Source organism: Squalius cephalus (genome assembly GCF_949319135.1).
Source record: "Squalius cephalus genome assembly, chromosome: 21".
Taxonomy (NCBI): domain Eukaryota; kingdom Metazoa; phylum Chordata; class Actinopteri; order Cypriniformes; family Leuciscidae; genus Squalius; species Squalius cephalus.
The window spans coordinates 1,556,567-1,628,655 of NC_137142.1; the positions used below are offsets into that span (position 1 = coordinate 1,556,567).

Genomic DNA, 72,089 nt, shown 5'->3' on the forward strand with positions numbered 1-72,089 from the left:
CACACGTTGATCTGATTGGTTACAAGGTAGTTTGTGACGTCAGAAACACCAGCGATTTCAAAGCGTGTTTTTGAGACTGTCTTTGGTTCACTGCAGTTTTAAGGAGGAAATACTCAGCAATGCTGTCGACTTATGAACTTACACATGGTTTGTCTTAAAGCAGATTAAAAACACCACATAGACACATAAACAACATTAAAAGCTGGATTTTCACCACAGGGGGACTTTAGAATTTAAATATTTTGTAACATTATAAATGTTTTTACTGCATGTTTGATCAATTTAATGCATCCTTGATGAAAAATCTCACTGACCTGACCATTTGAATGATAGTGCATCACCATAGTGTTTCCACAATAATTATAACATTGATAATAATCATAAATGTTTCTTGAGCATCAAATCATCAAATTAAAATGATTTCTGAAGGATCATGTGACACTGAAGACTGGTAATGATGCTGAAAATTCAGGAATTACACTTTATATTCACATAGAAAACAGCTGTTTTACATTGGAATAATATTTCACTGTTTTCACAGTATTTTTGAGCTTTGGTGAGCAGAAGAGAGTCTTTCAAAAACATTAATAAATCTTAATTATTCCAAACTTTTTTTGGACCTGTGGTGTACAGAGAACAAACACAGGCTTTAAACTTTTGTGCTTTTTTAAAGCCAATAATGTGACATCTTAGCATTTATTAACAAAATATCCACACTGACATTAAGAGAAAAACATGCTTAAAATATGATTAATATCAGAGCTGGAGCTCAGTGTGGATCCGGCTCTCGAGGCGTGTCCTGTTCCCATCATCCCTACTCTCCTGTGACCAAATCACTGTCCTCTCAAGATACAGTAAATACAGTAAAAGCAAAGAGACTCTCACCTCCTCCGCGGAACCAGCAGTACAGAGGGAAGAAGGAGAGCAGCATCAACACATACAGAGTTCCTACTTTTTCCTCAGGCAGCAGAAGATCGAAGACTCTGTGTTCCTGTGCCATGCTGTACTAAAGCTGTGTGTGTGTGTGTGTGTGTGTGTGTGTGTGTGTGTGTGTGTGTGTGTGTGTGAGGTTTGAGCGACCTCCCTTCCAAAAACACACCCACACACACACACTCCTACCGCTTTCCACTGCTCTTTCTTTACACTTCATGAGCGTTTATAGAGCAACAAAAGCCTGCATAAGTAATTCATCAGTTGTTTAGAAATGGCCTGTTTTCACAGTCACAGAGGACGGGAGAATACAGTCGCCACATCGGCCGCTATTATCGCCTCTTTTCCTCCTGATTATGTGTAAACATTGCCTAGTTCCACTGGGACACACTCAAAACCAGCCGCCATCCCAGCATGCAGCAAAACAACTCTTTGTATGGTGTTTATTTTCTAAGGAAAATACCAAAAATCAATAAAACAGTGTTCAGTGTGATTCAGAATACTGTCGCCATGGGTGTGTGTTTGAGTCCTCAATACCATTACATTCACACATGTTCGGTTATTAACTGAGTGAACTCGCACCTGTACATCTTCAGGACTCACAGATGTGGGAAAGGCCATATAAACGTGTCTATAAACGCTCTGTAAACGTGTCTATAAACTATTATCTGTTGCTCTATAAACGCTCACACTCAAACAATGTCATAAACTCAGACATTTCACACGGTTTGTTGAATGCCTCTTTTGCACAGGTTTAAGAAGTGTGTGATTCTGTCCTGCACGGCCTGACCTGATCCATCACATCTCTCAGTCTCTGATCCTCCTCGAGACTAAAGCCAGAAACTCTGGTTAACCCATCTTGTGTTCGGGTCATTATGACACGGAGAGGATTTTCCCGGACCTGAAAATGCTAGTAAATGTTATTGTATTGGACTAAAATGGACTGACTTTAGTCACGCAGAGTCTAGCAACTTCCCAATTGTTTTTTGATACTTTTTGTTTTCCCGGCCTACACATACCAGCTCATACATCTCTCGTTATGCCACATCATCACCAAATATCGGATTCAATCTTTTAGCTAACTTGATTTCTTTCAATTAGAACCGGTTTTATATTTATTTTAGGAATTGATCAATCACAGGCCTTATTTATCTGAGCTCACATCATAGATACACTAGATGTCGCCTGGGCTACGGCAGTTCATTGGAACGAATGCGTCAATAGAGCCGCCATCTTGGAACAGGGGAGCCCCTCCTCTTTAATGCATCAGCGTCAATGTAGGCAAAGGTCTAACGGAAATAAAATCACCATAAATCGTCATGAATGCGATTTTCTAGTTTTTATGGTTCGTTCCAACGGTCAGACATGTATTTATCATTGAGTCCTGAGGAAATTTAAGGTTTTGATATTAAGATAATTAGGCCCTACTTCTTTTTCAAAATATAATGCATAGTGCTAGTAGGCCTATTAGTCACATTCTTCCACTTGAGTAAACTTAGAATAAACTATTGCTATATAATACATATATAAATGAGCAAAACTTGGCCACTAAATATTTAATATTCAATTATTTTAATGATCACAATAAATTTTTAATTTTATTAAATTGAACAAGCGCAACATTCAGCATTCAATCAAAAATTCTAAAAGATGTTTTATTAATAATGTTATTTCAACATAATATCTCGTTATTTCGACATAATACGTGTGCGTGCAACAAGCAAGAAGTGCATTTGTAAATCCGGTGACGCGTGCATTGATTTTTATTAATAAACTTCTGACAGTGTCGACTCGGCTGCAGAGATGAGGTTGACGATCGCCATCTCCGTAGTGAACGCGCCTAGAGATAGAAATGTAGATAATGGTTTACATAATCAGAGAGTAGCCTAGCTTTTTTCTTTCGTTTTAAATTATTTCGTGACTATTCAAGCTTTGTGTATTTGATGTATTTCTCATGTCTGTGTGAGGCATACACTGAGTTTCGTTAAGTTAGGCTGAGATGCGCTCCAGTTAACGTGCAATAACTAAGTGACCGCGCGGACGCATCCATGATTATTAACAGGCAATTTGTTGATGAATAAAATTTATTAAAATTAAGATACAATTTATACAAAACGAAATTCACTTTAGAGAAAGGCTTTAAACAGTTGACATTTTCACAAATTCCAGTGTCCTTCCACACCTCCCCAGTTTGCAAGGAAAAGAAACAAGCCCTTGAGCCCACTGTCCTTGTGCAAAACGCACACATACATACGATTTGCGGAATTGTATAATAATCATGGATGTACTGTTTGAAGATTGACAGGGAGAGGACCAGCATACTATTAGGACTGTACTTACAGGTTACAAGCGTCACGCGTTTTTTTTTTTTTTTTTTTCCATTAAAAGGTTTGAGTACAATCGGTAAAAAATCAAAATTTAGGAACAACACAGCACATGCAGCCAAAAAGTGGGTATTGAGGATCAACTCCTGCATATTGTACATTTTAAACACAAGGGTTATTTCAAATAATATGTGTGAACATCCATACGCAGCACAAAAGTCCGGTATCATTCATGAATTCGAAGTACAGGCGGAGATAGCAGCGTTACCTAGCTACTTCCTATGACAAGACCCCTGTTCAAAGATGGCGGCGGTTTTGACGCAAGTTTAGAACCCCAAGGCGACATCTAGTGTATATATCTATGAGCTTACATCCCTCAGTGTTTGAGTGAAAAGTGTTATTTGTGGATAATTTTGTCAATTTAGCATAAATTATAAAAACAAATTTCACTGTTTATCACACTAGTGTGCTTTAATGTTTAACGAGGAAATTTGTTTTGAAATGCTTTTATTTTGTACAAAATGGCAGAGTCACACTTGTGATGTTCCCTGTTAAAAAATGACCGGCCTACACTCAATTTTTGTCCAGACTGTCAAACAAAGAAATGATGAACATGCAAAACCAAGAGAGATCCAACAGAATATTAATAACGGATTATGCTGTAGTCAATGCATGCCTTTCTTTTTATATGAATATTTTCTGCATGGTAAAATAAAACCCATAGCTGTATTTTGTCTTTTTTTGCCAGATAAAAACCTGAACCTAGTTTAGTGTTTTGTTCTTCTCTCATATTTAAAAAGATAAAATATTTTCCTTGTATTTTGATGGTTTAATTGAACTTATAGGGTCATTAAAAACAAACATCACTTTTAGCCAGTAAGACCAAAGTATGTAGACACAAACACAAGATGTTGACACAGTTACACACTTCACTATATGACGACTGTTCAGTGGCTTTTTATTGGTTGATCACATGACGCGTCACCTCCAGCTGGCTTGTCTGAAGATGTGAAACACAGGTGTGTGTGCTGAACAGAAGAAAGGAATGATAATAAAATCTGTCACAATATCACGTTCATCTCCAGTCTCAATGAACTCTCATAATCGAGGCAGAGATTCACTGTGATAACTCCACTTTTCCAGCATGGCTCAACACATACATTTACATTTCAGTTCTTAAACATTGTGCATATGAGAAAAACATCAAAATATTGTCCAGGACTGCCCTGTCTCCAAAAATCCTTCAATAAAGCGCGGAATACAAAATGCAGGCCATAATAACCTGTGAAAATACATTTTAGTGGAAAAAGTCTTGATATACAAATATAAAGTTCATTCTAATCGGCTAATTCTATTCAATCATATCGTGAAGAGAGACAGAAAGAATGAGGATCACAGTAACATCCAACAGGACTGAAGAAAGAGCGTGATGAAGATGATGAAGTCTTCGCTCGTTTACGCCAGACTCCTCTGGCGAGGTTTGATCCTGGGATACAACTGTTGAGGAGGAGAAGAAAACGATTATAACACACAGACAGTTAGAAACATCAGTTATAGATTCACAAACACTGCATGCATATTTTGCAATCCAGGCTTTCATGAAGCGACACCAGCGGTACAGAGTAAACCACAGCGCTCAGGAGAGACTTCTACACGGAGATAAACAGATCAATAACTGTTCATGTTATAAACTTCATCAATTATGAAACTCATTCCAACGGCTGTACATCAGCTCTGAAGAGACGGTCATTCTTCAGCTCATATTGATTTTGTCAATATGTTGAATTATGGGGTAAAATCACACCCTATATATTGTGTTATATATTGTATTGACAACACATCAGTTTAATATTTACTGGTATTCTGCATAATTAGTTAATTCTATCACTCCTTTTGATCTAGAGCGTTCTATCCACCACCTTCTGCTTCATCAGAACAGCAGGAGTTAAATGTGTTGTGGCCAGTGTGTGCTTTACGCTTTTACACGGAGAGAAGCAGAGGGTTCAGGGACAGTGATCAGCTGCTCGTGTCTTGGCAGAAACACGATGACTGAGCAGCGCTTGTCACAGGCATACTCCAGTGAGGGTCATGCGCCCCCGGCTGGTTTACGGCACACTCCACAAGCACGCAGGCAGTCTGGCAACACGGGAGTCAGGACATCCCATAGTGAGACACTGAAACGTATGCTTGGAAGAGAACAACAGGTTACTTGTGTAACCCCGGCTCTCTGACAGCATTCAGTGCGGCGTCTCACCAGATCAGTCTCGCTGTGAGAAGGAGAAGAGGTTTGTGAATGCCGTAATGACGTTGTGTTGCTGCTCTTACACTGAGGGATGGGGAAGCCACTCCCCGAGATTACGTCAACTGGGGCTGGCATAATGTAATTCGGCTTCTGAGGAAGACGCGGAGGGGGCGTATCCCATTGTGAGACACTGAAACGTATGCTTGAAAGTGAACTATTGTTCCCCCTCCCGTGTGGGCGTGGCCTAAATGCGCTCTGTCTCTATCAAGCGGCAACCTTCCGGTCTCTCTCTTCAATCCAACACTGAAGAGACTTAAACTGCAGTTCATCCACTGGCCACTAGAGGCCGGCTGCAGAAGAGACTCAATCCCATAAACCCCCATGTTAAAATGACCAACTTTACAGCAGAAAACACGTTTACAGTCTGGTGTAAAAAGGGGATTTGGTCTATAAAGCTAATTTTGCCCTTCATGACAACTGTGAGGGGGTGAATATTAACTCATCTGTTTAGATTATATTAAGCCTTATAGTTCATCATAATTAAGGGCGTGGCCACTTGAGTGACAGGTGGATTGCCGCTGATGTCACTACTAGCCGTTTGTCTGCTGTCTGTTAGCGTCACGTCACCTCAGCTAATCCGACTCGCTGCACATTTACGTTTATCCGGGAGTGACGCGCGGCCAAGATGGCGACAGCCGGCTCCGCCCACTTTGGGCTTCAGAAATGCTCTTCAGAAACATTCAGGTGACGTCACGGACCATATTGTTTTACAGTCTATGGTCTCTAGAGCTGGTCCGAATACCATTTTTTGAGCTTCGAAGCTTCGGTCGTAATGAACATCGAATATTCGAAGCTTCGGAGAGAGGGGGCTGAACATATTCTTCTCTGTAATAAAGGCAGGAATCTCTGTGTGTCATTTTGATTATTTAGAGAACCGTTCATCCAATCGACTTCACAAGGGAGTGCAGTGTCGCATTTGGTGCAATAGATGGACACGTGAGATGCCACACATTCAGAATTGAAACTTTTAGTAAACTACAGAACAGCGCGAGCGGGAAGCGGCGCGCCTCACGCAGACAGGGCTTATATGCTCCGAGAACTGACACTGCACTAGTCTGTTAACTTAAGCAATACTTTTAATAAGGTAGTCTAATATTTTTCTGACTATCAAATTACTGACACAGTAAAGGGTAGATTTAAATAAAGAAAAAACGAAATTAAGTTAAATAAAAACGAAATTAATTTAGATTGATAATAATGGGTAAAAAGACTAATACATTTTGTTTCTATTATTCTATTTTCCACAATGTCAAAGCAACGCAGCTTAAACCAAAACACAAGCTCAGACATGCACTTCGGTCCACACACACACACTCCGCTGTTCTGCGCTCTAGCCAGAGAACACTCCCGTTGTTCTATTTCTAGCATGCACGCGTTTTCCGCTCAAGCCGCACAGGCAGTGTGCAAACTCCAACCTGTTAACATGGGAGCCGAAATAAAAAGAGACACGCCACGCAGCCAGTGTGTCGCCGGCCTTATTCAAGCGCGAATGAGAGCCGTTTCGCGGGGGATCCCAGGTGTGCAAAAAATAAATAAAAATAAAATAAAAACGAATATTCGAATGTCAAATTTTCAAATCGAATACCACCCCACCAAACAATTATTTGAATATTCGGGTCCAGCCCTGATGGTCTCTACTCTAGCGTGGGAGAGCATGTGTGTGTGTGTGTGTGTGTGTGTGTGTGTGTGTGTGTGTGTGTGTGTGTGTGTGTCGTCACTCACCCCCAGCAGGTTTCGGGGGGCGTACCCCTCTCTGTTGCCCATGCGCACCCACCACCACTCGGTCTCGTCCTCGTCCTCCCTGCGGCTCACACTCATGCTGTCGCCCTCTCTGAAGCTCAGCTCGTCCTCCTCCTCCTCGCTCTCGTAGTCCCACAGGCCGTACACCACGCCTCGGTTCATGATGCCCATCTTCTCCTGCACACCTGTGGACACACGAGAACACAGCGCTCAAACACACACACACTGCTGAGGACGCTTGAGTTGAGTTTATAAGTGTCATGTATAATGCTGGAGTTATTACTAGCAACAAACAGAAGATTCTCCCACATGTAATGTTAGTACTCAGGCTGGATCGGATGGGCTCATCAAACCCTGAGCTGAGCTGGTGTTGTGGAAGTCAGTCATTATAGAGTCAGAGCGCTCTCCTAAATCTAATCTTATAGTCTGTGCTGTTCTCTGCTGATGCATGAACAAAACATTTGTTGCACACCTGCCATTCAATAATCACAGTAATCTTTGTTACTTTAAATATGAAGCACTTGATAGAACAGTGTTGTCTCTGAGAACGTGTTACACGCAGAAAATCAAGAAGATCAAGAGATTCACACAATAAGACTGTGTGTGTAACAATGATTAGATGATGTCGATGAATGTATCCACACAGTTGGATAAAACTGTCTAATAAAACACATAATTAATATTAAAAGCATCTTTTGTGTTTCCATGGTTTCTGCGGAAGTCACTCCGGGATTCGAGGTTAACGCGGATATGATGTCATTGAGAGGTGACGCACTGACATGGCCCGTCACACTAGTTAAAGCTGCTGATTTCAAAATGATAGTCCCACAGACTAAGAGTCTCATCTAGCCAAACCATCCCTCATTTTCAAAAAAAAAACAAAACAAAAAACTTTTTAACTACAAATGCTGGTCTTGCACCAGCTGTGATGAGACACACATTATGTAAATAAGGTTGAAAGGTCACGCGTGTTCCGGTTCAGAAATGTAAGTAGAGCGAAAAACTAATTCTCTCCTCCAACTTCCAAATCGTCTGACATCATTGTTTTACCTTTTTATTTTTTTGTAAATGGCGTTTGACTTGGTCTTTGCACGTTGGCTTTGTAAACACTGGGGGGTGCTTCCTCCTACGTCACGCGTGACCTTTCAACCTGATTACGAGCATTTGTGGTTAAAAGTATATAAATGTTTATTTTGTTCTAAAATGTCTGCTGGTTTGTCTAGATGAGACTCTTATTCCTCGGCTGGATCGTGTCGAGACTTTGAAGCTGCACTGAAACTCACATCTGGACCTTCGACCTGTTGGACCCCATTGAAGACACTCTATGGAGAAACATCCTGAGTGTTTTCCTCAAAAATGTATTTTCGACTGAAGAAGGAAAGACATGAACATCTTGGAGGACGAGGGGGAGAGTAAATTATCAGGAAATTTTAATTCTGAATTATCCTAATCCTCTAAGTCCACTGTAAATGATCCCATGATTGGTGCACATGTAACCGCAGTGCTCGTGTGTGTGTGTGAGTGTGACGCACCGTAGAGGAACTGCGAGCACTGTGTGTATCCCTCCTCCATCTCCTCACACTTGTCCGCTGCCGTCTGCATGTCGCTGTAGGTCATGGCGAACACAGCGGCCCCAGACTCCACCAGGAACTTACACACCGACACGTTATTACAGGAGGCCGCGCAGTGCAGGGGAGTCCTGGAACACACACACACACACACAGGGTTACGGATGGAACACAAACACACTCTCTCACACACTCACTCACACACACACCAGTGATGCGAGGGTCAATGTATAAATTGTATATAAAACCACGTTTTCAACTAACCCGCCCGCAACTCAGACCGCAAAAAAAAAAGTAGAAAATATTGTACCCGACCCGCTTCCTGACCCGGACGGAGTGTTAAAAGGACGGAGCGTCGCCCTATTTCCCGCTACAATTTCGCTCCGCGCACACCACGATTCTGAAGCATGCTCAGTCTAGCCTGACTCAGTCTACTGTTGATGACTGCAAGATGGATTCTATTTTCAGTCAAAACTCGGCTCAATAATGGAGTTCAAAAAGTAGGCTACTTCAAAAAGGAAAATAAGAAGTCACAGGTGTAGGCTACAATAATATAAAACTAACTATAATGTGGTAGAAGAAAACGAATGTGGAGACATCGTTCCAGTCAGTATAAAGATTCATCTTGGAATCTAAAAAGACACATCTCTCAAAAACATGCAGTGTGATGTGAACACGCTGGGAAGAAAGCAAAAGGTTAGCAAATTGAATACGGTAACCTGTAACAAAGTGTAAATTAAATATAGCGTAATATTCAAACAATTGATACAAGCCCATTTAAATTTTAATCCTGCGCGCTGCGCAAAAGTTCAGTTATAAGAATGTTGGCCTAATAGTTAGGCTAATTTAGCCTACTTTTAAAACGTTTATGTATATTTTTTCATATTTTTGTTTATATACATTTTATTTAGCCTATATTATTAGGCCCATTTATTCATTTTATTTTACAGCAGTTTGTGTGTACAATGGATATACGCCCATTTAAATTTTAATCGTGCGCGTTGCGCAAAAGTTCACTTATCAAAATTCTGGCCTAATAAATTTACTTTTAAAATTTTTATGTAGGCTATATTTTTGTTTATATAATTGTTATTTGTATTATTAGGCCCATTTATTCGTTTAATTTTACAGGACTTTGTGTACGTAGGCTATATTCCTTCTTACATAGGTCTAATTTGTAATTTGAAATAAAACATTTCTATTTGAAAAATGTTGTTGTTGCTCATTAGTTCTTTAGGAGGTAAGGCTGTGGTCTAAGCTAAAAGTTATATACATGTAGACTTTTTTTTTTCCCTTTTTTGGAGCGAGCGGGGGGGCGATTTGAGTGGAGCGTGGAGCAAACTGCGTTGAGCGCTGAGCAATGATGAGCGGCGGCCTGATGTAGCTTTGAGCGGGGGAGCGAACATTTCCGTGAGCGATGATGAGCGGAGATTCTCACCGCTCCACTCCGCTCATATGCTCTCTAGTACTATATAAATTACAAAGGTTTAATTGGCATCTTTATTTCAAACGACCCGACCGACCGCGACCCGAATATCATTAAAAATATTTTTGGATGACTCATAACCGCGGGTAACCGCTCATTTCGGATCAACCCGCGCATCACTGACACACACACTCGCTCACTCACTCGCTCGTCAGATTGCACATCATTAAAACAACAATCAGGATATTATCTCAGACGATATATATCGCACACCCCTATGGTGAGTGTGTGAGTGTGTGAAGCCCGTCTCACCATCCGTCGCTGTCCGCCGCGTTCACACTGACTCCGTACTGAACCAGGAACCTCACGATCTCGGTGTGACCGGCACACACAGCGTTGTGCAGCGCAGTGATGCCCTCGTCGTTCGGCTGACTCGGGTCCTCCACCTGATGGGGCAACAAACACAGAAACACTCATTGTGTCTGTTATATTACTGTCAGGGTTCAGTCACCACTGCGCTCTGTTCATCCTCGGTTTGGTGACACTCTGGTCCTGTCATGCTGAGCGCGTGGTTCGAGTTCGCTCTTCTGTCTGTGTGTGTTCTGTGCAGCACGCGCTTGTGTGAACATGCGGCATCTGAGTGTTCTCATTAGCTGTGTGTTTGAGCACATGGCACATAGAAACAAACATGACAAGCCATGTGCTCACACAAATCTTCTGTCTATCGTCTTAACCAGGGCTGTGCACGAATATTCCATCTGTAATTATTATTTGAAAATAAATATACTACTTGAATTCAGGATACAATTATTGACTAGAGGGGGATTTTAAATAACAGTAACAATATTCTAGAGCTGCTGTAAAGCCAAAACATCTCTGGTCTATTCATTTCCTATCATCACTGTAAAGTTGCTCTGAAACAAGCGCTGTATAAATGAAGGTGACTTGACTAATTATTCCACAGTTTTGCCCAGCAATATATAATAAAACACTAATAATCCATCAGTCACACACTCCAGTATATGTTCAGGTGTAAGTGTGAAATGTGCCTTTCCTCGTGTATGATGCGCTGCACCAGATCCAGCTCTCCCTCCAGAGACGAGTCCAGTAAGAGAGCCAGTGGGTTGAAGTGCACTCTCATGCTGTGCTCGATGCGCTCCGATCCAGCCTTACGCAGGTTCGTCCTCTTACCCTGGACACACAACACACACATATCTCACACTCATGCAGTTCACAGACGCTGCGCGCGGGATGCACATAATCGCTTTGCCGCTCTAAATTGGAGCCTTTCATATTATAATACTTAGAGGTTTAAACACCTGGGGCAAGACTGCATACACACACACACACACACACACACACACACACACACTCACATAGCATTCAGCGTTAAACTCTCATTTTAATGAACCGATATAGATTATTAACAGCTTGAGAAAGTCACGTTCAGTGACCATAAACTCAATAGTTAATAACTCGAGAAACAGAAAAATAAAGAATAATAGCTCTAGAGAAGAGCATTTTGATACATTTATGCAGTATTCTCATTATATTTTACTTAACCTGTGCTTCAATATTTAATATGTTTGAATAAATCCATCATGAAAACAAATTTTGACAACCAATGTTTAAATGTTTATATTTGAGTATTAGAGTAGAAACATAATTACGACATTAAACTTATTACTAAAAAAACTGCCTTGAGTGTAATTTAAATGTTTGTATTCAGATCAGCTGTTAATTGAAACCTGTAATATTACAGTAATGCAGCGACTGACAGGATTCCTGTAGAGTTACAGCTTCAGTTCACAGAGATTACTGGAGAAAAACACTGAACCGGATACTTATATACAAATGAATTGTGAATTGAACTGAATCAGGATTGAAATTGAATCACATTGCAAAACTGAGAATCGAAATCTTTGTAATTGAATTGAAATATGTGTCAATATCAAGTGTTCGCTAGACGGGACTTACGGGTGGAAAGCGAACCTGTCCGGTGACCTCCGGTGGCTTCATGCTGAAGGTGTCCTCCGGAGGCTCCTGCTCGGCTCCGCTGGGATAGGGCGGTGGAGGATAGGGAGGGAAGTCTTCAATGAGGCTCTCAGCAGGAGGAGCAGGAGGAGGAGGAGGAGGAGGAGGGCTGGCTGGCTGAGGAGGAGGAGGAGGGGAGATGGCAGCGTGGGGTTGTTGGGCCGGAGGTGGAGGGGAGATGGCAGCGTGGTGTTGTGGAGCCGGGTGTGGAGGCGGTGGTGGAGGAGGAGGAGGGACGTCCTCTGCTTCGGCTTCTGCCGGTTTGGGTCCCTGGAGTGACGCTCCTTCAGCTCCTGCCGGCGTCTCCTTCTCCTCGTCTCCCGCAGGACTCGCCGTGGTCTCCATCGCGGCCAGAGTGGTCTTCTGGTACAGCAGCTTCTGAATGTTGGGGCCGCCGGGGCCCTCGGGCTCCGTGATGGAGCTGCGCTTCTTCAGGGGTCTCGGCGCGTTGTAGAGTCTCTTGCGGAGAGCCTCCAGGTCCACGTCGCTCTGGTGGCGGTAGGGGTTCGAGATGAAGGGCAGGAGCTTGGTGGGACTGAGGGGTCTGGGAATGCGCTCGGGCTCCTGGGGTTCGGGAGCAGGACTGTGGTCCTTCTCAGTCTCAGGGACACTGGGAATGTTGGGGACACTGGGAGGGTCCAGGTACGGGTTCTCAGGGAGCTGGTTCTGAGACGGCTGGCCTGTGGACGTCACTGGCTTCCCGTAAACTACATGGACAGGAATATGATGAAAAATGAAAGAAAAATGATCACAATTAAAAACATTTTTTTTTACATTGTTAAAGGTGCAGTGTGTGATTTTTAGCGGCATCTAGTGGTGAGGTTGTGAATAGCACCCAACAGAAGTTACGGTGGCCGACAGGAAGTGATGTATAAGTGAATGATTTAACTTTTGCCCATGGTCTAGTGTTTAAAACATTGCAATATATTGAAATATCGAATCGCAATTCGTAAAAAAAATAAAAAAAAAAAAAATAAATAAAAAAAATCGCAATACATGTCGTATCGGCACCAAAGTATTGTGATAGTATGGAATCGGGAGATAGGTGTATCGTCCCAGCCCTGCTGGATAAAGCGGTCTGCTGAATGAGAGCATGTCCTGCTGAAAGCGCGCCGGACTCACCGCTGATGAAGTTGCTGCCGCGGGTCTGCGCTCGGGCCGGCGCTCCTGTCGCGCTCTGCTGCGTGTACATGCTGTAGATGGAGCTGGTGGCCAGCATCTGGGGCTTCAGCAGGACCTCTTTGGCCCCGGGAGGATCGGGACTGAAGGGGTGCACGGTGGCGGCCGGAGGAGCCTCGGGCTTCGAGGGAAGGGGTAGAGTACTGCCCTGGGGTAAAGCATGCTGGGAACCAGTGGGCGGCTGCTGGGTGGATTTACTCTTGCCTGGGAAGGTCCCGGCGTTGAGGCCCGTCTTGGGCAGGCCGGTCTGTTTAGGTTTACTGGGAACTGGAGGAGGAACCTTGACTGTGTTCTTGACGGCGCTCTGAGAGAAACATCAGTGTCACAAATATCAACCTGATGGTGTCGGCATATTGAGACGAAGAGAACATGTGCACTACAGGCCAAACGTTTGGAATAAGTCTCTTCTGCTCACCAAGGCTGCATTTATTTGCTTAGAAATACTGTAAAAAACGTGAAATATTATTAGAATGTAAAACAGCTGTTTTCTATGTGAATATACAGTACTGTGCAAAAGTCTGAGGCATGTTAATATCCCCACCCCAAAAATGTCCCAAAAAATGGTTGTAAGTCAGTTATTTATATCTTTTGCTGTAGTGTGTCAGTAGGAAATATCAGTTTACATTAATTGTAATAATCCAGTGAGATTTGTGTATGCACAAGGAGTCTGACAACAGCCGGTGTGATCTGATCTCTCCATCATCGAGTCCGTCTGTGATTACATGAAGAAACAGAAGAAACTGAGACAGACTAAATCCAGAAGAACTGCGGGAACGTCTCCGAGACGCTTGAAGAAACCTTCCTAAACTGATATTTCCTACTGACACACTACAGCAAAAGACATAAATAACTGACTTACAACCATTTTTGGGGTGGGGATATTAACATGCCTAAGACTTTTGCACAGTACTGTATAGTAAAGTGTAATTTATTCCTGTGATCAAAGCTGAATGTTCAGCATCATTACTCCAGTCTTCAGTGTCACATGATCCTTCAGAAATCACTCTAATATGATGATTTGATTTATTTGCAATTTTCATTTGCGCTTAATTCTTATTATAGATTATAATCTTATTGTTATCAATGTTGACAGCAGTTTTCACAGCAAAATATTTTTTGGAAAATATGGTTCAGGATTCTATGATGAATAGAAAGGTCAAAAGAACAGCATTTATTTGAAATAGAATCTTTGCAGCATTAAAAATGCCACTTTTGATCAATTTAATGTGTATGTGCTGAATAAAAGTCTCAATTTCTTTTCTTTTTTTTTCTAAATCTGACGGTTTCCAAAAAAATATGAAGCAGCACAACTGTTTCCAACACTGATAATAATCATAAATGTTTCTTGATCATCAAATCCTCATATTAGAGTGATTTCTGAAGGATCATGTGACACTGAAGACTGGAGTAATGATGCTGAACATTCAGCTTTGATCACAGGAATAAATTACACTTTACTGTATATTCACATAGAGAACAGCTGATTTACACTGGGGTAATATTTCACTGTTTTTACGTTGTTTTTTATCATATAAATGCAGCTTTAGTGCGCAGAAGAGACTTTTCTCAAAAACATAAAAAACAAAAAAAAAACAATCACATTCATAACTTTTGACCGGTAGTGTGAAATAAAACACACTGATATGTGTGTGTGTACGTGTGTCCAGTATTGATATGTGTGTGCACGTGTGTCCAGTATTGATATGTGTGTGTGCACGTGTGTCCAGTATTGATATGTGTGTGCACGTGTGTCCAGTATTGATATGTGTGTGTGCACGTGTGTCCAGTATTGATATGTGTGTGCACGTGTGTCCAGTATTGATATGTGTGTGTGCACGTGTGTCCAGTATTGATATGTGTGTGTGCACGTGTGTCCAGTATTGATATGTGTGTGTGCACGTGTGTCCAGTATTGATATGTGTGTGTGCACGTGTGTCCAGTATTGATATGTGTGTGCACGTGTGTCCAGTATTGATATGTGTGTGCACGTGTGTCCAGTACTGATGTGTGTGCACGTGTGTCCAGTATTGATATGTGTGTGCACGTGTGTCCAGTATTGATATGTGTGTGTGCACGTGTGTCCAGTATTGATATGTGTGTGTGCACGTGTGTCCAGTATTGATATGTGTGTGTGCACGTGTGTCCAGTATTGATATGTGTGTGTGCACGTGTGTCCAGTATTGATATGTGTGTGCACGTGTGTCCAGTATTGATGTGTGTGTGTGCATGTGTGTCCAGTATTGATATGTGTGTGTGCACGTGTGTCCAGTATTGATATGTGTGTGCACGTGTGTCCAGTATTGATATGTGTGTGCACGTGTGTCCAGTATTGATATGTGTGTGCACGTGTGTCCAGTATTGATATGTGTGTGCACGTGTGTCCAGTACTGATATGTGTGTGTGCACGTGTGTCCAGTACTGATATGTGTGTGTGCACGTGTGTCCAGTATTGATATGTGTGTGCACGTGTGTCCAGTACTGATATGCGTGTGTGCACGTGTGTCCAGTATTGATATGTGTGTGTGCACGTGTGTCCAGTATTGATATGTGTGTGTGCACGTGTGTCCAGTATTGATGTGTGTGTGTGTGCACGTGTGTCCAGTATTGATATGTGTGTGCACGTGTGTCCAGTACTGATATGTGTGTGCACGTGTGTCCAGTACTGATATGCGTGTGTGCACGTGTGTCCAGTATTGATATGTGTGTGTGCACGTGTGTCCAGTATTGATATGTGTGTGTGCACGTGTGTCCAGTATTGATATGTGTGTGTGCACGTGTGTCCAGTATTGATATGTGTGTGCACGTGTGTCCAGTATTGATATGTGTGTGCACGTGTGTCCAGTACTGATATGTGTGTGTGCACGTGTGTCCAGTACTGATATGTGTGTGCACGTGTGTCCAGTATTGATATGTGTGTGTGCACGTGTGTCCAGTATTGATATGTGTGTGTGCACGTGTGTCCAGTACTGATATGTGTGTGTGCACGTGTGTCCAGTATTGATATGTGTGTGTGCACGTGTGTCCAGTATTGATATGTGTGTGTGCACGTGTGTCCAGTATTGATATGTGTGTGTGCACGTGTGTCCAGTATTGATATGTGTGTGTGCACGTGTGTCCAGTATTGATATGTGTGTGTGCACGTGTGTCCAGTATTGATATGTGTGTGTGCACGTGTGTCCAGTATTGATATGTGTGTGTGCACGTGTGTCCAGTATTGATATGTGTGTGTGCACGTGTGTCCAGTACTGATATGTGTGTGCACGTGTGTCCAGTATTGATATGTGTGTGTGCACGTGTGTCCAGTATTGATATGTGTGTGCACGTGTGTCCAGTATTGATATGTGTGTGCACGTGTGTCCAGTATTGATATGCGTGTGTGCACGTGTGTCCAGTACTGATGTGTGTGTGCACGTGTGTCCAGTACTGATGTGTGTGTGCACGTGTGTCCAGTACTGATATGTGTGTGCACGTGTGTCCAGTATTGATATGTGTGTGCACGTGTGTCCAGTACTGATATGTGTGTGTGCACGTGTGTCCAGTATTGATATGTGTGTGTGCACGTGTGTCCAGTATTGATATGTGTGTGTGCACGTGTGTCCAGTATTGATATGTGTGTGTGCACGTGTGTCCAGTATTGATATGCGTGTGTGCACGTGTGTCCAGTACTGATATGTGTGTGCACGTGTGTCCAGTACTGATATGTGTGTGCACGTGTGTCCAGTATTGATATGTGTGTGTGCACGTGTGTCCAGTACCTGTGCGTCTCTGGCGAGGTCCTCGCTGCTCTGGTTCTTGCGTAGAGAAGCTGCAGGCGCTTCGAGGGACTCAAACATGGAGGCGGGGCGCACCCTGGGGTCCCGCTTCAGCACCTCGGCTTTATCTGGAGCACAAGCACGCGTGTTTCAACTCACAGCACACGCAGCAGAGGCGAAGCTTTACACTGGACACATGCGTGATCTGATCCATATCCGATCGGGAAAAGACCAGGTGTAAATGCCCTCCGAAACGCATATTTAATTAAACGTATATTGAATAAAAACAAGATTCGAGACAGATTTAAATCTGATCTCTCAAACCACTTCAGGAGGAGATCTGTGACGCGTTCCAGACGAACCGGACAAGTGTAAATGCATCTGGTTGTTGAACCCACGTATGTAAATGTTACTCCTCCCAACAATGCTAAAAACTAAACGTGTGAGCGTGTTTATAGGCTATATGTCATGTTATAGCCAGACATGACGGCACTATTGCAGCACGCATCGCCACAGAGGAGCCGCTGAGCATCTGTTCATCAAGCTAACTATCGCTAATCAAAGTGAAAGTAAGTCGCAGACGCTTAACACACAATCATCTTCATTAACAGTAAAGAAACTAAATGATCTGCTGTTGCCGCTCTCTCTTATTGCGGTCTCTGAGTTTGAAATCAGCTGATGATCAATAAAACACAGATCATATCTGTTGCTTTCGGTGACGTGACAGTAAATCTGCATATAGTGCGAAACTGAAGATCGGATTTATATCCGTGTTGCGAAAGCACATTAATGTGAGCAGGTGTAAGTGGAATGGTTTTGATAAATCAGATGGCTGTCCGATCTGAGGAAGCACAGGTGTAAACACAGGTGTAAACACACACAGGTGTAAACACAGGTGTAACTCTGCAGTACAGATGCGGTGAGGGGTGTGGGGGTCACCTGGGTTATTGGATGCCTGGGTCACCGGGCGTGGGAGACTGGCGGACCCGTTGTTAATGGAGGGCTTCGCATTGGCCGAGCTCCAGCTAGACGGCTTCGAGGACACCTGTGCTGAGGGCAGACCTGCAGAAGTAGAGAGCACTATGAAGCCGTTCCCCATGTTCATCTCTCTTTAGTGTGTAGTTTAGTGTGTAGTTTAGTGTGTAGTTTAGTGTGTAGTTTAGTGTGTAGTTTAGAGTGTAGTTTAGTGTGTAGTTTAGTGTGTAGTTTAGTGTGTAGTTTAGAGTGTAGTTTAGTGTGTAGTTTAGTGTGTAGTTTAGTGTGTAGTTTAGTGTGTAGTTTAGTGTGTAGTTTAGAGTGTAGTTTAGTGTGTAGTTTAGTGTGTAGTTTAGTGTGTAGTTTAGAGTGTAGTTTAGTGTGTAGTTTAGTGTGTAGTTTAGTGTGTAGTTTAGTGTGTAGTTTAGTGTGTAGTTTAGAGTGTAGTTTAGTGTGTAGTTTAGTGTGTAGTTTAGTGTGTAGTTTAGAGTGTAGTTTAGTGTGTAGTTTAGTGTGTAGTTTAGTGTGTAGTTTAGTGTGTAGTGCTGCATTTAACTCCAGTAAATGAGTGTCACTGTTTCTGGACTCCCTGAAAGGTTTTCATGCTATGAAAATAGAGCACTTATAATACGTCAGTAAATTTAAAAGCACTTGTTCAGTGATGATCATATTCCTTATATTATAAGCAAGTGCTGGTTAAGTAACGTGATGACTAGCGGCAAGAGGTTAAGGTTAACAATTAATTGATTGCTTGATCGTTAATTTAAACAACGGTGGATTATAGGAATTGATGTAAATTGAAATACCTACTGGTTGTTACTGTTAAGCTCCACAAAAGGCAATTATTAACACATTATAAGCACCATAAATGTTTCTGTGCTCTTTATAATTGAGCCAGATCGGCGCGGTATCTCTTCAGCTAGCCGACGCACACGCGCATGTGAACCTGTAAGCTGCAGAAACATGTAGAGTAGAGGCGAGGTGCTCTTACCAGTGCTGGCGCCGCTCTCTCTCCGACTGCGGCCCTGGGTCTTGGAGTGTGCTGATGATAAATGAAACGCAGCTCATATGTGTGGCTTTCGTCGAACAGACAGATATAACACACGAGGAGTCTCTTCTCTCTGTGCCCTGGACTTCTGAACACGAGGCGCTCTGACTCCAGAAGCGCAGGCGCGGTTTGAGCCTTTAATATTATGATATTTTGCACACTGAGAGATTATTAAAAGCGTTGCTCTGTCATATCACATCTTGTTGCCTCATTAAAAAGCTGCGAGATACATTTAAAATAAACGTCTTTTAATTTTATATCATTTATTTTCTTATGGCCTAGATAATATTTTATATTTATGCATAAATTAAACAATTTATATTAGATTAATGTTTATATATAAATCTTATAAATTGTTTAGATGTACACTACATAGAACTATAGTTTTAGATCTGTACGCTTTTTTTTATGTTTTTACACTGAAGAGTAATGATGCTGAAGTTCAGCTTCGCTCACAGGAATAAATTACACTTCTAAATATTCTCAAATACAAATACGCTATTTTAAATTGTAAAAATATTTCTATATATTACAGTTTTTGCTGTACTTGTGAGCAGAAAAGACTCTAAAACTTTTGAACGGTAGTGTATATAAATATAAATCTAATATATTGTTTTTCATGAATGCATTTTATAAGAATACAAATAGTAATTTGTATTTTATTAGCATTTTAATCGGATTGTTTATGAAAAGTTGACACATTATTTGCATATAGTACTTCTCGGTGTAAAATAACTCCTCAAATGTGACCCTGGACCACAAAACCAGTCACATGTCGCACAGGTATATCTGTGGCAATAGCCAACAATACATTTTATGGGTCAATTTTTCTTTTATGCCAAAAATCATTAGGATATTAAGTAAAGATCATGTTCCATGAAGATATTTTGTGAATTTCCTGCCGTAAATATATAAAACATTTATTTTTATGAGTGAATGCAGAACAATCACCAACATTTTCGATTTTTTTTTGCACCCTCAGATTCCAGATTTTCAATAGTTGAATCTCAGCCAAATATTGTCCTATCCTAACAGACCACACATCAGTGGAAAGCTTATTTATTCAGCTTATTTTATTCACGATGTAAATCTAAATTTAAAAAAAATGACCCTTGACTGGTTTTGTGGTCCAGGGTCTCAGATGTGAGTGTGTGTGCAAACCTGCTGCGGGATGAGCGCTCTTCTCCTGATGCGGGACCGTTGCACTGCCTTCTGGGTAAGTGTTTTTGATGAGCAGGTCCTGTTTGCTGGAGCCCCGGGGCATCGTGGAGGACTGGATATACGGGCCGACGGCCGCCACACGGGACACTCCTGTCAGCGGAGCCGGCTGGCCATCGGGAGGACACTGTGGAGAACAACACTGAGCACATCATCACACATCATCACACAGAGACGCCTTAGCTGAGGCCCGAACCTCATTCTGTGCCATTCTGTAGTATAAGTAGTGCGAGTAGTGTGTTCACTCTGATAACTCTAGAGAAAAAGTGCACTGTAAGTCCCCGGATGATGCACTTATTTAACTGAAAGCACTAAGAGTGGAACGTTGCAACAGCAGCAACATCACACATTACACACTATGGCTGTCAAATAAAAATTAAATTAAATAAAAAACTGCACATTCAAATTTTTGGTGTGTTGCGTGAGACATGATGATGATGTCACTGATGCGGTTTGTGTTTGTTAGCTTATCCAGTACAATGCGGCTGCGTTGTTGATGTGAAAAAAAAATGGCAGGAAAACTCTTCCTGCTGACGAAAACCCTCTCAGCTGGAGGCAAAAATCATGCAAAGACACGCATGACCAAATCTGCACATCGGTCAGAGCTGAGTGTGTGTGAGTGTGTGTGTGTGTGTGTGTGTGTGTGTGTGTATCAGCTGAAACACTGTCAACAGAAAGCGCTCAGCACTTGCTCAGATCAGATTATTGCGCTCGTTTGCACCCCCTTGTGGGCATAGGAGACGATACAGTACTTTTATCCTCTAACATTAAGTCATTATATTTTATATAATTCGAATTTTACTAATATTTAAGAAAGAAATTCAAATTGAGCTTTTCAGACATTTTGACAGCTCTAATAAACAAACTGTGATGTGAAACAGCAGAACAGATCCTCTTTCACGAGTGTGAGGAGCGTGAGTGTGAGGAGTGTGAGTGTGAGGAGTGTGAGGAGTGTGTGGAGTGTGAGGAGTGTGAGGAGTGTGTGGAGTGTGTGGAGTGTGAGGAGTGTGTGGAGCGTGAGGAGTGTGAGGAGTGTGTGGAGCGTGAGGAGTGTGAGGAGTGTGTGTTCACTCACAGGAAGGTTCTCTTTCTGCTGCAGCGCCGCCTTCTTCTTCCACAAGCGGTCTCGCAGTTCATTCACTCGTTTGTCCATGTTGGCCACCTCATGGTTCCTCTTGTTCAAGTTCTCTCTCTGCTGCGTTAGTCTGGTGTTCTGCTCCAGGTTCATGTTCTTCCTCATCTGGTGAACACACACACACACACACACACACACGTTTGTATGATATCTTTGTGGAGACTCTCCATAAACGTAATGCTCTTATACTGTACAAACTGTATATTCTGTCCCCTTACACTGACCCTACCCCCCCCCCCCCACACACACACACACACACACACTCACTCGACCCCTCAACCTACCCATCACACACACTAACCCGACCCCTCAACCTACCCATCACACACACACACTCCCTACCCATCACACACACACATACACACTAACCCGACCCCTCAACCTACCCATCACACACACACACTCCCTACCCATCACACACACACACACACACACACACACACACACACACACACACACACACACACACACACACACTAACCCGACCCCTCAACCTACCCATCACACACACACACACACACACACACACACTGAGCTCAGCACCTGCAGTTCCCTGTAGAGCCGGTCCAGCTCGGCGCCTGCGTTCGGGTCCCTGTGGAGCGAGTCCATGGAGCCGTGCTTCAGGCTCTCCAGCTGTTTACTCAGATCCTCCACCCTGGACACGGCCACCACCAGCTCCTTCTGCTTCTGGAGGAGGAGCCCGTTCATCTGCTCCACCTGCTCCACTGGAGCACACACACACACACACACACACACACACACTGATGAGCTTCTGTTCGCAAGTAACCCCAGACGTCTCCGCTGGAGAAGCGGGACAGAGGAGCTCACCCAGTTTCCCGTTGCTGATGCGCTTCTGCTCGACCTGGCCCTTCAGCGCCCGCACGGCCCTCAGCTGCTCCTCCTGCTTCTCCACCGCGCTCCTCAGATGCTGGAGCTTCTGCTGCTCAGCCCTCGCCTGCTGGTGCCGGAGCTCCTGCTGCCTCAGGAGGACCACACGCTGCTCCTGAAACACACACACACAGGACATCAATGACCAGCTGATCCCGGGGGCTTCTGCCGGAAACTTCAGGACTTTCAAGACCGACACAAGCCAGAAATATATATATCTAAATCAGAAAATGAGTGTAAAAATTATGATTTAAACAACAGCTCAAATAATACAGGCTTTGACAAAAACAAAAAAGTTTTATAAAATGATCAATCTCACATTTCAGGCTATAAAAACTAAGTCAAATTTATAGTCAAGTCACCTCTGTTTATATAGCGCTTTTTACAACACAGATCGTTCCACAGCAGCTTTACAGTGATAACACGAACATAATGCAACAGAGTTTGTGTTTCCTGAAGAAAATAGTGTCATAGTCCAGCTTAAGTAAGTTCAGTGATGGTTCATTTTTGTTGTGAAAAAGTTATTAATTTAGTTCATTTTTATATATAGTCACTCAACAACAAAAAAGTAATTTTATTATAAACCGTTATACATATTAATTTAAAATATGATTATATATAGCATAATATTGAAGATAACTTTTAATTCTAAATTTTGTGAAAGCTAAATTCTTTGATTAATAAGAATTTTTTTCTTATTAATCCACCAGTTGTGATTTACAACACTAAGTGTAAGATGAGTAAAAGTAAGGTTCGGAAAAACAGCAGAAGTTCTGAATGAACATGAAAATCATTGGAATAATCACTTTGATTAACCTTTTTTTGTCTTTCCCCCACTCTCCCTCCAGTCTGTAGCGCTGTTTCGTTCCGGCTTTGGCAGAGCATAAAGGCCAGTTTTTGTAAATAGCGCCATACTAACAACATTTTGTTCATGTTTAATTCAAGCACTTTCGAGGTGTTTGTTTTTACAGACTTTCCAGTCCTTGAATCCACAAGCACTTTAAAGAAGTGTGGGTAACCTGACTGTTTACAGGGTCACATGGGTCAAAAACAATGAAAACAATCACTTTTTTGTGCATTTTAGCAGGTTTGGGATCGGTAAGATTTTTGATGTTTTTAAAACAAGTCTATAATTTATTAAATTAAAATGCAAAAAAAAACCAATAATATTGTGAAACATTATTCCAGTGTAAATCATCTGTTTTCTATGTGAATATATAGTAAAGTGTAATGTATTCCTGTGATCAAAGCTGAATGTTCAGCATCATTACTCCAGTCTTCAGTGTCACATGATCCTTCTGAAATCACTCTAATATGATGATTTGATGCTCAGGAAACATTTATGATTATTATCAGTGTTGAAAACAGTTGTGTATAAAAATGTCATGATACTTTAATGAATAGAATGTAAAAAAAACAACATATTACTGTTACTGTTTATTGTCTATTACTGATACTGTTACTGATATTTTTAATGAAATAAATGCAGCGTTGGTGAGCAGAAGAGACTTGTTTTAGAAACATAGAAAATCATACCGATCCCAAACTTTTGAATGGCAGTGTGTGTATATATATATATAGTTCAGATGCAGCCTCTAAGTGCCAATGATTATTTTTATCAAGCTTGTGTATTTAAGTTCAGTAATTTCACTTAAATGACAATGAAAATGACCTGTTAATTGTCATTTAAGTGAAATTACTGAACTTAAATACACAAGCTTGATAAAAAATGATCATTCTAGAAGAAAATTTCAGATAGCACTGCATCTGAACTCTTCATATATATATATATATATCATATTGAACCGTTCGGTACGAGGCTTTCAGTTCGGTGTTTGGAACGCATTTTCAAACCGAACGTTCGTTGGACCATTTTTCCTGCCGACCAAAATTTCGTTATTTCAAATGTAGGCGGGCTCATTAAGTAAGAGACGCTAGCGCGACCACAACATTGCCCAACATCAAATGGCAAACGTAATGCAAGCGGAACGAAACTGAGCTACTCGTTATTGTATGGTTGACGGACCGTTGTTTATCAGTTTGGACCAAAGCAGCGCGAGCGATCGTGATCATGCGACACTGTTACTACACAGCGCTAAGAGATCCAGTAAAGAAAGCATTTGAATTCGCCACAGAAGTAATAACATCGCTGCTAGATCTAGAGAGAAACATTCACATTTCTCCGTTATTAACGGATCAAACAGTGCGTGGAAACCAGGAAGAAACATTGTGCCATGAATGAACTATCCGGTGTCCACAGATCTGCAACATTCACCATGGATTTACTGTAGTAACACTGCAACCATGGAAGTTTGGCAGGAATAGTAGGCTATAATGCCTTCAAGAAACATTACGTCGTTTTTATTTTGACATTATGAATACAACTGCTGCCCTCAAATGTTAATCTGAACTAAAATAAACCTTTGTTTATAACTACTATAATATTAGGCTACATTTCATTTTTTCTAAGGAGCTGTTTTGTTTTATATGCTCATAAGAAGACTCAATTATAGCTCCATCATTGCTCAAAGTTAAAAAAAATATATCATACTTTATTATGTTAGTTTTAATAAAAATAAAAAAAAAATCAAGGAAATTTCTCTGGCATTTTTTTTTTTTTGCTGTATCGAAAACGTACCGAACCGTGACACAAGTGTATCATATTGAACCGAACCGTGAATTTTGTGAACCGTTACACCCCTAATATATATATATATATAAAAATATTTAAAAAATGACTCATGAAATATGATTTTGTTTATATGTCCTAAACCGAGCGCATGTCTCCTCCACCCTGAGAGGTTCTCGTGTACCTTTGAGGCCAGGAGCTGCTGCTGTGTGTCGATCTGACGCTGCTGTTTAGCCGCCATCTCCTGCAGCTCCGCTAGAGTCAAGTCCATCCGCGGGCCGCTCACCTGCACACACACACACACATCAGTAAACACTCCTCCGCTTCCTGCTCGACTGCATTCCTCTCATAGTTTCATCTGCAAGAGCTTGTCACAGAGCGCCGGGTTCTCGTTTGAAAGCGAGTGAAACTCACCCCGTTCTCCGTGCGTCTGTCTGAGGGTTTCTTCACGCCGTTCCTCTTCTGACTCACACTCCTGGAATCTGAAACACAAGCACACACTCAAAAACAGCAATACTGCACAAAACATCTGTTCTTTTAGCATCAGAGGCTATATCAGATCGGGAGGCTTGATCTGTAAACTCCTCACAAGACTCTTTCGGGAGGGGGAAATCTGGGATAAATCGGCGTAAAACTCCCAAAGTCTGAGCCTGGTTTCAAGGAGTAGTTCACTTCAGAATTAAAATTTCCTGATGATTTACTCTCCCCCTCGTCATCCAGGATATTCATGTCTTTTTCTCTTCAGTGGAAAAGAAATGAAGGTTTTTAAAGGAAAACACTCCTGATGCGTACCTGATGCTCTGCCATGACGTAGGAAGAACCGAACCTCCGGCCGGGCCTGTCCCCACTGGATCAGCAGATCCATCATCTTCTCACTCTCACCTACGGCGCGCTCTGCACACACACACACACACACACTTATATTAGTAATTAACAATTTAATCTAACTAATTATATAATGTGACAATCAAATTCAGCGCAAATGAATCGCAGATCAAATTTGGCTGAGAAATAACCCCAAAAGATCAAGATATTATTGTGTTTGAGGGGAAAAGCATCAAATAAGCATTACGAAATGCAGCTTTAGAAAGTAATATTTTATCTTATACTACAGGGCTAATAATATTATCTTACTTGCGTGGCAAGTAGCCGTGTAATAAGCGGGATGTACATCCAGTGGGTTGTTATCTCAGAATAAACCCCTTCAGGTGTGTGTGTGTGTGTGTGTTATCTCAGAATAAACCCCTTCAGAGGTGTGTGTGTGTGTGTGTGTGTGTGTGTGTGTGTGTGTGTTATCTCAGAATAAACCCCTTCAGGTGTGTGTGTGTGTTATCTCAGAATAAACCCCTTCAGAGGTGTGCGACTGAAGAAGCAGTCGAACAACAGGAGAGATCAGCAGTCTGTGAGTGTTTACTTTTCCCAGTAGATTTTAGCGCGGCTGTGTTGCTAGGAAGTGTGTTTTACCGTGTTTTTACTATGGTAAAAACGCACGTGTGACTTTGTTTGTGCGTCGTGACTGGTTAGTTTCGCTTGACTAAACAGGAGGGCGGGACCTGCTGTATTCAATAAAGAGGTATTAGGTGTGTATAAAATTGGTTAGTGCACCGCGGCAGCGCTCGCGGCAGCCCTCGTGTGAAGACCGAAGAGTGTAAAGACCAACGACTCTACCTGTGCGACTCCACCGAGCAAGGACACCAACAAGGCACTTGAGTATTAATTTTTTCCTATTTATTCCTTTACTTTATCGTCTACACAACTTTTTCATCTGATCTATTTGTTTGTGACCTTACACTATGTGTTTTCAAATCCCTACTATTACTAACACACGTAAATCAAATGTCACACGTCAGAGGCAGTCCAATCCTAACAACCTGCGTACTTTTCCGGTGTCTTCTAGTACTATATTCTCTTTTCCTATTGGTCTCTGGAATTGCCAGTCCGCTGTAAACAAAGCTGATTTCATTACATCTATTTCTAGTCATTTGGGTCTCAGTCTACTGGCCCTGACTGAGACCTGGATCAGACCAGAGGACACTGCCACACCAGCTGCCCTCTCCACTAAATTCACTTTCTCACACACCCCTCGCCTGACTGGAAGGGGTGGTGGTACTGGTCTGCTCATCTCAAACGATTGGAAATTTGATCATTTACTAACTCTGTGTGACAACAGCTCTTTTGAATCACATTCAATTACTATCACTAGCCCTATTAATATCCATTTTGTAGTTGTATATCGTCCCCCAGGGCAGCTCGGCAGTTTCTTGGAAGAGCTTGATGTGCTACTCTCGTCCTTCCCTGAGGATGGTACTCCTCTCGTTGTTCTTGGAGACTTCAACATCCACCTAGAAGAACCTCAGGCTGCTGATTTCCACACTCTGCTTGCCTCATTTGACCTCAAGCGAGTATCTACTGCGACTACTCACAGATCAGGTAATATATTGGACCTTATCTACACACGCTACTGCTCCACTGACCATACACTGGTCACTCCACTGCACACCTCAGATCACTTCCTCCTCACTCTCAACATCAACCTGCCACGGAACACAACACACACTCCTCCACAGGTCACTTTTCGGCGAAACCTACGCTCACTCTCACCCTCTCGTCTATCCTCTCTGGTCTCATCCACACTTCCTCCACCTGATCAGCTTTCAACACTAGATACTAACAGTGCAACTGATAATCTTTTCTCCACTTTAACATCCTGCTTGGACACCTTCTGCCCCCTTTCCTCCAGGCCAGCCCGCGCCACACCCTCTGCCCCCTGGTTATCTGATGTTCTCCGGGAACATCGTTCGAAACTTAGGGGTGCAGAGAGGAAGTGGCGCAAATCAAAAGATCCTACTGATCTTGGTCTTTATCAGTCCCTCCTCTCTTCCTTCTCTGATAATATCTCTACTGCTAAAATGACTTACTATCACAACAAAATTAACAATTCTTCAGACTCTCGCATGCTTTTCAAAACCTTCTCCTCTCTTCTCAACCCTCCTCCTCCTCCTCCTTCATCAACACTAAATGCTGACGATTTTGCTACATTCTTTATAAATAAAACAACCTCCATCAGCGGCCAATTTAGCAATCCACAAATTGACACACACACTTTTCCAGCTAACACGCACTCTCTACCCTCCTTCTCTCTACTCTCAGAGACAGAAGTCTCCAATCTCCTGCTTTCCAATCGCCCTACCACCTGTCCGCTTGATCCTATTCCCACTAGCCTACTTCAAGCCATTTCATCCTCAGTTGTACCCACACTCACACACATCATAAACACCTCTCTTCACACTGGTACCTTTCCCACAGCATTTAAGCAGGCTCGTGTAACCCCACTGCTTAAGAAACCCACTCTAAATCCAGCACATCTGGAGAATTACAGACCAGTATCTCTCCTTCCATTCGTCGCGAAAACACTTGAGCGAGTTGTTTTCAACCAGATCTCTTCCTTCCTTACACAGAACAACCTCTTGGACAACAATCAATCTGGTTTCAAAAGCGGACACTCAACTGAGACGGCCCTGCTCTCAGTAATTGAAGCTCTGAGACTGGCAAGAGCAGCTTCCAAATCCTCAGTTCTCATCCTGCTGGATCTGCTGCCTTTGACACAGTTAACCACCAGATCCTCCTGTCAATCCTAAAGACGAAGGGCATCTCGGGAACCGCACTCCAATGGTTCAAGTCATACCTCTCAGGTAGGTCCTTTAGGGTTTCGTGGAGGGGTGAGGTGTCTAAGACACAACATCTAGCTACTGGAGTGCCTCAGTGCTCAGTGCTGGGACCACTTCTCTTCTCCATCTACATGACATCACTAGGATCTGTGATTCAGAAACATGGTTTTTCCTATCACTGCTACGCTGATGACACACAACTCTACCTCTCATTCCAGCCTGATGATCCGACGGTAGCTGATCGTATCTCAGCCTGCCTGACAGACATTTCTGGCTGGATGAAGGACCACCACCTTCAACTAAACCTTGCGAAGACAGAGCTACTCGTGGTCCCGGCCAACCCAACACTTCACCACAACTTCACCATTCAGCTAGACTCGTCATCCATAACTCCATCTAGATCAGCCAGGAACCTTGGTGTGGTAATTGATGATCAATTGAACTTCACAGACCACATTGCAAGAACTGCCCGGTCATGTAGATTTGCCTTGTACAACATTAGGAGGATCAGACCCTTCCTATCAGAACATGCTACTCAACTCCTTGTCCAAGCGCTTGTTTTATCCAGACTTGACTATTGCAACGCTCTCCTGGCTGGTCTTCCAGCTTGCACAGTCAAACCTCTGCAACTGATCCAGAACGCCGCAGCTAGAGTGGTCTTTAACGAGCCGAAAAGGGCACATGTCACTCCTCTCCTCACAAAATTGCACTGGTTGCCAGTTGCCGCTCGCATCAAATTCAAGTCACTGACGTTTGCCTACAGAACAACCACTGGTTCTGCTCCCTTTTACTTTAACTCTTTACTTCAGACTTATGTGCCTTCCAGGAACTTGCGCTCTGCAAGTGAACGGCGTCTTGTGGTGCCATCTCAAAGAGGCACAAAATCTCTTTCTCGAACCTTTACCATGACTGTTCCCTGCTGGTGGAATGATCTGCCGAACTCAACCAGAGCGGCTGAGTCCATAGCCACTTTTAAGAAACGGCTGAAGACACTTCTTTTTCGACAGCACTTGATCCAGTAATACTAACAATTTCTCTCTACTACTCTATTCTGTTCTATTAAAAAAAAAAAAAAAAAAAAGAAATGCGTTGATTTAAACTGAGAAGGGTCATAGCACTTGCATTTTGTTGTCCTACTGCTAGTTTAACTGCTTCTATTGTTCTCATTTGTAAGTCGCTTTGGATAAAAGCGTCTGCTAAATGAATAAATGTAAATGTAAATGTGTGTGTGTGTGTGTGTGTGTGTGTGTGTGTGTTATCTCAGAATAAACCCCTTCAGGTGTGTGTGTGTGTGTGTTATCTCAGAATAAACTCCTTCAGGTGTGTGTGTGTGTGTGTGTGTTATCTCAGAATAAACCCTCAGGCTGATGGAAGACTATTTATTCTGAGATAAACTGGCTGGATGTAGATTATCCCTTACTTATACTATGGTGCTGTTGAATGCTTGAATCTGATTGGTTGACACACGTTCAGAGCGTTTCCTGCAGCTCAGAGGGGACATGCACGCATTTACACAGCAATTACAATGAAATAATGCCATGAGATTAATCAGTTTTAACCTGGTATTAAAGGGACAGTTCACCCAAAAATGAAAATGTGGTAATCATTTCTGATCATTTGAGTATATAATGACAGAAGTTTTTATTCTTGCGTGAACTAACCCTTTAATGTTTTTTATTAATATGGAAAAAAAAAATGTTTTAATGAAATGACACTCTATAAGTAAGAAAATAAAACAGCCAGTAAGTGGCAGTAAATGTCTACATGAGTAAGTAATTCATTCACTCAAATAATTGTAACACTTTTTTCCATAATTAATAAATCAAATTAACGTGTTAAAGTAACAGCCCTAATTTATATACATTTCTAATTTTGTTTTAGCAAAAACCTAGCGGTGTCAATCAGCTGTTATCCCCTCCAGATCTGTGATCGCACATTAAACAGCATATAAATCATAATGCCGAATGTTTCTGTATGAAGTGTGGACCCCGGACGAGCTTTAGGACTGTGAAGCTCTGAGAGTGTTGATGGACTCGATCCCTCTGTGTTTTAATCACCGCTCTGAATCCCATCCGGACGGAGTCTTTGACAAAAACATGATTTTCTCAGCTTTGTTCAAAATTATGCTTTTTTATGAGACCTCCCCACATTTAAGCGTTAAAAAAGAAAAGAAAAGAATGAATGAATGAAACTAGCCTGTTTTTTTTGTTTGTTTAAAAGCAGAGGCTCTGCTCTTTCTTGTGATATATATATATAGAGAGAGAGAGAGAGAGAGAGAGAGAGACTGTTTACATGTTCACAGTCACACAATATTCCAGGAGCCATCAAAGTTTTGTGAATATGATCAAGCCGTAAATGATGGAGCCGTAAACAACGCAGAGAAAAGAGTTAGGAATTATTAGCCACATGTAAATGCACTCAATAATAATAATAATGATAATAAACTTTATTTTATATAGCGCCTTTAAAGCAGCTTCTCAAGGCACTTTACACAACACAAATACAAAGAGAAAAATAAATAGTAATGTTTTTTGTTTTTTTAAATACACAGATAGAAATATAAAGCATATAAAAAAACAAAAGAACACACTGGAATACAAAATAATAAAAACCATTAGGAAAAAGCTAACCTAAAAAAGTGAGTTTTTAGATTGGGTTTAAAAATGATTAGAGTTTGTGCATCAGTGTTACTAGCCATTTCTCTGTGATGTAATTGTGACGTACTAGCAGTTTACAGAGCGAAGATGTTTTCTGTGCGTGTGATCAGGGTTTGAAATTTACTTTTTCACTCACCGGTACTAAATTTATACGTTTCCGGCCATTCAGAACTTCTACTAGCCACAAAAAAAGAGCATATATAATATATATATATGTTATAGTGTATAGTGTATAGTATAGTGACGTGTGTGTGTTCAAGTATTCCAGATATGAGCAGATTCTGCGCAATACGCTGTATTTAATATATCATGAGGACTCACGAGTATTTGTGCTAAATCTGCGCAGACTTATCTCACTCGAACTTCCCCAGCAGAGTGAGTGATCATCATGAGTAACCCACCGAACTGGCTGCTGATCTTTCCCCGCGCCAGGCGTGTGTTAATGTGAAGCCCTGTGTGTGTGTGAAGCGGTTCTCACCGGAGCCTCGCCACACCTCCGCCAGATGACAGCTGCTGTCCCCGGGGTCTCGGCACAGCTCCAGCACGTCCGCACACACCGTCTCCGGCGTGATCGGCACCTCGCTGAAGTGCTGGTCGTTATTGCTGAGGTACACGGTCAGGAACATCTGAAACACACACAGGACAGGCACAGTTAGAGCTGCACACACACACACACACACACACACACACACACACACACACACACAGGACAGGCACAGTTAGAGCTGCACACACACACACACACACACACACACACAGGACAGGCACAGTTAGAGCTGCACACACACACACACACACACACACACACACACAGGACAGGCACAGTTAGAGCTGCATACACACACACACACACACACACACACACACACACACACACACACACACACACACAGGACAGGCACAGTTAGAGCTGCACACACACACACACACACACACACACACACACACACACACACAGGACAGGCACAGTTAGAGCTGCGCACACACACACACACACACACACACACACACACACACACTCTGTTTCAGGCATCATCTCTTTCAACACAAATCCGTGCAGAATTCAACAACAAAAAGTACAGTATATATGATAGAGATATCTATAATATACAGATTTGCGAGAAACTTTCACAATATTTTCTAAATGTCGATGAACATCTATTGTGAAACGACGGTGTTTCCATTAGCCGGTGTTATGCGACTCACTAAAGCCATTCCAGACATCATGGTGACGGATGTTAGCAGGGTTATGTGTATCTCAGCCGCCGCACTAGACATTATTATTAATGGATGGAGACGTATGCGTGTTATTCAACATTAATGTCGAGGAAAGACTCTTATACTGAGAGCGGCTCATATGAGGAATTCTGGGAGATTCTCCTCATTTCTGATGAATTGCGGCTTTTCTTTGTGGTTCAGAATCCAGTATTCCCGTAATTCTTTTGTCTTTTATGAGTTTAATAAAGAACTCTGTCTCTTCTTCTGTCCAAACACACCGCGCCATCTTTAAAGAATGATCATGTGACTTTTACGTACGTCAGGTGACCCGAAACAACAGTTTCCATTTCAGTTCTGCAAAATATTCCTCTTCCGGTTGTCTGTAAAGCCCCTCAGGCGAGTGTGAAAACTGCCCAGCGATGTATGGGAGTTTCTGCAAGATTGACGTGTTTCCATTGGCCGTATTTTCAATTTGCGTGATTTGAAGGGTAACGGAGACTCGGCTAATGAAGCGCACATCATGAAACACACAATACAGTTATTTATCCTACAAGTGTCCTAGTGAATGTGGTTATGTCTTCAGTGAACGTCAACAGTTGATGAAGGAAACACACGTGTGTATCAGTACAGTAGATCAGTGCATTCAGTCTTAAAGCTACACTGTGTAACTTTTTTAGTTGATTCTTAGCAAAAAACACTTAGTTCTTTCAAAAATATATGTGCTCATTAATGTATATTTACTTCTTTCAAGTAATAAAGTATTCTCTTAAGTTTATAATCTGCCATTGAAAGTACATACGGGTGAGGGGTTCGAATGCCGGTCGCCATGTTGCCCCTCCATCTTGAAACTACATTAGCCAAAGAGGGACATGCCTGTAAATTCAAGCTTCGCCTTTTGCGTTTTTCACTCAGTGACACCGTGACGAATGCGAGGGGGAGATTACTCGCGAGCTCGCGAGTGCCGGCAGATTTGAAAGATAGTGTGGTGTGTGTGTGTGTGTGTGTGTGTGTGTGCGTAATCACATTTGAAAGAGAGAATTAAAACGTCAACGCGACAGACAAATCAGCAAGACCATAGTCAATATTGGAGTAACTTTTCCCAGATGGAAAGAGCTCATGAGGAGAAAAGATTTTAAAACGGACGCCGAGGTTGCCTGCTTTCTTCTCGACAGGTAATTCAGCCTGTTGTAATTCATTTGTGTAAATTCGAAGTTTTATAGTTGCTTGTCTAACCATAGCATGGTTGTGCATAACGCCAGAACGACCTCTAGTATAACTTCATCCTCGCGGCAATGGTGAAGAAGTATTGTTTACCTTGTAACATAAATCTGTGCTGCGACGGATCACAGGTGATGAATAGTTTTAAAGGCGCAATTTTTTAAGATATATGAAAAAAGGACACTGTACATTTTAGTTATTTTTAATTGCTTTTACTTTGTACACATTGTAACGTTAGCCTAATCTGATTATGCTGGGATAGCCGATTCCAAGGGTGACGTTTACCTCCTGACATCTGTCCTGTAGTTTTATTCATTTTAGACGTATTGTTTATTATTGTCATGGACGAAGTGATAACTGGAAGCCATGTTAATCTTGGAATAATACGGCCACCGTAGGAGTTAAAACGCCCTCGAAATTGAGAGGAACAGAAGCTAATATTCACTGGGTAGTCATATACAATTTCACCACTAGATGGGGGTAAAAATCACACAGTGTAGCTTTAAAGAGACACGGCAGGCAAAAACATATTTTTTACTGGTCAATTTTGAGACTTTTGGATATTTGTCTTCAATAGCATGTCTTCTTTCAGACTTGTGGTGAAAAAAAGTCAGAAATACACATTTAGGTCTTTATTTTACACACTGTGTCTGATTGCTTCTGTAGATTTCTCATAAACTCAACAGAAGTTGGCGTTCTTCATCAACACTCCGCGATCTCTGTCTGCTCCTGTCATCACACACACCGCTGGAAAGCTCTCTCTCCTGTACAATGCTGTGAGATCCAAATATGGTCATTTCCTTTTATCAGCAGCCAATCGTGAAAGGAAAAGGGCTGAATGTGCAATCTCATTGGCTGATGATAAATCTTTAAGGCCCGTTTTCTCAAAATGAATTTTCTCTCATTCTCCACTTCAGTAGCACAGATACACACCAAACTCTCCAGTCTTGTACATAGTTATATTATGAAGACATTTACAGAGGGATTTGTAAATATATTATTCCTAGCCTGATTTATATAACATTTTATTCCAAAAAACATGGCGAAAATCATTTTTTTAAGGCTATTGACAGTATTTTCTGATTTACAGGATAACAAAAGTAGATATCCATAAATCCCTCTGTCATTTTTTTCCCATCTAATATCTGAACACAATGAAAAAATAATTTTTAACCTGGCTTTATCCAATACTCAGATTTTTTTTTAATCTATGCAAATTAGCGCATATTTAATTAGATATTGCCTAATTTGCATATTTAAACATTAAATTACAGAAAACTTGTAGTACATTTTTTTCTCATCTTAATGTAGGTAATCAACTGGGAAAGTTTCATGGTGATATCTGCTAGTTAAAGATTTACCCTATTCACCTGTAGTGTCTCGCCTTAAAGTGACAGCAGCCTAATAAACCTAATAGCCTAAACCTAATAAACCTAATAAACCTAATAGCCTAAACCTAATAAACCTAATAAACCTAATAGCCTAAACCTAATAAACCTAATAAACCTAATAGCCTAAACCTAATAAACCTAATAAACCTAATAGCCTAAACCTAATAAACCTAATAAACCTAATAGCCTAAACCTAATAAACCTAATAGCCTAAACCTAATAAACCTAATAAACCTGCTGCCTGTGTTTAATAAAGCTGCACGATTAATCCAAATCCACCTGTCATCACGCGTCACACGTCACACATCACACGTCATCACGCATCACACACATGACCTGCTTCGGCCAATTGTGAGCCTACGTGGTGACGTGCAACACAGACGCGCAGCGCAAAAACACTACGAGGCCCAGAGAGAAGGAATTGAATAGTGGAATAAAGTCGGTATTTTTGTTTGTTTTTGCGCACAAAAAGTATTCTCGTCGCTTGATATACTTAAGATTGAGCCACTGGAGTCACTTGGACTATTTTAACGATGTTTTTAATAACTATTCTGGGTCGGCGAGTTTCGGTCACTCTGGAAGCCTATGGAAGAGTCAGAATTCTGTCAGATTTCATCAAAAATATCTTAATTTGTGTTCCGAAGATGAACGAAAGACTTACATGGTTGGAACAACATGAGGGTGAGTAATTACTGACAGAATTTTCAGTTTTGGGTGAACTAACCCTTTAATGGAATAAACCTGTGCAGTGTGTGTGAAGAGCGGCTCCGTCTCTGAAAGCACTGAGTTTGAGGCGCTTATAACGTGCATTTGAACAAGCAACACGTAAAACATCTTCCCAAACTTATCAGATGCGTTTACAAACCTGTCCATCAAAAGAACGTTTAATAACGTGTTTCCTGCAGTGTACGGGAGTTTACTGTTCCCACAGTGGATGCATAAGAGCCTCATATTTCATATTAACGACACTGACTCTTAATATATTTATTATATTTGTTCTTAAATACTCTATTAATAATGAAAATGTTATGTAACAGTGATACTTCTTATGTTGTTAAATATTATTATTTATTATTATTATTATAGCTAAATAAAAATATTAAACAAAAAAATTAGAAATATTACTGTTACAATAACATTTTCATTATTAAAATAATCATAATAATTATTAGTCATATTAATATATAAGCCCGAAATGTTAGAAATTGGAAGATCAAGTTTTGACTTGGTACATTATTAATCTTGTAAAAACCAATGGATCATAAGCTGAAGGTAAAATTACCTGGTCCTTTTTTTTCATTGTCAAATTTTTAGATTTAATTCTATTTATAGCAGTGTTATTTTAGTTATCATAGTTTTATTAATATTTAGAATGAGCTTTTATCTTTATATTTTTAGTTATTATGGTAATTTTAGTTTAATTTTGTGCTTTCATTAGTTATGTGCTTTTGTCATTTTATTAGTTATTGCCATTTATTTCAGTTTATTTCCAAAGCAACCTTTCTAATTTTCGTTTAATTGAAATTTTCCAACTAATATGTAGCCTAAATATATATATATATATATTTAAATAGGCTATATCTATATATATAAAACGTCATAATTTTGACATAGGCCTACTAAATCATATAAGTTAGACGAGAGTAAAAAGTAGAAATTGTGACTGGCTTTTATGTCATATTATGATTTACAAAAGCATGATTTTTTTGTGCCAGAAATATTGTCTTTAAAAGATCAAATATACACTTATTTTAACAAAAACAGCTTATATTAAACATGTTAGTTTCTGAGATCGGTGAACATTCATCTAATACAGTCACATGCGCAATGAGTGACAACATTACACATAATCATAATATATCTCGATATTAAAGAAGAAAACCTAGCTTTTATGATCTTATCCAAACAAGTGAATGAAAACAAACCCGTTCACTCACCGGCATCATCTTCGCGTCTGAGGAGTTTCCCAACCCGGATCGGAATGTGTGATTGTTCGCTGTTTTAGTAAAGTTACAAATCGAGGTAATAAATATTAGATGTTCGAGGAAAACACCAGTTTCACATCAGATAAAACAAGTGCCGAAGCGTGTGACGTCAGAGGCCTTCCCAAACTTTCCATCGGCGAGAGTTTCTGTCGGCGAACATCGGACGACCGATCACGAATGTCAATTATTGTTTTATTTACCACAGAAGCGATCAAATGTACACGCGGAAGAGAATGTTCAGTGTCTCTGATTACAGTCCAAAGTGTTTATTTGTTCCTTGCGATGTTTCTCTCGCGCTCCGCTCTCGTCCTGACGCCTGTTGCTCCTGAGGGAGCGCGTGACGTCACGCACAGGAAGCCCGTCCCTCTGGAAAAACTCGAGCCAAGATGGCGGCATGTTGTTTTTTGCCCTTGGAAAATATATATATTGTTGTATAGCAGTTCAATATTATGTAATGTAAGGATACAAGTAGTTGATGGGAGAAGAGGGGATTTTTCGCAACTTTAAAACAGCTGAATCACTTCAAAACGTTCGGAGGCGCTGCCGCTCCGCGCGCTGTCGCCATCTGCCGGTGAAGACGTGCACACGCGACGAGGCCCCGAACCACCATACTCTCCCCACATACTTTTAACGTGTTCATTCATTCTACAGATATAGCCTACGTTCAACATAGCTTTTTGTAGAATCTGAGAGTTTCTATAGAGTTCAGATTCTGCCTCCACTGTTATTCGGTTTAATTTTTGGTTGCACTTTTGTCATTTAAAGCAAATCTGTAAAGCTCCAGTATAAACTAGGCACTGGATTTGTGTGTTTATTACTTGCTTTGCCAAAATCACACAATACTAGAAGAGTTGCAGGCCAATATGTTTATATGCCATAGCCAGCAGAAATTAGATTTTTAATTAATTTTATTCACTGGTGTGTGAACTGCTTATGTCTATTTAATTTTGGGTAAAATTCCTAATTAGCAAATTATCAGTGTAACACATGAAATTGTCAGAAATTTAGCGAAATTAATTAAATTTGAAGGACTTATGCACCCCTCAGATCACACAAAACTTTTTCTTAAAATATGATAAATAGTGATTTTTTTTTAACAACCCAATGAAAATGTACGTTAACCACTTTCAAAATTGTATATTGTTAGAATTGGGCATACATGCCAAGACTTTATTACATATGAACTCAGCTTAAATAAATATAACTTAATAGCTTTCACCCTACAGAGTATGTTAACATTTTATGATTTAATGCGATTTATAGCAGTGCTATTTTAGTTATCACAGTTTTATTCATAATTAGAATTAGCTTTTATATTTTTAGTTGTTATGGTCATTTTAGTTTAATTTCGAGCCATTAGCTTTTGTCATTTTATTAGTTATTGCTATTTATTTCCAAATAAATAGTTGTTTATTTCCAAAGCAACCTTTATCATTTTCGTTTAATTTAAGTTTTCCAACTAAAATGTAGCCTATATATATATAGGGTGGTATCAGCTAAATTGGGCCACTTTTTGGTAAATGGTTTGGGACAATAATACAATACCATATATGCCTTTTCCATGTGTTTTTATGATTAATAATGACTGTTTTTGATCAGTTTGTGTTGAAATGATGTAATAAAATATAATTATTTAGGCCCTACAGTTCTTGAAACATCAGCTGTGCCAACTTTTTTTGCATGAGCAGTTTCAGGTAAAATGGGCCAGTCAAACTGCAACGGGAAATAGTAATGTATCATCAATTTTAATTTTAATTAAATATGTTCACATACCAAACTAACAGTATTATTTCTGATTGATGCCATCAAGACAGATATTATGCATAGTTGTTTTATGTGCATGTTTGTTTTTTTATAGATTTATCGTCCTTATAATATTTTAGTTAGATTTGGTATGCCAGGCTACTTACCATGCAGCTTTCTGGTGCAGTCTTGATTTGAATAACTGCCCCGCCCACCACAACAACCATAAACCAATTAAATCACCTGTTACTTGTCAAATACAGTCATGACAACAGTTTGAAATCATTTGCAGTCATTGGCTCTAAATTCCAGAGGGGCTGGGACCCCCAAACCTTAAATGGCCCATTTTACCTGATGGCCCATTTTACCTGATATCACCCTATATATATATAATTTAGATTTTATTTTTTTAAGAGCATTTGGCAAGCGAAGCCAGGCAGTGGCGCAATTCACTGTTTACTGTAAAGTCTGTGAATTGCAAAGCCCGACTGGTGAATGACTCACTTGTTTGAGTCGGTTCTATTCAATGAATCGGTCAAAACGGTTTACATCGGTTCGTGATTCAGTCTGACTCATTTGGACAGTTCATGCGCTGACTGAATCATTTGAATCAAAGTACAAAAACGCTGGATAAATTGGAATATTATAATATTATAAATTGAAAACGAGCCTGAAACGCGCGACGTTTTCCAGTGATGAAGAAGATCTTTATTCACATCAGCCGACTCAGGTCAGGGGCGTCGGGCAGGGGTAATAGTGGAACTGAGTAACAGGGGCCCTCGGCAAGGGGGGACCCACAAAGATATATTGATGATATATATTGATAATCCACAATATTAAAATGACAAAATCACATAGTTGTAATAAAAGGCTATCAGTAGGAATAAAAATTCACAAGACTCAATTTTCCATCCATAAAAATTATACATTTTCTTTATTTTCCTAATAGCTTATGCCCTTGCATGTTAGTGATCCCCCCTATCAAAAGGAAAAATGGTTTGGTCTTGTAGTCCAGCGGTTAAATTCAGCTTGTGTCATAGAATTTAAAGGAGAACTCCGGTCAATTTTAACATTGAGCTCATTTTTTTGTACATTTGGAGTGCTGTCAATACAGAGAACAACGACAAAAATCGGTGTTGCCTACACCGTGTTATCCTCTTTTTAAAATGTGCACCCTGTTGACTTCAATGGGGCAAGTTTTAAACCTGCTTTTAGCCTCTTAACATCCTTGATGTGTCATTACATGTGCACAGCCATGTGAGTGATTCCTTCAGAGTGAACACGGTGAATCTGACTGCAGTAGATGTGAAAGATATGAATAAAAATGATGTTAATTCAGCCAGCGCTCATACCTGTGTTTACATCCTGTTTCCTGTTCCAGTCCATAGTAGTCGATTGTCGAGTTCACGCGCGTGATCATAGGTAACTAAGCAACAGTGGAGAACTCGACAATCGACTACTATGGACTTCGACCGAAAACAGGAAATAAATACAGGTATGTGCGCTGGCCGAATTAACTTAACTTTTATTCATATCTTTCACATCTACTGCAGTCAGATTCACCGTGTTCACTCTGAAGGAATATAGAATGAATACGCTATTACGGAGGGAGAAACATTAAACTTCTGTACTAATGTGATGAAGAAGAGAGAATAGGTGAGGAGCACATTGTCTAGCGTGACATAGTTTTTGTGAGAATTATAATAAGAATATATAGTTTGTTTTATTGCAGTAAATCTGCTATGGAGTGGCACAGACATCATCAGTTATGTTTGTAGAAGAGTGTGTTTGTGTAGCTGAGGGTGAGCAGAAGGAAGGGGAAGATGAGGAAGATAGTAGCAGCAGGGATCCAGAGGAGGAGGAGGAGGATGGAAAGATGAAGGTTGTCGTGATGAGCATCTGGCCAAGGAAAAGACAGAGCAGAATGCTTTGGCAGAAGATCCAGGATTATGGCCTGCAACTATAAATAATGTTCAAAGAGACTTAATTGTTAGCAAACTGGCTTGTGCAGGTGCAACAAAATGATCAGATGTGGAGCTGAAAGATATGGAAGGCAAATCCTTTCCAAAATACCTTCAGTATGCAAAACCCAAAGAGATCGGCTGATGTACAGTAAGAGTTGTAAAGCAGTTTACTGCATCCCATGCCTTCTGTTCTCCCATGAGCTGGCCAATCCATCTACAATGGCAAAGGTGGATTAAAGCTGGCCAATATTACATGGAGAAAAATGTACAGAAAATTGCCAGAACATGAGAAGAGCATCCCACATAAGCAGTGTTACCTGAAATGGAAAAGTGCAGCAACGGGTGTTGACAGTCACCTCCAAAACCAGTTGCAACAAGAAGTAGAAAAAAAATAAAGCAATTCTGGAGAGGCTTTTGGATGTGACCCTCCATTTCGCCTCAAGAAATCTCGCATTCAGGGGTAAAACATCAAATTTAGATGATGTCTAATGGCAACTTTCTTGGTACACCTGAGTTGCTATCACACTACGATCCCCTTTTACATGAGCACTTAGAAAAAGTGAGACAAAAAAAAACAAGTAATAAAAACTCAGTGAGTGTTTTAGCGCAATTTTCTCACCTCATGGGATCACAACACTAAGAGATAGTAAATCTTTTCCTGGATTTTTTTTGTGCGTTCCCGAGATTAGACCTTCCTTAACATAATGCCGAAAACCCGAAGTCTCTAGTTGGTCTGGTTGAGGAGTAGATAGAAGTGCAAGATTGGTGCGCACAGACGCACAGAACAGAAATCATGAGTTAACAATCGCAATTTGTCCGGTGGAAAATTGCGCTAAAAACCTCAATACTCAAGCTACAATAATAGCTCATTATCTAAGTGCTGAAACACAGAATGAGTTCATTGAACTCTGTGGCAGAAGAGTCCTCAAAAATATCCTAGCAGAGCGAAGGGATGCCATCTATTACTCATCACACATAGAGCAGAATGTGCTTATGCTGAGATGTGTGTATGAAGACAAAGAGAATGGTTTGTGGAAGACTATTGAGAGGTTTATTCAGTTTGTAGACTTCCATAAAAAGACTGGCAGGGAAATCTCTGACTTGAAAAACAATGATATATCATTAGGAGACTGTAGAGGACAAGGGTATGGTAATAGGTTAGGTTAGGTTACTCTTATTGTACCCGTAGGTAAATTTGTGTTACAGTGCAATGACATTCTATGGCATCCAGTACAAAAACACACAACACAGAACACTCCACAACACATAGGGACAAATAGGTAAATACTCATACTGAGTAAAGTGCTCTCAAGAAAGTGCTCTCAAAACATTACATATGGTCTTTGTAAAAGAACCTAAAGAAGAACCTAAAAACAACAACTTAAAAATCAATTAAAAACAAAAACAGATAAAAATCATAAAACCCCTAGTACAACATTTCTGAAAACCACCTCTACAATTTGTTAATATTAAAGGTCCCATTCCATGGATTATTTTATTATTTTATAATGTTTCCTGGGGTGCCCTTATAATGTTAGTATGTTTTTTAGATCAATTTTTTTTATAATTTAGAAATAAAAGGCATATTTCCTAGCCTGATTTCATTCCCTGGATTGAACACTCTGTTTGAAGGGGCGTGTCTGTGTGAGACTTCAGTGTAAACGCCCACTGCTGTGATTGGCTGCTGTGAGACTTCAGTGTAAACGCCCTCTGCTGTGATTGGCTGACATGCTTGCATATGAAATATCTGGCATTACATGTGGAACTATCTGGAAAACTTTTACTATTACAGCTATTATACGTTTTTACTATTACAGCTATCTGGATTAACGAATCATGAGAAGTTTTTTTAAGTATTTAGATCTATTCCCATCACATAAAAGGTTGCAGTGATGAGCATTGAGCAGATGACAGCCTGTTGATCACGTGAAAGATCTTATCAATGCAACGCAGTTTCTGCACTCACACTAATGATTTCACCAATGCAAACATGAGGTATATAAATACAGTAAGAGCTTCGTTGTGCAGTGTAATAGCGTCATTGATTTCATAACGAGTTTTGGCAAGTGTCCATATAAACTCGCGCTGTGTGATTGACAGCTTGGCCGATTGGAAAGGGATTGTTCTGTGATCGCTTTCTGTATATTAATCACAGTTTAAGTAAGATTATTTTCATCCTACTAAGAGAAACGATGTGAAGTTGATCGCTACTTCCATATTAAATCACTACTTACCGCTTGCTGGAATATAGTTGAAATTGCCCCCTTCGTCAGTATGAAACGCTGAAGTCTGCTTGATATTATCCCAGGTTAGAAAAACAGTCTGTGGTGAAATGGACAGAGCAAACTAACAACTTCGAATTAAACTTTTGCGGTATTCGATAGATAAACATCAACCACGTCTGTCGTTCGCCATCAATACGCCTGTGTTCCTGTGGGCAGAGGTTAGTCAAAACACGGTTCTAGTGACATCACTAAAGAAGGAAGTAGAGGGGTGTAGTCCAATCGAGCCGTTCGTTGTAGTCGACTTCTGTTAAATAAAATATCTCGCTTGGCATTGAACTTTGAGCTTTATAATTTTACAGATATTATTTATACTCTAACAACAACATTACACACTAACTAAAGTTTGAAACATGGGATCACGAAGAACGGGACCTTTAATCGCATTTGGTACAAAGCTGCTCTTATATCTTTTCGTTCTACAGCTTGGGATTTTATACCTCCTCGCAGACGGCAATAACTGAAACTCAGTGTGCAGGGGTGAGAGTCATCATCTAAGACTGAGAAGGCCATCCTGTAACTGTTTGGTGTACAGGGATGCCACTCCTGGTTTAGACTCATCAAACGGCCAGACCATTTTACTATCTGCCTTTAAAGATATATGACCATACCATACTACAGTGGAAAAGGACAACACAGATTCAATAAAAGCATGATAAAACATCTTCATTATTGTTCGGTCAAGATTAAACACAGATCATTTCCTTAGGCAATACAAACGCTGGTGCCCCTTTTTGCACAGAGCCTCACAATTCTCTTCAAAATTCAGTTTCTCATCAATAATAGTCCCAAGGTATTTGTATGATTGTACATACTCTATTGTTTGGCCTTTAATTGAGGTAAGTTCACTTGGATGAGTACTTTTCCTAAAATCAATGAGCATATCCTTGGTCTTTGATATATTAAGCTGTAAATAAGATTCCTCACACCAGTTGACAAAATCCTTAATAACTGGGCCATGTGAGGTCTCATTCTCCTTAAGTAAACTCAAAATAACTGAGTCATCCGCATACTTTATGATAATTCTGTTATCATACATGCTTTGACACATATTTGTGTATAAAATAAATAAAAGTGGAGACAGCACACACCCTTGAGGAGACTCTGTAGAGGAACTCCTCTGTTCAGATAAGACACCATTAACTCTGACTCGCTGTGTTCTGTTTGTTAAGAAATCCAAAATCCATCCCATCAAATTATTGCTTAACGCAAACTGATCTAAGAGCCTCTTGATTAAAATGTGTGGTTGAATTGTATTAAAAGCTGAAGAAAAATCAACAAATAAAAGTCTAGCATGTGTCCTCTGTCCATCCAAGTGTCTTAATAGCAGATTTAGCATTGTGACTGTAGCGTCCTGTACTCCTCTGTGAGGTCTATATGCAAACTGCATAGGGTCCAGTTTATGTTCGGTCCACCTCAGGATCTCAGACCGCACTAATTTCTCAAAGATTATTATTAAAACGGAAGTCGAAGTAACCGGCCTAAAATCATTAATCATCTTAGGACCACTGCATTTAGGGACAGGGATGACCACCGCATCCTTCCAGAGGACCGGTACATGTTGTGTCTTCAGAGACTTATTATAAATCTCATGAAATACAGGGCTCAGTTCTTTTGCACATGACTTTAATAGTCTGCCACAGATGCTATCAGGACCTGGGCTTTTATTTGCCTTTACAAGTCTGAAAGCTTTTCCAACATCCTGAAGGTCGATGTTAAAATGCTGATCTAATAAGTGACTTTGCTAACATGAAAACTCGCCAGTGGGCTTTGTAAATGAAATCTCGTGTAGGTGTCAAGGATCTAGCATAAGATTTAAAGTTTATTTAGCAGTCTGTTTTTTTGGGTTTTTTTTTTTTGATTGCTTGATTCAAAGTATTTATGCAGGTCAGGTGTAATATATTTATTATGTTAGTATTATATTAATTATATAGCTAGCTTATATAGCATAGCTAGCGAAAGCGGTCATATAGGGATTGTCAAAGTTTTTTTTGTTTTTTTTTCCCGTCATCTACTGAATTTTTCGTCAACGATACCAGGGACACCGAAACACCGGGGAACATGAAATTTGGTGGGCATGTAGCCCCACTAGACTTTTACGGAAAAATTTCGTTTGGTCCCCGGGGGCCACCCCCCCCCCCGCGCTGGGCCCCCCCAAACCCAAAAAATGCAGTTTTTCCTAAATAACTACCTGAACCGTGGCACCGAGGATGAAGACATTTTTATGGTATGTTGGTCTTAAGGGCCCACATCAACCTAGCCCATAATCACTCATTTGTGATTTGCGCCCCTTCCCATAAAAAATGAAAATGCAATATTATTCTGCTTTAATCGCCCCTATCTTCAGTTGAGATGTTCAGAACTGCACCATATTTCATGTGTATGATTAACTTGACATCCTCTGGGGGTATGCTAAGTTTCGTAGAATTTCATCCATGGGGGGGTATAAAATAAATTAATTTATGTGCACATTTAGTGACTGTACACTCATCGGCCTGTAGATGGTGCTGTTGAGCGAAGGGTTGCTGGTTTAGGATGATACTGTCACACACACACATGCAGGAATACAAACAAACGCAAGCATGCACACACACTGACATCCACACGCACAGACACACACACACAAACACACACGCGCACACACAGACACACACAGACACAAACACACACACATACACACACACACAGACAGACATGCACATACTACTACTTTTTTTAGGTATCAGCCATATACCCGATTTACCAGTACCCAATGTGATATGCTTGGGCAGTATACTAATGAGGTGGGTGGGACATGTTTCATGCCATGTTAGATCACATCCTGAGAGTCTACGCTTTCAGAAAATATATAGTTTATATAGTTGAATCAGTTTTCTCTTCATGGTACAGATGTATTATGTGTACACTTTCTTCACCTAAATCCATAAAATCCCATTAATTTCAATGGGACATTTACTTAATTATGGATGTGACAGTTGGACTTATATTGGTAGATACAATGCCTTAAACATAGATAAAATTAGTATCAGTGAATTAATTTACATAACTTTTAATGTAACCTCTGTCCTCTGATTCTTGAAAAATCCTCACATTTCATATAATATTTTACATCCTATGAATACATTTTGTCAGCGTTATGGACATAACATGAAATACACACACTTTACAAGTGTCCTACAAACTCTGTGAATTATTAAACAAACTGCCGATGTAGCATGAAAAAGACTTGCTTGAACACAATAAGTGTGTTTTTGAAACTCATTTTTGTAATACATTATGTAGGGAAAACCACTGTTATGGATGTGACGTTTTCAATTTTATGGAGGTTAAGTGTCTAAACTAATGACTTTTGATATAAAACTTAAATAGTAATGGCAAATAATTACAAAACTCTAAATTATCCATGATCCACAGTCTTTTAAAATATACAACTTATATACATAAACACGCAATACAGCCAAATTGCTCCACGTCATTTATTTTTGTGGAAAGCCAGTGCAGGCCTGAGCGGCGGTCATATTTTGTACCGCCATGCGGTACATCTAGTTTGTTGATATGTTAATGGTTTATTTTTGACCCTCTGAATTTCAAAATAAAAAAGAAGTTTTGAATAATAGTGAAAATAAAGCAGTCTTGGGTGTTCGTGGTGTTGTGAGGGGCCCACTCCTTGGTTCTGTGACCGGGCCCCAATATTTGGTGCTACGCCCCTGACTCAGGTAAACGCATTTTTCATACAAAATGGTGAAAATAAACGAGAGAGCTCAGCACTTGATATAAAAATGACCTCTATGTCTGTTTGGAAAGAAGCATCATCATTAATGCAGGTTATTTTTCTTGTTTGTTTTTACATGTAGGCTTACCGCGGTATTCTTTGAACCACAGTTTGGTGACTCAAAATCCTGCCTTCAAACTCTGGAATCTTTGAATTTAAATCAACCAATATTTGCTGACATATTAATCAAAGCAAATCAGTTATGGAGACTCAATTACAGCATCATTTTAAGGATTCCATTTAAGGTTGAGGTTTAAAGCGGTTTACCACTATACCGCGGGAATTTCTTTCTTTTCAACCGCGGTAAGAAAAAATCAATACCCTCCCAGCCCTAGTATGTGCTAATTTGCATAAATACCACAACAGATCTAAACATTGGGTCTTGCCAGGTGAAAATGTCTTGTTCAATCTTGATAACACATAACATACACATAACATTGTAAAATACTCCCACGGTCCCACGGACCCAGCCCCAAACCCAATCTCTTAAAAATTAATAAAGGCTGGTTTCTAAATGTAGTAATGCTCATGGGTAGCCTAAATGGCTTCCATTCAGACCTTAATATCAAGTATTTTACTGTTATGTGTCAACAAGATTCAACAAGAGATTTTCACCTGGCAAGACCCAATGTTTAGATCTGTTGTGGTATTTATGCAAATTAGCACATACGTAATTAGATTATCCACCGTTTGTCCATGTTAACAAACAATTTAAAAAAACTTGTATTACTTTACAAATACTTTATTTGTCTTGATGTAAGTAATCAACTCAGTAATTTTCATGGTGATATCTAAAGGTTAAAATGTTTACCCTATTCACGTGAGAAGAAGAATGAATAGGCGTATGAATAGACTATATTTGGGTCTTTTTCGAAACTTTACCCTAATGGGATTCTTCTGGGCTTTTTTCCCCTTACTCGGGACATATTGAGGATACAAAATCAGTTGAGTTTGCTTCTGTTGCAATTTGTTCAAGGTTGACCCCCATTTTGGCTTAAAATGACTGGACTATAATACAACCAATATCAGAACATTACGAAAATAATGTAAAAAGAAAACTTTTTCCCCTACAAAACATGTGCCACAATTATTGGCACCCCTAGAAATTCTCATGAGTACAAACCTAACGGAGGTATATTTGTATGCTTGTATGCTAGGAACACTAGGCTAATCCCCACAACTGTGATCAGACAGCACTACGTAACCTCAACTTCTTTGGTCAAATGAGACAAAATAGAGCTTTTCGGAAAACAAACCAGAGGTGGATTTGGTGTAAACAGAAACCGAAGCAATGCAGAAAATGAATGGAGGAATGAAGAACTCAGAAACCAAGGAGAGATGAATCCAAATGCAGATTAGGCTAACTCTTTCCCTGCCATTGATGGGGCGATCCACATTTTCACTGTTATACAGTAGGGGGCGCTGTTACACACTTTACTTCTGAAAGAGTACTGAATCTCCTGATCAAAACACAGGCGAAGAAGAAGCAGAAACCAGCGATAGAAGCATTGCTGACGCACATGTAAATTATTACGCGATAACCGAACGTTAAGCAGCATGTAAATCAAAACTGTCTAATGTTACTGAATGAAATGTTGAACTCATGAAGAGAAAATGACTGTGAACCTTTAAGAGTGTTGATGGACTTGATCTACTCCATCTGTGTTTTAATCGGAGTGTGAGTGTGTGTGTTTGTTTGTGTGTGTGTGTGTGACAGAGTATGTGAGCGAGGAGTGGAGCGGCAAAAATTTTCCCTCCGAGCTCCAAGCATTTAATAATTACTCCGCTCCGGCCCCGCTCCGGCTCCGCTCCGGGTTCACTCCGCTCCGGCTCCACTCCAGGTTTACTCCGCTCCGGATTCACTCCACTCCAGGTTTACTCCGCTCCGGATTCACTCCACTCCGGGTTCACTCCGCTCCAGCCCCACTCTGGGTTCACTTCACTCCGGCTCCACTCCAGGTTCACTGCGCTCCGGCTCCACTCCGGGTTCACTCCAGGTTCACTCTGCTCCGGCTCCACTCTGGATCCACTCCGGGTTCACTCCGCTCCAGCTCCACTCTGGGTTCACTTCGCTCCGGTTCCACTCCGGGTTCACTGCGCTTCGGCTCCGCTCCAGCTCCACTCCGCTCCAGCTCCACCCGGGTTCACTCCGGGTTCACTCCGCTCCGGCTCCACTCCGGGTTCACTCCGCTCCGGCTCCACTCCGGGTTCACTTTGCTCCGGCTCCACTCCGGGTTCACTCCGGGGTCACTCTGCTCCGGCTCCAATCCGGGTTCACTCCGCTCCAGCTCCACTCCGGGTTCACTCCGCTCCAGTTCCGCACCGGCTTCACCATTTTTTTTGTTTGTGTGACTACTTGGTACTTTTAAAGCGAAGTATTTATGATGACCCATAAATAATTTACTTCCAATACTTCCTATATTCATTTTTTTTAATAAAACAAATGGAAGTGATTTGGCAAGTCAACTGTAAGGTTACATTTGCCAGCATATGTCCCAACATTGCAAAGAACCAACAGGAAAATGAATGTGTGCCTGTACTAGCAGCGTACTTGTAGTAAATGAATACAAACTTCAGCATATTCTGAATCTCTAGCATTTAATAATAGACTTCTAACCAACATCCTCTTGTTATTTCCAATGAGCAATATAATCCTTCAGACAAAAAAACATTTTGCTGTAGCTAAATCACAAACAGTTTTCGTTCAAAAATATAGAATAATGTACCAGCAGCTCTCATACAAATATAATGCTTGTGGACTTACGCATATTCTGAATAATTAGTAACATACAAAGCCGCTCTTATACACAACTAAATAATAAAGAGTTATGACTTGAAATGTTTGATGTATACCACAATCAAAAACAGCTTATACAAAAAAAGTGAATGAACATCTGCAGAGATCAGTCAAAATGTAACTTTTTGTGACTAGCATTGCACTGAAACACACTGTGACTGTGGAGGGCAGTATAACGTATACGTATATCACATGGGTTTACAGCATATTGATGTGAAAACTAAACAATACAGAAAGCAGCTCTCATACAAAAAATACTAAATAGGTCACAATGAAATTGCCACTTTTCCATACGTTAGCTTTTAACGAAGAGGGTGCCGTTCGCACGCCACAGACTGTCCGCACACTGCACGTCCACTTTAGAGTTCCGCCTTTTGTGTTCCGTCAATATTACGTTATTAGAAAAAAAAAACATTTTTTTAGAAAAAAACGTTTTTTGACATTTGTGAATCGATTCAGAATCGTCCACCGTATCGCAATGCATCTAAGAATCGATTTTTTTCTCCCACCCCTAGTTATCACCGTATTAAAAATAATTAATGTAGTATACATTTAGCTGTAGCTATATATTTACATGTAAATACAATTTATCTGTGTTAAAGCTAAACGTGATTTTCTGTTTCTATTTTGTTGTTTGATTAACATTGGATTAACAAACAGCTGGCAGCATGGAAGCTACTGACAAATATATCTCAATGGGTCCTGCGAAAAGGGTTACACCACTCAGTTCGGGTCTCGCCCTCCCAGGTTCATGGGGGTCCTACCCACAGCGGTGGCCCCCGAGCAGGCTCTGGTCATGGAACAGGAAGTAAAGACTCTGCTGGTGAAAGGGGCCATAGTATGTGTACCTCTTCCCGACAGGGAAACCGTTTTTTACAGCCGTTACTTTATCGTTCCCTGAAGGACGGGGGGCTGCGTCCCATTTAGGATCTGCGTCTGCTGAATCAGTCGGTCATGCAACTCAAATTCAAAATGTTAACCTTGAGGCAGATCGTACCACAGATCAGATCAGAGGACTGTTTTATTTTACAATAGACCTCAAAGACGCATATTTCCATGTTTCCATCCATCCACAACACAGGAAGTTCTTCAGGTTGGCTTTCGGGGGCAAAGCTTACCAATATCAGGTTCTTCCATTCGGTCTAGCTTTATCACCCCACACTTTCACCAAATGCATGGACCATTGCGTCTACAAGGCATACGCATATTGAACTACATCGACGATTGGTTGATTTTAGCTTCGCATCATCTAGCGGTTCGACATCGAGGTGTTGTTCTCACACACATGGAAAGATTGGGGTTGAGGTTGAACACCAAAAGAAGTGTACTTTCTCCAGTTCAGAGAGCCACTTTTCTAGGCGTAGTTTGGGATTCGACAACAATGCAAGCACCTCTCTCTCCGGCACACGTCGAGTCGATCCTGACATCAGTTAACCGATTAAAGCTAGGCCAGTCACTCACTGTCAAGCAGTTTCAGAGACTGTTAGGTCTGATGGCAGCAGCGTCTAACGTAATACCTTTTGGCCTGTTGCACATGAGACCCCTGCAGTGGTGGCTCAGGACCAGGGGGTTTTCCCAGAGGGGCAATCCTTCCCTCACAGGTTGGGGAGCGATCCTCGAGGGTCACTCGACTCAAGGTCTGTGGAGGGGACACCATCTTTCCTGGCACATCAACTGTCTGGAAATGATGGCTGTCTTTCTTTCTCTCAAGAATTTCTTCCCATACATAGTGAATACATAGTGCATAAGTGCAACTTCCTGCTCAGCTACTGTTCGGACGCTCTTGCTTACTGCTCCGCGCTTTGCTCTATCGCTTTTACATTTTATCTCCTATATTTTATATTTTATTTCCTTTTATCATCTAATTTTAACTTCAGCAAACAGCACAGTGCTCAGACAACAAAGTTTGGATTACTACAAAAACGCAGAATTCTTTTACCCGACCAGCTTACATTCCGGGAAAGGAAAACACAACTGCCTACATTCATACGGATAAGAGAGAAAATGCCTCTTCTGGAATCTACTTGCTGCACTAACTGCCACAGACTTTTACAAAGGATTGCAGTTCTCGAAACAAAGTTACTTACGGGACCACCAAACCAGACGGAGCACACAACAGAGCTTCGTCATGGACACCCTCAGCATACCGGAGTCCCATGAAACTAGTGCTCCTCGACAGGTAGAGAAACAAGCCGATCGACTTACTAATCGATGGCACAAACAGGGAGCTAGACCCAAAGGCACTCGAGACATCAGATTGTCACGAGCATCACATATTGCCGCAGTAGCATCCTCTACCCCAGATACAGCTCTGACAAGAATTGCAAACATTGGTCTTCTACCACCGCCTATACATCTTGAGAACAGATTTGAAGTACTAATGAATGTAAATGAGGAATCCCCAAATGTGATGAATATGATCGAACACAGACTGAATGGGCCAGTAGCTAACACTGATGCTAACTGGCGCTCAAGGTCGAGCAGACAGCGGCACTCAGCTCAGAGCGCAGCTGAGCCCAGGACTCTGATAGTGGGGGACTCGATAATCAGAAACATTAGCGGCAGGGATACAACTACGTGCTGCCTTCCACAAGCAACAACTTCTGATATAAACAGGGAACTTCAGAACATTCTGACGAAACATAAGACTGCAAATCGACTCATCATACATGTGGGGAAGAATGATATTCATAAAGAGCAGTCAGAACTCCTTAAGAAGGATTTCAATGAACTTTTTGAAACACTTAAAAGACTGAAAGTTCAAATATTCATCAGTGGACCACTCCCAGCAAGAGGAACAAACAGGTTTTCACGGTTGCTTGGGCTAAATACATGGCTGCAAAAAACCTGCAATATAAAAGGAGTAAACTTCATTGACAATTTCAATCTTTTCTGGAGTCAGAGACAACTTTTTCATCGGGATGGCCATCACCCAAACAAACTTGGTTCAAGAGTGTTAAAGGACAATTTCTACTTCTCCCTCAATCATCCTTCTGCAGTTTGTGCCAATCCACTAAATCTGAACGGCACACACACACATGGACACAGTATGAATGACCACGGGACTTCACTTCAGCAGCAAAATGGACATGCGGTTGACATATCACACAAGGACAATGATAACACCACTCCGCCACAACAACCTCTGCTCACGGACACAATCTCAGCTGAGCCCTGCCCACAGAGAGACATATCAGAACTGCTTGAAGATTCAGCACCCAAGGACGACTTCCTGGAAAACAGCCAGGGAAGCCAGGACAGCATATCACAACCTCATATAACACCAGAGCAACAGCCCCTTTCACCAGATACGCTATCCCTCTCTCCAGCATCGCCACTACTGTGTTTCTCACAGAAAATGGAAGAACTGGTGTATGCTGGAACCAGACTATCCCACTCTTTTGCTGCAAGCCCCCAGATACCAACCAAAAAACGACAGGCACCATTACCACCCGCACCAAAGCCTGCGGGCCCAGCTCGCCCTCCCCCTCCTGTGAGAGCTCTTCGGCCTCTGCCACAACGCCAGGGCCCACACCCTCCTCCATCTGCTCGAGGTGAACTAAAAACAACTGATACCAGCTCTCAGTGATGTGTTTTGGGTCCCCGCTCTAATTACAGTAACTTTCTCAAATGTTTACAGAACAAGCGGGAACCCAGTGTGCCTATATCTTTCTCTATTGCTGTTCTATTACAAGATAGAAAGTCTAAGGCCTTCAATAGCCGTGCAGCAAACCTAACTAATCTGGTGCCTATTACACGTCAAAGTAAGATTGATGTGGGGACAAAAAGTAAGACTGTTAAGTTAGCACTTTTAAACATTCGTTCACTTAAAAATAAATCACTTCTAGTCAACGATTTAATAACCACAAACAACCTGGATTTTATGCTTCTAAATGAAACCTGGCTAGAAGACAGCTGCAGTGCAACAGTCCTCAATGAAACAGCCCCTCCGAACTTTACTTTTATGAGTGTCTGCAGAGCTGTTAAGAGAGGTGCTCTTTTTAAAGATATCTATCAATGTAAGCAAATATCATTTGGGAATTACCCTTCTTTCGAATATCTGGGTATTGTGTTGAAAGGTGCTCCACGCATTTTACTTATCATTATTTACAGGCCTCCAAAATACTCTCCAGCCTTTGCTGAGGATTTTACAGAACTGTTATCAGCAATTACCTCAGAGTTTGACTGTTTTGCCATTGCAGGAGATTTTAACATTCACATAGATAATGCAGAAAACAATATGGCAAAAGAAATCAAAACTGTTTTAAAAACTTTTGATCTGACTCAGCATGTACATGGACCCACACACAATCATGGACACACTCTAGATTTACTTATCAGTAAGGGTCTAAACATTTCATTAATTGTTATTAAGGATGTAGCACTGTCTGATCATTTCTGTATTTTCTTTGATATATTGATCTCTCCTGCCATTGAAGCTAAATCTGTGTCTGTCAAGAAGAGATGCTTAAATGAGAACACCAGTGTACTATTTATGAAGGCCATATCCTTAACACCAAGTATATCTGCTGACTCTGTTGATTTTCTCCTTGATTCTTTTAACTCAAAAGTTAAAGGTATAATTGATGATATTGCTCCTGTTAAAGTCAGGAAGAAGAGTGGCAGACAAAAAGCACCTTGGAGAAACTCAACAGCAGTGCAAAATATGAAAAGACAATGCAGAAAAGCAGAGCGCATGTGGCGGAAGACTAAACTTGTAGTCCATTATAACATCTACAAAGACTGCATCCATGCTTTCAATATGGAACTAGGCAAAGCTAGACAGACTTTCTTCTCAAATATTATAAACAGCAATTTAAATAACACACGCACTCTTTTTGCTACTGTAGAGAGACTGACAAACCCTCCAAGCCAGATTCCCAGTGAAATGCTCTCAGTGAACAAGTGTAATGAGTTTGCTTCGTTCTTCTCTGAGAAAATCAGTAATATCAGAAAGGTGATCAGCACATCTTTGAGTTGCACTGAGGTCAGACAGATCAAACCACCTGAGAAAGTAGTTACTATGTCTGATTTCAAAGAAATTGATGGCAAAATTTTGGAAGAAACTGTACAGCACCTTAAAACATCAACATGCGCTCTTGACACACTTCCCACATCATTTTTCAAAAGTGTGTTAAACAGTTTAGAAGCGGATCTCCTAGAAGTGGTAAATGTCTCACTTCGCTCTGGGAGTTTTCCATACTCCCTGAAAACTGCAGTTGTCAAGCCCCTCCTGAAAAAGAGCAATCTGGATAAGACCATATTAAGCAACTATAGACCGATCTCAAATCTTCCTTTCATAGGCAAGATCATTGAAAAAGTTGTCTTCAATCAGCTGAACAAATTCTTGAGCTTGAATGGATACTTTGACAATTTTCAATCTGGTTTCCGACCGCACCACAGCACAGAGACAGCGCTCATAAAGATAATAAACGATATTCGCTTAAATACTGATTCAGGCAAATTATCAGTGCTGGTACTACTCGACCTCAGTGCTGCATTTGACACTGTTGATCATAACATACTTCTTGACAGGCTGGAAAACTGGGTGGGGCTTTCTGGGATAGTCCTAAAATGGTTCAGGTCATACTTAGATGGGAGAGGTTATTATGTGAGTATAGGTGACCATAAGTCTGAGTGGACATCCATGACATGCGGAGTACCTCAAGGCTCAATTCTTGCACCACTCCTGTTCAACCTGTATATGCTCCCAATGAGCCAAATAATGAGAAAGAACCAAATTGCTTACCACAGCTATGCAGACGACACACAGATCTACTTAGCCCTATCGCCTAACGATTACAGCCCCATTGACTCCCTGTGCCAATGCATTGACGAAGTCAACAGTTGGATGTGTCAAAACTTTCTTCAGTTAAACAAAGACAAAACTGAAATCATTGTGTTTGGAAACAAAGATGAAGTTCTCAAGGTGAACGCATACCTTCACTCTAGGGGTCAAACAACTAAAAATCAAGTCAGGAATCTCGGTGTGTCCCTAGAGTCAGACCTTAGTTTTAGTAGTCATGTCAAAGCAATAACTAAATCAGCATACTATCATCTGAAAAATATTGCAAGAATTAGAGGCTTTGTTTCCAGACAAGACTTAGAGAAACTTGTTCATGCTTTCATCACCAGCAGGGTGGATTACTGTAATGGACTCCTCACTGGCCTTCCCAAAAAGACCATAAGACAGTGTCAGCTCATACAGAACGCTGCCGCCAGGATTCTGAGCAGAACCAGACAATATGAACATATCACACCAGTCCTCAGGTCTTTACACTGGCTCCCAGTTAAATTTAGGATTGATTTTAAAGTATTATTACTGGTATATAAATCATTCAATGGCCTAGGACCTCAATACATTGCAGATATGCTTACTGAATATAAACCCAACAGATCACTCAGATCACTAGGATCATATCAGCTAGAAATACCAAGGGTTCACTCTAAGCATGGCGAGTCCGCTTTTAGCTATTATGCCAGCCGCAGCTGGAACCAGCTTCCAGAGGAGATCAGACGTGCTCCTACAGTAGTCACATTCAAATCCAGACTCAAAACACTTCTGTTTAGCTGTGCATTTACTGAATGAGCACTGTGCCAATGTTCGTCCGACTGTTTGTACTGTATTTTATTTTATTTTTCTAAACTGTTTTAATTATTCTTATTTCTTTTATTATTTTAATTTCTTCTATGTAAAGCACTTTGAATTGCCATTGTGTATGAAATGTCCTATATAAATAAACTTGCCTTGCCTTGCCTTGCCTCCCAGACCTCAGGGGCCACCATGTGCTCGTCCACTCAGACAACACATCGGTGGTCGCCTATATAAATCACCAGGGGGGTTTACGCTCGCGTCCTCTCTGCTAACTGGCGCACCAAATCCTACTGTGGTCCCAGGGGAAGCTGTTGTCTCTCAGAGCAGCTGACATGCAGGGGCTGAGGCCTGGGGAATGGAGGCTCCACCCCAAAGTGGTGCAGCAGATATGGGAAATGTTTGGCCAAGCTCAAGTGGATCTGTTTGCGTCTCGAGAGACGTCTCGCTGTCCACTCTGGTATTCCCTCATGAGGGACTGGATGCTATGGTTCAGATGTGGCAGAGGCTACGTCTGTATGCTTTTCCCCTGATCGCTCTGCTCCCGGGGGTTCTGGAGAAAGTTCGCCGGGACAAAGTTCGGCTCACCTTGATTGCTCCGAGGTGGCCGGGCAGAGTATGGTTTTCGGATCTAGTATATTTTCTCGACGGCTCTCCCTGGAAGATTCCAATCAGGAGGGACCTGCTGGCCCAGGCAGGGGGCTCAATTTTACACCCCCCCCCCCCCCCAAGAACTGTGGAGGCTGTGGGCTTGGCCTCTGAGGGGGGCCCAGTTCATAGGTACTGGTCTCTCTGTCATGATCCTGGCATCTTTCTCTTTTCTCTGTCTCCCCCTTTTGGTCACACACGCACACACCCACTCACCGCTCTTTACGCACACACTCATTCCACGCGCTCATTCATCACTCTCAGCTGTTCCTACTCTATCCCTGCAATCGCGCTAATTTTTCCTACACCTGTTCTCCCTTTCCTTCTAATTGTGTTTGCTTCATCTAGTCCTCTTTTCCCCTGTCTCGTCACCAGATTATTCAATGTTATCTACATGAAAGATCTCAGCGCTCTTACCTCTCGTTCCTGTCCTGTCTAGTCTTGTCTGTGATCTTGCTGGAGGATAATCAGCTGCAGGTATTTCTCTGTGAATGCTGTTGCTCGCACTCTGAACACTATCCAGCTACACCTGTTGCAGAGATCCAGACCAGTGCCAGTATCCAGCCACCCTCTATCCTCTGATCTCCCGTGATAACCGAAGCCAGCAGTTCTCTTCCCGGGACCTTCGGCCGCTTCCTGCGTTACACTGTCCAAGAGGAGGATTTACGTTGCATTATTACAAGTCCAGTCTGCTGGCAGTTTCTGTTCTACATTTCATAAAATCTGAAGATTTCTGTTCTTTACTGATTTACCTGTGGACAGCTTCCTGATTTCATTAAAGACTGTATATTGCTGCATATCGCATTTGGGTCCTCTCTCTCACATACCTGACACTCTCAACCAAGGTTGTGGAGACCATTCTTTACTCCAGAGCTCCCTCCACGAGGAAACTGTATGCATTGAAGTATAGAGTTTTCACCTCGTGGTGCAGTGGTCGTCAGCTGGACCCAGTTAACTGCCCTGTTGGTACAGTGCTGGAGTTCCTGCAAGAGTGATTTACTGCAGGTCTATCCCCATCCACTTTAAAGGTCTATGTGGCGGCCATAGCTGCTTACCACGTTCCTTTGGGTGGTATGTCTTTAGAGAGAGACCCCTTAATAACACATTTCCTCCGTGGCACTTTGAGGCTGAGGCTTGCAGTATGCACTAGGGTACCGGCATGGGATTTGGCCGTGTTGCTCCAAGGCCTATCCCTGGCTCCCTTGAGCCTATTGAGGAGGTTCCAGATAAGTTTCAGGCTCTCACGATGTTGTTCCTCCTGGCTATCACTTCTCTTAAAAGGATAGGAGATTTACAAGCTTTGTTGGTTTCCCCTTCTTGCTTGAATTTTGCGCCAGGCATGGTAAAGGCATTCTTTCACCCTAGACCAGGGTATATCCCAAAAGTTTCCACTAATGTGGCCAGATCCATTATCCTGCATGCCTTCTGTCCTCCTCCATTCCAGGATGCCGACCAGGAAAGAAATAATTTGTTTTGCCCAGTTAGGGCATTGGATGCTTACGTCCACAGAGCTGCCCTGCGTAGATCAGAACAACTGTTCATATGTTTTCTACCTCCTATTTATGTATTTATTTATTGTTTTACTTGTATAGAGACAGATACAATAAAAATAGATAAAATTGTGACAACAGCCATTCAATGCGTGTATCATGGTGCTTGTAGCTAAAGCTAATTTGCAACAACCTAATAAAGAGTCACCAGCATCTAAGCAAAGAATTAACAAATGGATAGTCGAGGCTATCTCTCTTGCCTATGAATCAGCCGGACTGCCTACCCATTTGGCAGAACGGGCCCATTTGAATAGGAGTATAGCTGCCTCTAAGGGCTTAGTGTCAGTTGTTTCACTTCGAGATTTTTGTGATGCGGCGGGCTGGTCCTCACCGCACACATTCGTGAGGTTTTATGACCTAGACTTGGGCTCCACACCTGGGGCTCAGGTGCTCTCATCTTAGTGCTTTCTCGATTCACACTAGACAGTCACTGGTCATTATGGCGACGTGGGTATAGACGTTCCCACAGCGCCAATCGACGCAACGTGAGTTCCCTTTAAAGGGAACGCCTCGGTCAAGACTGTAACCTCGGTTCCCTGAAGAGGGAACGAGACGTTGCGTAGCCCTGCCATACTCCCTGCATGCGTGTTGGCGACTTGCTTCAGCCTATTAGAAGCTAGCGTTACACTGTTTGGGCAGGCTTTATAGTGTCCCGGTTGGTTACGTCACCCACCTCCGATGTCGCGTCACACTTTTGGACTGATTTCATTTGCGCTTCTCGACGCAATCACGCAGAGCGTTCCCACAGTGTCAGTCGACGCAACGTCTTGTTCCCTCTTCAGGGAACTGAGGTTACAGTCGTAACCGAGGCGTTTTGGTGGTTTTAGATTAAATGAAATCAGGTGGACGTCATTGTCTAGCGGCTTGTTTTGAGTTGGAGTTAGTGTAGAGAAATGCATGTAACAAACTTTTGCCATGTAATTTTATCCACAAGGAGGAGCAGTGGAGGAATGTGTGTGAAGTAAATCAGATGCCAAGTGTGGAGAAGTCTTTTCAGCATATCCTTTTGTCCAGAAAACCTTTCATTAAGATGGACACATTGTTATTGTTATTGTTGCTGACGCTTTACACTGGAAGGATACGCAACATTCTGTCATTATGTTTATTCATCTTTGCACTGTAAAAACATTTTGGTTGCGCAAAAGAACACCAATAAAACCCAATACAAAAACATGGTTGGAATGCATGACCTCTTAACATGCTTAATGCTCTCTATTTATTTTAATTTTCATGGTTATGTTTGCAAACATTGCAGGAATTCATATTCACTGTGGTGAAGGCATATTTTCATTGTTACTCACTGATATCCACTATTAGACCTTTTGCTGGTGTGTGTGAAACGCTGGATGATTGCATTCCAAGTTAATGTTGCAAAACACCATTTAATTAACTATGACTTTCTCAAAAAGAGTGGCTGTTGAACAGTTCATGTGATAAAATAGAGAAAACTTCAATCAAAGAGCAATGCCGAGACAATCTACGTCATCATCAGAGACAGAGAAATGACTGTGCAAACAAACAAGAATCTGATTTTTTTTTTTCTCTCTTGCTCTCTTCAGCCAAGGTTTGGATTTCAATAAAGAAGTCAAGCGACAAAAAAAAAAAAGTCCACATGCTTTCCACAAAGGCTGTGTCATTTTGCTCCCTGCATTGCTAACCTTCCCCCATCTCGAAGCATGATTATACAGGGCTGTTTTGGGGAGGGGAGGGCCGTGGGGGTTCGGACCCCTCTCTTCACAGGGGCCTTTGCCTGAGGACGGGCGGCGGCGGGCCATGTGCCGTCAGAGAGAGAGAGAGAGAGAGAGGGAGAGAGGGGAGTTTAAGGTTCTGCCAGGGGTGGGGGCGAGTGAGGATAGGGAGGGGTGCGAGAGAGAGAGAGAGAGAGAGAGAGAGAGAGAGAGAGAGAGAGAGAGAGAGAGAGAGAGAGAGAGAGAGAGAGAGAGTGGGAGGAGTCCGGGAACTGCTATTTGTAGATCCTTGTGATGGATTACTGCCGTGTGTGTGTGAAGAGAGGATAGAGATTTTTTGTTCCTCGGATCCCCTTTCTTTAGTCGTGGAGCGCATTACGCACACAAGCGACCAAGCAACTCCTCCAAGAAGAAGAGGAAAAGGAGAGTTTGTGCGGAAAGTGAAGCAGCCGCTTTTTTTCTTGCTCTGGAAACGGTCTCAGAGATCATGAGAGGAGGATACGGATACTCTGCGAGGCTGGTGGAGGTGTGTGTGTGGATCCTGCTGGTGTGTGAGGCGGTCGTGGCGTGTCCGGCGCTCTGCACGTGCAGCGGCACCACTGTGGACTGCCACGGGCTCGGGCTCAGAACCATGCCCAGGAACATCCCCCGAAACGCTGAGAGGCTGTGAGTACACACTTCATGTCCATCTGTGTGTGTAGGTGTTGGGCAGGAGGGTGTGTGTGTGTGTGTGTGTGTATGTGTATGCATCATTACCGGGAGGAATTCAATGAGAACAATAGCTGGATGAGGCACTGCCGTCCTGGACAGGTACAGTCAGACGTGATGTTGACATGAGGAGAAACTTCCCATATCACTCCTCCAGCTCGCTCCTCAGAACTTTCCCTTCTCCTTTCACTCGTTCCCCCAGTCACGTTCAGACGAGAGGATCTCTGTGCATTAGGCATTCTCTATAGTTCTGCAGATAATCATTTGTGCACAAACAAGTATTCATTACTTCCAGTGTTGGGTAAGTTAAGGTCCTTGCACAATGAGTCGTATGCGTCATTCGGTGGCTCTGGATTGTCAAAAACCTCTAAAAATGCTTACTTCGGATGCAAAAAACGCAGAAAATCAAACCCGATCCGAATTTTTTTTATGACGGATGAAAGTTCGCAGGGAGTGTGTAACCATGATTGACACAACGTGAGGTCGTATTTATTTTTTTACCGTGCAAAAATTTCGGACTCAGTGTGCAGGACCTTTACTCTAAAAAAGTAATTAATTGCTAGTTACTAATTACATCTTCAACAGTGTAATTAGATCACTGTACTAATTACTCTCTCTAAAAAAGTATTTAATTACTTATTACTAATTACTTTCTAAATCCCACATCAACATCCATCGGTTGAACAATTCAAGGATAAACACGAAACTGCTCTTTTAATTCTTAAAATAAATACTATAAAATTGCATGAATTATTGCTTAAACTGACCAAACAATTTAAAGGGAGAATGTTACTTTTTAACATACTTTTAACACTCATGTATCAGACAATACATTTTGATGTTAATCCCACTATTGCTTTATATATAATTGTATAGTCATTCTCTAAAATGCAATAGTTTTGCAAATAATCATTTGTTAACATTCATTACTTCACTGTGCTCATTGTTTCTGCCTTAAAGTATTACATTGTTTGCATTAATTATTGAATTGTTTATACATTTTTAGCTAACTGTGATTTGGATATGTACATTTCTGAAATGCATAACTGAGACAGTCACCTCTGATAACAGAATACTCTAAATTGTAATGTGGACTGTAAAGCTGCTTTGAAATGGTGTGTATTGTGAAAAGCGCTATACAAATAAATGTGAATTGAATTGAATGAGGAAGTCTGATGAATTATGCATGTCAGAACCACCTTGAGATTTGAAGGAATTCGTGTTTTATATTAAATTTCAAGCCCCAGCTAGTTTAATATTATATGCGTACCACATCAGCGGGAGGAGAGTTTGCTATCAGTGGTTCATTGCTTCGAACTTCACTTCCACACAGTCGTATCCAGACAGAAGTCTTAGAGTGAGTCTCTGCCGTCTCCACACAGTCTGATCATTGGGGGTGGATGAACAAAACCAATCTCTTTGCACTTGTCAAAGGGCATTTCTATCACATCCAGGCTTCAGGATGTCTTTGATGGATTCTGTAATGACTGTGTGTTCAGTAAGTGTGAAAATCACCCCCCCCCCTCCCCATTTCTCCCAGCTTTCCCCATTAACCCACAGTTCAGACCTGACACACCCGCTCACAGAACAACATTCTCTGAGCTTCTGCCTTATGCAAGCATTTTTAAAGGGGTCCTTGATTGTGATTTCACTTTTTTAACTTTAGTTAGTGTGTAATGTTGCTGTTTGAGCATTAACAACATCTGCAAAGTCGCAACGAGGCTCAAAGTTCAAAGCAAATGGAGATATTTTATTTTACAAAAAGGACTACAACATACGGCTGGTAGGGACTACAATGAGCTTCCTCCTGGGTTAGTGACACTAACCTTAAAATTTACATAAACTCCGCCCCCGGGAACACGATTTATAGATTATCATGACAGAATATGCTAATCAATGACTAGAAGATAACTACACATCAGCTTCATAAATTCATCAACTAACCATTCAGAAATGTCCTGTTGCTTCTACATGTTGTCACTTCTTCTTGACTCTCTCCATCTTTGTCCGACTCCGGTTTGAACATAAAGGCTAAAAGTTTTTGAAATGTTCAATGCACACACACACACACACACACACACACACGAGCAGTTGTAGCTCCACCCTCTGTGCCGGGAGCAGCAGCTCATTTGCATTTAAAGGGACTCACATAAAAATGGCGCGTTTTTGCTCACCCTCAAAAAGTGACAATTTTAACATGCTGTAAAAATATCTGTGGGGTATTTTGAGCTGAAACTTCACATACACACTCTGGGGACATCAGAGACTTATTTTACATTAGTGAAAATGCCATTATAGGATCCATTTAAAGACTATGCATCTGAAGTTAGTAGTGGATAGAGTCGCTCACTGCAAAAGTAAACGCCCCCTTCTCTGCTCTCTGATGTGCAGATATCATGTGTCCAGCGTAACTGTTTAAAGCAGACAGATTATTTAATGCGCTCTGAGGCTCTCTGTTCTTTAAATGAATAATCTCAGTCATTTCGTATGTACCCGGCGTTCATCTTCAGACGTCCAGAGACTCGACCCTTCTTATTTTATCTATGCTAGTGCATCTATTTATACTGGCTCCGGAAGCCGCTGAGCCGGAGATCAAACGCCGCTGATGATGATCTGATTGAGAATTCTCTTTAAACTCGGAGGATCGGGCCGCTCGCGCTGTGAACTCCAGCTCGGATGTACTCAAGAATTCCTCACGCAGGCCAAATGTCCCTGTGAGCTTCCACTGATTGCTTATTGATTGTCTGGAAAGTGGACGGCGGCTCAGAGCGAGAAACACTATAGGCTCTGCTGCTGGATCCCAGTGATAAATCTCATAAAACCAATATAAGATTAGCTTGTGAATGTAGAGCTTTTAGAGCTGTTTATGATGACAGTCACATAGCAGTACAGATGAGTATGTTCATAGTGTTGTTTATATGTCTATGTGCTGTTTTTAATCTGCTTTAAGACAAAGCATGTGTAAATTCATAAGTCGACAGCATTGCTGAGTATTTCCTCCTTAAAACTGCAGTGAACCAAAGACAGTCTCAAAAACACGCTTTGAAATCGCTGGTGTTTCTGACGGCACAAACTACCTTGTAACCAATCAGATCAACGTGTGATCGTCAACCAGTGGATCTCTGAGCTGAGTGAGTGAGTGGAGGCGGGGCTCATTTGCATATTCATAGAACCACGCATACTAAATGAGGCAAGGGTGTCGAGTTACATTCAAGATATTTTAAGGCATGAAAACTTGATGGAAAAAAAAAAAACGTTTAAATATGTAATTTTGGTGATCAAAGAATAGTTTTATGGTTAAGATTATTGACTAGAGGTGGACTTTAAAGTAGACATGCTGTGCATGGTAGTTCTTAAATGTCTTAAACTTAGCGTTTTCAGACCTGAAGATAGTTTGCTTTGTTCACAAAACAGGGATTAAAATTGTTATGATGTTGCAATTTCTTCTTGGTTCGGTTCAGTTCCACAAAATTTGTTATTCCACTAAATGTGGTGCGGATCTGAGCGTGGATTCATAGAGTATATGGCTAAATGAACCAAACTAGGGGAGAAAATGTGCCAAAACAAACGCCCTTCAGATCCATTGGAGCAAGTAGAAGGCCTGTTTGTGCTTTTGAAACGGCATGTTTAAATGCTTTGGCTTCCCCCAATTTACATGCTCATCAAGTCTAATTAAGCAGTGAGGAAGCGATGAACAAGATTGGCCTATGCGGGCTGCAATGCAAACATGATAAATAATGATGGGAATAATCTAATGACAGCAGGGTAAGGAGCTGTTCATTAACCCTCATTGATTAACCTCTTCTTGACATTTCGTTTGCAACTCTATGACTTGCACCGGCTTCTTGATGGATCAGACTCATTAAAGCTCCGTAACTGGCCCACCAAGCCCTGCTTTACAGCATCAAAGGGTTTCCCTGGAATCTGCTTTTTCTCTTTTAATTCATTAGCTGGTTAATGAGTGGTGGTTCCCCCCTAACTCAACTGTGTTATGGCAGAAATGGTTGTGGCACTTTGCCAGGAGTAGCGTTTGCTCTTTAAACTCACATCACAGCCAAGTTTTAGCGGTCTGAACGAGCTGTAATGAGCTTCACGTTTTACCGTGTTCGTTAGAACATACTCCGCTGTGCTTGATGATTCGCACACACTCCTTTAATGTACAGATCATAGAGAAGCAGTAATTTCATATTTCTAAAAAAAAAAGGGCAAGTTCAAAAGAATCCATCCACAACACAACCAATATTTTGATTAAAATAACTTTCATGTTTTATAAATGTAAAAAGTGTGAATAGAATTTTGTTTACTGTAAATAAAAATGGTGAGTTGCACTTATTTTTCTTTCACTGTCAGCACTGAGGTCAACATGTTAGTTTTAACCGGCTTTATAAATAACAGAGTTGATTCTCTACAGCGCAGGAGGCGAGGGGTTAAAACTAACTGAAGTACTAACTAATGTTAGTCAGTTAAGCTGCTCTTCTTCAGACAACAAACTCTTCTCATAGTGACCTGTGAGTAAGGGGTTATTTATGGAGAGCACATGTACGGATTGTACATTGTCCTGAATGGATCGTTTTTAATTTAGGATGTGGTTTGATCACTGAAAGATCTCATCTGTGTGTTTGCTGGTTTGGAGGAGCTTCAAGCATTGAGATACAAACCCGTGATACAGCATGTACTGGTGGACGAAGACTTGACCGTCACAGGTGGTGTTTAGTTCAAGTAGCCAAGTACATTTAGGCAAGTTAACTACTTCGTTTTACTGTAAGACATTACTGAGTTTGAGATATGAGACAATTTCAGATGCACTTGGTTGATATTTTTGTTACACTTCATTTTGTTAGTCCACTTTAGACTTTATGCTAGTAACTAATTAAAAGTGACTTTGCAACTATGTCAACTACCTGTCATTAGAGTATTAGTAGACTGTTAGGTTAGGGTTAGTAGAATAAGTTGACATGTAGTTGCAAAGTTACTTGTAGATGGTAGAAAGTCTGTTGGTCCCTTACTGAACGAAAATATATTTCCTATATGAATTATTAATATATTAAATGGTTTAAAAGTATATTTGAAAATATACAGAATAATATATTGTGGTAATATATTACAATATATTGAATAATACATAAGGAATTGCCGCTTTTCATATATTGAATATATTTACTAATAAATCATAATGTATGTAATTTTATATTCAGTAATATACTTCATAATATATACAGTAGATGTATATGTGATCAGATATGGTACTTAACATGTAATACATTGCAGATATATTTACTCATGCAACATAAACACGCATTTATAGAGAAATATATAATGTAAAATATTGTAGTGTTATATAATGTAATGTAATGTAATGTAATGTAGTTTTTAGCCAAGAGACTATCTCTGTACTGAGGAGTGCACAGTCTTTACTTATAAAATATAGTAATTATATTATTAATGGTTCCCTTTCGAAAGGGAACTCGCACTGTGTCAGAACGCTATGGGGAACGCCTCCGCGTGAACCGGTGCCTGAAACGCTCATCTAATCACGGCAATCCTATTGGCCGGTGACAGCCTATGACATCATCACTTGTGCGACCCGGAAGTATTTAAGGGGAGCCCGGAGAACATGTCAACAACTTATCGTCTTCAGGGACTGTTTTGTTTGTACGCTTCAAAAAGGTAATCATGGCTTGTGAAAAACGCTTCAGGAAGTGTGTGCATCCGTGTCTAAGATAATGATACTTGATGACACACAACTTGTGTGTTTTTTGTTTGTGCTCAGAGCATGCATGATCAGTTCCTGAGGGATCTGCTTGTGCCACTGTGAGTTTCTCCCCTTGAGAACATCTCAGACATCTGCACCAGGCGAGTCAGGTCCCGCCCGCGCTGAGGCGGAGCAGAGACTGGAATCGTGGGGTTTCAGAGGGAGCTCGCCGAGGAGGCTGAGAGAGTTGTTAATCTCTCATGCCCTTCAGAGACTCGTGAGAGTGAGCTGCAGGATGAGGATGTGTGTTCTCACTAACATCCTCTGATCCAGCAGCGAGTGCTCTGCTGTGTATAAAGGCATGGAGGAGCCCGTGTTCAGCGCGCATTCATCGCCATCAGCGAACTACGCTGATGTTGAGGGTATGCGTGAACACAGCTTGTGATCGGGGCATTGCCAATGTCAATGCCCCAGTTGACGAGACGCTCGCGAAGCATCGACACTAAGTGCTCCGGCCCTGCCTCTTAAGCCACTAAAATATGACAGCACGCTTAAATGGCAGGGCATACGCGTGGCGGGTCTGGCTGGTGATGCCCTGCACACAGTGATGGTGGTGCAAGCATACCAGGCTGATCGGCTGACAGATGTGAAGCATTTAAATCTCTCACCCCAAGCGCTTCTTGCATCAGCCTGAGACTGGACCTATGAACCCTTCTGTAGGTCTGGCGTCGAGTTTGGTAGTAAGTGTGCTCTTTCGTGCTCTTATGGTGATTTTTTTTTTTTATTCATTTTGTGAATGTCATTTAGGCCATCACTCTACGGGCAGTAGGTTGAGCTCTGTAGGTCTTCTCCCTTTACGTGAGTTTTTAGTAATGTTGAATAACAGGCCACAGTTCCCTGTTAGGAAGTATTAAGGGGGTGTAAAATATGATTTTCATAGGATGGTGAAATTAGGGCCCTGAAGTTCCCATATATAGGTAAGCTATGCATACCCTTCCCATAGGCCTCCTCTTATGTTAGAGTCGTCAGGCTTTTGTAACATATGTAGTAGTGAACAGGTTGGCTGTATGGAAGATTCTCTAGTGAGGCCTATTCTATCGGGAGTTATTCTCCTGAGGCCACCGCTCCGTCAAGCTCCAGATGGAACTACAGAGTCAAGCACTGGCCCTCTTCGGGGCACCTTGATAGCCACCTTATACTAGAGCAGCAGTTCTCCTCTTACTTTAGAGAGTCGTTGAGATCATAGCTCTGAACTTCAGTCACTTTATATTCGTGTGTCGGCCCTCACGGGGCCGCCTCTATTTCTGGCTTAAGCTTAGTAACTAGGAAATTGGTGGCGGTCTGCTAAGCATTCTCGCCTCGAGCCTCTCAGTATCTGAGTGTAGGCTCTTTAGAGCTAGAGCCCATCAGGGTCATTTATTCCTGTAAATCTAGTTGTTCCTAGTACTGGCCTCCTCTTACTACAAGAGTCATCTAGCCAAGGCCCGCCTTTTGCACTAGGCATAAAAATGCTAGTGGTGTTATAGGGTAGATAGCATAGGTAATAATAATAATAATAATAAATTTTATTTATGATGCACTTTACATTTCAACGAAATCTCAAAGTGCTACAGTAACAGAAGGTTAAAAACAGTCCAAATATATATATATATAAAAAAAACAGTAAATAACAATAAAACACCACAAAATTAAAATCAAAATCATGAGAGTTAAAAGGCCTGTTGAAATAAAAATGTCTTTAGACCCTTCTTGAAAACCTCCACGGTTTGTGGAGCCCTTAGGGACTCTGGGAGGGCATTCCAGAGCCGTGGAGCGACTGCCTGAAAGGCCCTATCTCCCATGGAGGAGAGTTTAGTCCTTGGTTGGTACAGGCAGTAGGTAGAGGTAGAGGAGCGGAGGTTACGTGTGGCGGTGTGTGGAATGAGGAGTTTACTGAGGTAGGCAGCAGCAGTTCCATGTATGCACTGATGGGTGAGGAGACAGATTTTGTACTGAATTCTGTGTTGAATGGGCAACCAGTGTAGTAATTTCAGGACAGGTGTGATATGATCATATTTGCGCCTCCTCGTCAGGACCCGGGCAGCGAAGTTCTGAATATGCTGTAGCCTTTGCAGGCTTCTGCCAGGGATCCCGACAAGGAGGGCATTACAGTAGTCCAACCTGGAGGAGACAAAGGCATGGATCAATCTCTCAGCATCCGGTTGGGAGAGGGAAGGACGGAGTTTGGCGATATTTTTAAGGTGGAGAAAGGAGACCTTACAGAGGTGACGGATGTGGGTGTCCAATGTGAGATTTGAGTCAAGTCTGACTCCGAGGTTTGTAATAGAGGTAGACAGAGCAATGTGATGGCCAAAGAGAGATATACTACTGAGGGAAGAGGACTGGGTTTGGTGAGGGGTACCAATCAGAATGGCTTCGGTTTTGCTGCTATTTAATTGAAGAAAGTTGTCAGACAACCATGCCCCTATCTCCTCCAGGCAAACCTGAAGTGCAGACGGCAGCGGCAGATTTTTTCCGCTGAGCCCCTTTATATAAAATAATTTAAGTCATAAGGTTGAATGTCGTTGCCGCTTATTGTGGCCTCCATTACCTTGGGTTTAGTAGAGAATGTAAAATCTGTCTTGTAAAAAAAAAAAGATAATAGGCCTCGACCCTGATACACTCCTCAGGGTCATGCTGATAGTACTCCCCTTGTTAAGGTCTTTATTTAGAGTACTTTGCTACCCATAGCTCGTATGATATCACCCATCACCACCCAGGCTTAGGTAGAGACAGATTAATTACTCCCTTTCACTTGAGTATGTTCCCTTAGAGCCGAAGCACTGCCTGGGCTGACGCCCGTGACATTCGAAGCTGTAGGTCTTACAGTAGGCCTCCTTGATAGTCTGGTAGTGTACGATTGTACTCCCCTTGCTTTAAAGGGTCGATAGCATTTCTGCTGAGTACACTGCCTGTTGGCAATGTAAACCTTAGAGCTGGAGGCGCTCCCCTATTAGGGTCCCTTTCAGAGTGCCCAGCCTCCACAGGGCTCCACTGTGTAGATCCAGGATCGAGTAGAGTCACTCCCCTCGTTTGCAAGGGTTAGAAAGCGCTATGCTGAGTTCTACTCTCCAGGATGCCCGTCTCTATGATCCGGTCTGTGAGCGATCACTGTCTGCAGTCCTCCCTATCGGATGCCTCCACAAGTGAGGCAAAATATGTTAGAGCCCCTGTTTAGGAAACAGACAGGTTGTTGGCAAGACTAGGTCATTAAATTAGACCAGGTCAGCCTCCCTGGTGGCATGTGGGGTTGACTTCATGTCCCCCTCAGAAAGTGACTGGACGGGACTCCTTTGGACCCCCTGGCCATATTCCCTTAAAGGAACCCCTTCCACGGAAGCTGTTGGTTCCAAAGCCTTTGAGCGGCCTTGGTAGGCCTTCATTGTGTCGGAGGCCACTTTGAGGCTTATAGCTTGGGCAGTGGCTGTAGGGGATACTGTCACTGACAGCCTGTGTGTGACCCGAAGCAGGAGTGTTTTTGGCATTTCAGTGGAACTGACGTTTTTTGACGTTTTTTGTCACAGCCATAATTTGGCATGCACTCCCCTCAGCATGGCAGCGTGGGTATATCGTTCCCCAGCGTTCTGACGCTGTGCGAGTTTCCTTTCGAAAGGGAACGTCTCAGGTTACGACTGTAACCTATGTTCCCTGAGAATATACTTCCGGGTCGCACTAGTGATGATGTCATAGGCTGTCACCAGCCAATAGGATTGCCGTGATTAGATAAGCGGTTCAGGCACCGGTTCACACGGAGGCGTTCCCCATAGCGTTCTGACACAGTGTCTCGTTCCCTGTTCTCAGGGAATATAGGTTACAGTCGTAACCCGAGACGTTTTCGGCCAATCGTCAACCAAACCACACAGGCTCTACTCTTCAGCACAATGGTAACCCCAAACAAATCACACATACCAGAAAACCTTTTTAAATAAAAAAAATAATAGAGCATTAAAAACTAACAGACCCCCCTCTCCATATTAATATTGAGCAAAACACATTAAATAACACTTAATTTTAACATTTACTCTCCTTTAACAGTCAGAAGCAAAGCATACTGGGAACTAGAAATCTATTGTAACTCATTCCGTGAATGTGTGTGTGTGTATATGTGTGAACATACATTCACATTTATATGGGTTTGTGCAATATATGTACACAATAAAGGATAAAACTTTGTGAATATTACATGTAATGCTATTTTTGTCTTCATTTATAAATATTTGGTAACACTTTATTTTACAGTGTCCTTGTTACAGATGTTACATGTAGTTACCGTAGTAATAACAGTAAATTATGCATAATTACATGCAACTAACCCTCAACCAAACCCTAATCCTACCCAAACCCTATAGTAAGTACATGTAGTTAATTAATATTACTCAGTACTTAAATATAATTACACTGTAACAATCACACATTAAAAAAAAAGTGTGACCAAATATTTTATATTCATAAATATATAGCCATACATGGTCAATGCATATATTGCAGTATATTGAAAAGTATAAGCACTAGTTTCCCATATATGGAAATGTATTATGTAATATATCGCATTATATTTCGCAATAGATTCCCAAATATGTTTGTTTCGTAAGGGGTGGACCATCAAAATAAAGTCTTGGCAGAAATTAAGAAAACAGTCGAGTAACACTATAATGACGGCTAGCTGACATGCAAAGAAATAAAGTGTTACTGATGTGTTCTTGTAGAGTTTCTCTTAAGAACATGTGTCACCAAATTATTCAAGTGCAGATCCGATCTCAGAAAGCCTGAACCACAAGACAATAACCCGCGGAGCGTCTACACGTGGTGTCTGCCGAACAGCAGCGCATTATTCCTGTGCACCTGTGTGAACATCTGTCCCTGTGTGTGTGAACATCTGTCTCTGTGCGCTGGCTCCCACGGGTGCTCATTACAACCAATAGAAAGTGCATGACTTTGTATCCAGTATTCACGGGAGATTTGTGTGTGTGTGAGTGTGTGTTTCTCTCAGTGATTGGGGACGAGGTTTACAACAAAAAAGAAACACATGTTCCCAATAATGAGCGAAGAACCCACACAATATTTTACAGCAGCAATTTATCCACCTGGTTTTGTACAGTTACAGAGCGCAGTGTATGTGTGTGTGTATTGTGTCTGGTTTATGACACTTGTTGAGCGAAATAAGTCATTACAGCAATGCTATATCCAAACCTGGACTGAAAACTCTTGTTTCTTCTTCTAGGGAACTGAATGGAAACAACCTCACACGCATCAACAGAAATGACTTCTCTGGACTCAAGTATCTTCGAGTTTTGTGAGTTCTGCATTTATACATACTTCATATTTTGTA

General features: G+C 41.5%; 3 protein-coding genes across 3 annotated transcripts in view; 1 reads left to right on the forward strand and 2 right to left on the reverse strand.

Moving 5' to 3' along the window:
• LOC307149688 (A-type potassium channel modulatory protein KCNIP2) overlaps positions 1 to 997 on the reverse strand; it is a 9,189-nt gene extending 8,192 nt beyond the window's left edge. The window contains exon 1 of the mRNA XM_079856196.1: positions 886 to 997. Within this exon, the coding sequence (XP_079712322.1) occupies positions 886 to 931 (46 nt within the window). The 5' untranslated portion in view covers positions 932 to 997. The remainder of the gene's footprint in view (positions 1 to 885) is intronic.
• Positions 998 to 4,195: 3,198 nt separating this feature from the next.
• Positions 4,196 to 37,694, reverse strand: tp53bp2a (tumor protein p53 binding protein, 2a). Its single transcript, XM_079855475.1, has 19 exons — positions 37,238 to 37,694; positions 31,952 to 32,099; positions 25,941 to 26,042; positions 25,563 to 25,630; positions 25,333 to 25,434; positions 22,460 to 22,634; positions 22,175 to 22,356; positions 21,572 to 21,736; positions 20,440 to 20,623; positions 19,222 to 19,272; positions 18,195 to 18,317; positions 17,259 to 17,383; positions 13,447 to 13,807; positions 12,268 to 13,031; positions 11,344 to 11,482; positions 10,603 to 10,735; positions 8,829 to 8,995; positions 7,279 to 7,481; positions 4,196 to 4,751 (listed from the first exon to the last, which is right to left on the reverse strand). Exons 1-19 carry the CDS (start codon positions 37,244 to 37,246, stop codon positions 4,710 to 4,712), a joined length of 3,243 nt encoding a protein of 1,080 aa, XP_079711601.1. The 5' UTR covers positions 37,247 to 37,694; the 3' UTR covers positions 4,196 to 4,709.
• A 22,723-nt stretch (positions 37,695 to 60,417) lies between these two features.
• slit1a (slit homolog 1a) overlaps positions 60,418 to 72,089 on the forward strand; it is a gene marked incomplete at its 3' end in the record, with an annotated part of 101,791 nt that continues 90,119 nt past the window's right edge. The window contains exons 1-2 of the mRNA XM_079855474.1: positions 60,418 to 60,987; positions 71,982 to 72,053. Of these exons, the coding sequence (XP_079711600.1) occupies positions 60,809 to 60,987; positions 71,982 to 72,053 (251 nt within the window). The 5' untranslated portion in view covers positions 60,418 to 60,808. The remainder of the gene's footprint in view (positions 60,988 to 71,981; positions 72,054 to 72,089) is intronic.

Coding starts and splice junctions, on each gene's coding strand:
- tp53bp2a (XM_079855475.1), bottom strand. Junction 20,624..21,571: donor AGCAGAAAGAGAACCTTCCT/GTGAGTGAACAC, acceptor TGTTCTCCACAG/TGTCCTCCCGATGGCCAGCC. Junction 7,482..8,828: donor GTGCTCGCAGTTCCTCTACG/GTGCGTCACACT, acceptor GTGTGTCCACAG/GTGTGCAGGAGAAGATGGGC.